Below are 60,948 nucleotides of genomic sequence, written 5' to 3'. Positions count from 1 at the left end.
AGAGTTTAAGCAATTCAGCAGCCAGATCACCATCTGTAACATGGAGAGTGGATGCAGAGCAAGTCGGTTCCTGATGCTCAGGACCAAGAACGGCAGTCCAATCACAAAGACAACCGGAGTCCAGATGCCAGGCTCTGCAAGGCTCACTTCTCATCTGCCTGACCTTGAATAGTTGCAGATGCAGAACCTAGGGGCTAGCCACCTTCCCATGCCCATCACAGCCAGGACCAGAGAATAAATACTTTTTCTAAAAACATCTTTATTCTAGTGTAATCAAAATAAGTTGTAAGATCTGATTAAAATAGCTAATTTAAGAAATGATTGCCAGGAGTTCAAAGATCTCTACCACTAGGTCATATAATGCAAATGCAGAACATCAGGCTTTCAAAATCAAAGGACATTGGTACAATGCAGTTCTATTATACATCCTCTCTCAGCCCCAGCTGTACGTGAATCCACCATGACAGTACAGCCAGTCAAGCTAAGATCCTCACCACCATGCCAGGCATTCTTGTTATGACAAACTATTACAGTGAGCACTAGTCAATTACATTTATTAGGCCAGGACTTGCTCATTGAACTGTTAAGCCAGTCTACTACATTTTAAAACAGGGTTGTGATGGGACGGAAGTCTCGGCTTTAAGTGGCATAACAGTGGCGTTTTAAAACAAACACCAGTCTCGTTTGTATGTGCACATTTTGTTCGTGCTTGGCAGCTAGGCAGCAGATGTCCATTAAACGCAAAACTGACTGACACTTTTAAAATAGCTTTCTCTCTCTCTCTCTCTCTCTCTCTCTCTCACACACACACACACACACAGAGCAGCATTTCAGAATAAGCTCCAAGTGTTTGTGCAACCCTTTTTGGTATCTTCTTGTTAAGAAAGATTTAATCACTGGAGGTTTAAATACAACAGTCACTGGGAAATCTTCAGTTTCACAACACCATGTGTTTCTTTGAGTACATTACAAAACCACAGCAAAGATACATAGGTCCCCCAAACACAGAAACCACAGAGGCAGATTTGGAAGGGGAGAAAAAGACGCAATTCCTGATTGGAGGTTCTGGTTCAGGTCCATCTCTAATCCAGTGTAACATACACTAGGTCTAACCTTAGAAAAGAGTAAATCACTAAGTATTTAAAAATGTTTTAAAGATAGTCAAGCTAGAAGGTGGAAGCGCAACAGGGCAATTATGCAGTGTAGGGCGGAAGAAAACAGCTCACTGTCTCTATGAGGACACAGCAGGAAGCTGGCTTAAGGTTGCTCATTAAACTTAAGGAAAACTTCTGACCTCTCAACTCCTTTGAGCAGCATGGATCTACCACTGCAGACAGAGGGGCTAGCTCCTCCATTGGTCCCTAAGGCCCACTCTACCTTAGAGACATTGACACTGATGTAGCTATGCTAGTGCAAACCCCAACCTAGATACATTGCAGCATTACTGAGATGTAATCTGGTAAATTACTGATGTAAGCCCCATGCTGTCAGGTCGCCACCCTTATACGCATCCTTGAGGTCAAGCATGGCTCTGCAGCTGCTCTGCCTCAGTTTCCCTGACAGGGTTTCTAGCCCACTCTGGTGGTTTATGGCTCAGTGCTCTGACTTGAGTCACTATGAACGTTTAGCCTCCTCCCCTTCTGGGGTAGCAGAGCCCAAGGTCACAGTCTCAAAACAAACATGAAATAAAGGCACCTGTATTCCAGCTGGACTTAGTTCTCAGCCCTTCTGAGGTTATTCATCCAACCTGCCCCCAGGCTCAGCTTGCAGATCTCACCATTCCCCTCAGGTGAGACACCCTCTGCTGCCTGGTTTAATCATCAGCAAGTCCCTGATAAACCCAAATAGTCCAGCATCAGGCCTGCCTGCCAGGGAAGCTCTAACCAGCACAGTTCTACTGAGTCCTGGCTCCAGCCAGGCTTCTATCCCCGAATGAGAGCAGCTGGTCTTCTCTCTTTCCAGCCAGCCACAACTGACTGAGCTCTCCCCTTTCCATCCTGTTCCTACAGGATTGACACCCAAGTGGGTGGGGCTGATTGTGCTCCTGGCAGTTTGTTAACCCTTTTCAGCCTGAGTGTGGTCTGTATACCCCATCGCACCCCACTTTACATTGGTGCTGCGTGTCTATGTTAAGGAGCTACACCGAATAACTACACTGATTTAGTTACATCACTGCAGATTTCTCTAACTCCCCATACAACAAGCTTCAAAACTCCATCCTCCTTGGTCATACATTCCAGTAGGAATCACAGCCCTTGCACCAATTTACATGCCATGCAACCCCATTGGCTTTAATGGGATGGGGTATGGTGTCATCAGGGCAGAATGGTTCCTTCTGTCTTTCTAATCTACATCAGAGCTGGCAGGAAGCTCCTCCGCCACCACTCATCAGGAAATATCCAATAACCTGGCTCCTCAGGTGTTTTCACCCTGCTGAGATGTATCAATGCAATGGCAACTCTCTCAGAGAGATTCTCACACTAGTCTCAGTAAGGAAGGTGGTGTGAGTCTTACAGGTTATTTCTAAAGGCTTTGAAAATTCACTTTAATATAGTGTACGTATAGAATTGCAGTAGCTACCTTAAGGGCTGTCCTGTGAGCTGTATTCATATTGGTTTTAGCAAGAGATCTGCATGCAGTGGGGCTGTAGAACAGGGGTTAACATATCAGCACTGATCTGTTTCCTGTTATCTAGAATCTGTATTTCCATCACTGGAGATGGCATGGCATGCAGTGAAAGCTTTCAGTATATGGATCTCAGTTGTATACAGTGGCTGGGCCTGCATAACAAGGCTTGAGTCCAACTGCAGGACTGCATTAGTGGAAAACGCCAAAAACCACAAGCCAGGCCTTTGTGCAGGAGAACTGACAGGGCGATTTCTATTTCCTTTCAACAGCAGCACGTTCTGGGTGTTTAAGTCAGCCCCACAGTACAAGCAGCTCTTTCTCTCACTCAAAGAAATATTAGTGCTGGGGGACAGCCCATGCTGGAGTGGAAGAGGATGCTGATCCCAGCATAGAAGAATGCTTATATGCAGGGTGGCTGTAGTAGGGTTGAGAAGCCCTGAGCCGGACAAATGCTGCTTTGTTGTAATGTCTCTCTGTTCGTAACCAAAAAAGGTTTTAATACTGGCTTTCCCACACTAGCAACCCAAAGGAGGTAAATGATGAACACCAGGCAGAGAAAATAGGGGATCTGTAGGCTGAAGTCCTACCGAAGGCAGAGAGCACTAGGAGCGTCAGTAGCAACCTGATTCCCAGTGAGGAGAGCCCAGGCAGGGATCATGACCAGAAGTGGCTTTCATTTCCTAGTTCTCTCACTCAAACCAGGGTAACCTTGTGGGTCTCAGAAGGGTTAGTGTGTTAGGTTGATCAGGAGGGTATTTGTCAGTTCTAGTGATAATTAACAACTCTTAAATCAATGTCAGAGTCTTTACAGAACTAATTTAACACTGAAGCATCTAGCAAATTTGGCACTTGCCAAAAAGAAGCGTCACAACCTCTGAAAGGGGGTAGGGTATAATCTATTAACAACAGTAGACAAGTGATCTGTAGAAGGCCAAACTTTTTTTTGATCTCAGACAAGAATCAGACTTAACCAGCTAGATCCAAGATTTGGAAGAAGGCTTGGAAAAGTGGGAGGTGCTGAAGAGGCAAAGCCCTAGTGGCAGAGCTGCTGATAGATGCAGTGTAAAGTGTGGTTCTAGTGTGAAAAGTGACTATGTTTTGAATTAAGGTGCCATTTTTTCAAGCTTCTTCCTGTGCATATTCAGGTTCATCTGTGCAGTGCTGTCAGCCCTGCAGGACCAGCTGAGCTCTGGTAGAGCACACTGGATTCTTTTTGCATTTGTGTATCAAAGAATTGCTGGCAGAAAAGTTCCAGTGGCTGGGCCATCCTCTTGTCTTCAGATTCTGCCCTCCCACCAGTGAAGATATTAAGGTTGTCCAGGTGGGTAAAAGGGTAGGAAAAGACTTTTCCTGTGGGCAGGTTATCCCATAACTGCCTACTGCAGGGTTCCTTGCACCTCCCTTGAAGCAGCTATTATAGGCCATTGTCAGAGACAGGATACCAGATTAGGTGGAGGTGTAAGGAACCCTGCAGTAAGCAGTTATGGAATTAACTGATTCAGTTTGGAAATCTGTAGGTTCCTACTTGGAGTTGAAGACAGTGGCGTGATACAGGTGTTTAAATGGGATTAAATACAAGAGGTGTAAGGTATTTCTGAAGGTAAGGGCATTAAAATCTGGCTCTTGAACTCACAGAGCAAGCAAGCAAATCTGAAGGGTTATTTAATTGCTCAGGGCCAGATTGTTAAACCTCTTGGTCACAAGAACAGTTCCACTGACTGCGACTGTTCACTAACATAAGGGGTCACAATCTGGCCTCAATGAGACCTATGCTGGAGACAACAGTTTATACACTGTGCACTCTGCACTGTTCTAAAACAACTGCAAAACTGACACACTGAATATTAAAGACCTGCACAGAACTCCATGGGGTCTGGAGCCACCTACTGTGACACCCTGTACCCCTGTTCACCACTTTTATATGGTTACGATATATTTTGTACAATGTAAGCCTTGTGAGGTATCAGTTGAAAACTCATAATCTGCTGAATACTGTTGTCCTGGTTAAATGTGTGTATTAACAGTGTGTGAGAAGTTAGTAGCTTCTACTATGTATCATTGTTATAACTTGCTCCAAGGTTAAGACAAGCAGGTCCAAACCAGTTTTTCAGAGACAAAGACACACTGGCACCCCAAACTGGTGTCAAAGAGCCATTACCGGTTTAACCGGCCATTCTTCAGCAATGGGAAGGTATAAACAAAAAAATGACATTGCACACAGGAATGTTTCAAATCTCATGTACAGAGTCCTGTTTGTCTATACCTGGCAGGGGGTAATTCTCAGAGAGGAGGAGGGTATAAAGTAAGAGACAGTGACCTTCATATCACCCCTTTCTGCTCAGGACATCAATGACTCTGAAAGAACTGAACTAAGAAGGGGAATGGTCCCAGGTTGGAAGGAGATGCAGCCTGAGAAATGTTACTACAGTTTACAGTGAGATGGACCTTGTGCTTTTAAACCTATTAGCCTTGATAAAGTTTAGGAATTAGCTTGTGGTTTTATCTTTTTATTTCTTTTGTAACCAATTCTGACTTTTATGCCTTATCACTTTTAATCACTTAAAATCTGTCTCTCTCTAGTTAATACATTGTTTTGTTGTTTTACATACACCAGTGTGTGTTTGGATTGAAGTATTTGGGAAACTCTACTTAGGGTCAACAGGGCTGGTGCATAATCATTACATAATCAAACTATCTATGATGGGGTGGGCAAACTCTTTGGCCCGAGGGCCACATCTGGATGGGGAAATTGCATGCAGGGCCATGAATGTAGGGCTGGAGCAGGGGGTTGGGGTGCAGGAGGGGGTGTGGTGTGCAGAAAGCGGATCAGGGCACAGGGTTGGGGCGCAGGAGGGGTGCAAGATGTATGAGGGGGTTCAGGGCAGGGGGTTCTATGATCTATGAGCTTGTACTGTCCAGGGAGTTACTGAGCAGTACAAGACACACATTTTGGGGACACGGCTGGAACAGAGGGATATGTGGGTGTCACCCTGTATGTAGGTTTCAGAGTAACAGCCATGTTAGTCTGTATTCGCAAAAAGAAAAGGAGTACTTGTGGCACCTTAGAGACTAACCAATTTATTTGAGCATGAGCTTTCGTGAGCTACAGCTCACTTCATCGGATGCATACCGTGGAAACTGCAGCAGACTTTATATACACACAGAGATCATGAAACAATACCTCCTCCCACCCCACTGTCCTGCTGGTAATAGCTTATCTAAAGTGATCATCAAGTTGGGCCATTTCCAGCACAAATCCAGGTTTTCTCACCCTCCACCCCCCCACACACAAACTCACTCTCCTGCTGGTAATAGCCCATCCAAAGTGACAACTCTCTACACAATGTGCATGATAATCAAGGTGGGCCATTTCCTGCACAAATCCAGGTTCTCTCTTATTATTATTATTATTATTATTATACCCTGTATGTAATTCATGGAAGGCTGGGCACAGCGTTCTTGTATTCATCTGGGAGTGATTTTACATGCTAGTGGCTGTGTGCGTGCAGAGCATGGAGGGGTTGCTGTTCACCAGCAAAGTAGTGTAAAAGGCATCACAGGCTGGGGAGCTAAGGGGACACATCAGTCCAGATTGCACCCTGTGGTATGTCATACCTACAAATCAAGATTTCATTGAAAACCCTCTGCAGTATTAGGGGCGATAAGAGGGATTTTTGCCAAACTAGTTGCTTTCAACAATATACTTTGTTTTGGACCATGCAAGAAGAAAACGTTCTCCTGATTGCACTAATCCCCAAACCATATCAGCAGCATAACATTCTGTCTTTTGCGCAATAACCTCACTAAGGACCTGGAGACATCTTGTAAAACTCTGGCAGACTTTACTTTTGCTGTGTAAGGAATGTTTTAGAGAACGTCTTAAATATTTATGTAAGCAAATTTGTTTTTTCAACTCATGCCTGTGGATGCAAAGGTGAAGGCTGAATTCTGAGGCTATGTCTACACTGGCAGCTTGGGGTGTGATTCCCAGCTTGCGTAGATATACTTGGGCTAGCGTGCCAAAAACAGTTGTGTAGCCACAGTAGCACAGGCAGCGGTGGCATGGGCTAGCCGCCCTGAGTACTTACTCATGGGATCTGGGTAGGTTTGTACTCAGGACAGCTACCCTGTGCTGCCGCTTGCTGCTGCCCATGCTACCACAGCTACACTACTATTTTTAGTGAACTAAGTCTCACTGAGCTAGCGCAAGTATGTCTGCGTGAGCTGGGAATTACACCCCTAGCTCCAAGTAGAGACCTAGCCTTAGTGAAGATTTTAACCTACATGTACACCAGTGTAACAAGTGCTTACTCACCCAGAAAGAGCTCAAAGCATATTACCTATATGGGGACAAATCCTCCTCCCTCCTGCCTCAAGCCCATATAACCAGGCTGAACACCATGATGGGACAAAAGATCACTCACCCACCACTGCCCTTCTTGACGTCTGATTTGTGTCCATTTATTCTTTTGTGTAGAGACTGTCCAATTTGGCCAATGTACATGGCAGAGGGACATTGCTGGCACATGATGGCATATATCACATCACATATATATGCCATCATGTGCCAGCAATGCCCCTCTGCCATGTACACTGGTCAAACCAGACAGTCTCTATGCAAAAAAAAAAAAGACAAATCAGATGTCAAGAATTATAACATTCAAAAATCAGTCAGAGAACACTTCAACCTCCCTGGACACTTAATTACAGACTTAAAAGTGGAAATTCTTCAACAAAAAAACCCTTCAAAAACAGATTCCAACAAGAAACTGCAGAACTGGAATTAATTTGCAAACTGGACACCATCAAATTAGGCCTGAATAAAGACTGGGAGTGGATCGGTCGTTACACAAACTAAAAACCTATCTCCCCTTGCTATTCACCTCCCCTCCCCCCCATAATGTTACTCACACCTTCTTGTCAGCTGTTTGAAATGGGCCACCCTGATTACCACTACAAAAGTGATTTTTCCTCCTGCTGATAATAGCCCACTTTAATTGAATTGTCTCATTAGAATGGGTAAGGCAATCCCCATCTTTTCATGTTCTCTGTATATATATCTTCCTACTGTATTTTCCACTTCACGCATCTGATGAAGTGGGTTTCAGCCCACGAAAGCTTCGCCCAAATAAATTTGTTAGTCTCTAAGGTGCCACAAGTACTCCTCATTGTTTTCACCACCAATGTAATGCAGCCACCTCTGGAATGCAAGCTGGCAACAGTGCACAGCAACCCTATATATCCCGTTTAGGATATGGGAAGTGACTGTTGTACACCTAGGCACAGTGTACTTACACATCTGTATACAGTCTCTATTTTAAACTACAGAAATGTATGTGTTAGGTACATACTAAAGAATCTACTGCCTGGCCAACACATTAATGTATTTCCCATTCGGGTTAATAGGAGGAACACTTTGAAAGGGGAACAGACACCATAATGTGTATGTACTTAAAATCTGACAGAGAAAGAGACCATTGTTTTCATTGTGATCTGGAGGTTAGTACCGTCAGCAAGAAAAGTATTCTTAAGACGTGGGGTCTACATTTTCCAAAGCAACTAGTAGTTTTAGAGGCCGATTTTGTGAGCCGTTACAGGGTCTGGACTGTCCAAAAATCAGGCCCCTTTAAAAGGTCTCAGATTGGGCACTGAGAAACAGACGCATCCAACATCATTAGTCCGTTAAGAATATTTAGGCCAAAGATGATTTTTTGTGGTGAAACCCTACCTCTGTTTGTTCCTGCTGTAAATGGTGGGTTAGGCATGGTCCCAGAGCAGTGTGTGTTTTCTGGCCTCCATGCTACATTTTTTTCTATGCTCACCCTTGCTGTGGTGCTGCAGTGGGATAAAGCCAATTCTACTACCAAAGAAAAAGCAATGGGACAAAACAATGGGCTACATACCAGTACTGTTTCCAAGCTGACCATCCAGTTTGGGAGCATGCATTTGATGAATTGGCTTGAACACACGAATTTGAAAGGTCCAGAATACCTGGATGTAATAATCCACCTCAGTGTTTTGGCTTTAATCACCCTCAGGTCCCAGGGCAGCTTTAATATGGCCCCATGAACTTACATAGAAAGACTAACAGACCATCAGGCCGATCAGGAGCTATTCCCTGGCTTACATGGTATGCTGCTGTGGAGAGGCACTGAAGGGTTAAACCTCTGGCCCCTAGTGCTGCCAGGCAGGAACAGTGTAATCTAGGGCGGAATAACACTTCATTAACAGAGAACAGCCTGGAAACCAAGTCAGCTGGATGGGGCCATATAGGAGGGGGAAAGTTGAAGGAGATTATATAAAAACACTCCCATTTAAAATGAAGCCCCTCCTCGCACATTACCAAAGTCTCAGCAGAGGATTTGACAGTATTGTCCCAGCTAGCAGCTGCTGGGTCCAGGCTCACTGGGCCTGGGAGCCGTGAGTGGGTTTGAATGGTGGTTTTTGGCTCATTCTTTCAGGCCTGGCTCATTTGCTTCCCTTTAGTCCTGCTTCTCCCCTTTATGCTTCCAAGGGTAGATCAGCTCTCCAACAAACAGCTTCTTGCACAGAGAGCTCCAGGAATCCTTAGGGTAACAAGCATAGGTTGGGAGCCTGTACGTCTGCACCACGCTGCCATAGGACAGAGGATTTATCTGGAAGTAGAGAAGGAAGAGGGACAATGGCAATGAAAACAGGTGATGGTGTGAACAATGAGGAGAGTAAGGGTGCGTGTGTGTGCGTGTGCAATTCTTTCTGCCTTTGTACAATCACATTAATGCTCTATTAGAATCTCCCAGCTATACTGCTGCACACAAATGGGTTACAAGAGTTTGTTGGCTATGTAAGAATTTTCTTTTTTCTTCTACAGCACTTTCCACCTGTGGATCTCAAATGAATTTAGCCTCACAATCTCTCTGTGGGGAAGGAATTGTTACCCTCATGTTACAGATAGGGAAACAGAGGCACAGCCCAAGTCATAAGCCTGGTTTTAGAGCACTGCTAAGGTTTCATCAATCTGACACAATGAAACTGTACTGTAACCATGTCCACAGACATGGTATTCAATAGAATACTCTTTTGGGGACACATTTTTACAGCACTCTGTGGAATATACCAGTAAGATTAATTATTGGCTCAATTCTGCAAGAGGCTGAGCACTGTGGCACCAATCCAGCAATCCACGTACGCATACACTAAACTCAGCACCTATTCCACCTTTTTCAACCTCAAGTCCAATTAGAACTGGATGCATGCCACAGAACATTTCACATGACTAGTCAGTAACATTTTAAAATTAACTCTCTTCAGCTGGGTTCAAATCTCTTTCATATTTGCTTTGTACCAATTGCTAGTGAATGAGTTCACTGGCAGACATGTTCATGGAAAAATAATTTTAAGTGAATACTGAGCAGATTCACAGGAAGCGAGGTTTGAATTTGTCAAGATGAGCATTTGTAGCAGAAATTGAAGAGCTGTGCTCATCCAGTCAGGGAACAGAATCATACTATGTGATTTGTCTGTCTAACCAAAATAACTAATGCAGCTCAAATTTCAAATACTCTCAATCTCCAGACCAATAATTAATCACTTAAGTTATTGGAGAGTAATTCTGAATAGATTCAATTTGTTCAAGATCGGGGCCACAAGGAATCTGCCAAAAGAAAAAGAAACAAAATTTGAATAACTTTGTTACTAGCTAGTCACCCAGCTTCATCCACACGGTTAAATCTTAGATGGAAACAGGTCCATTTGCGGGAGACGACAAGGGATTGTTGCTAGGGAAGTGAGGCCACTGACTATTTGGACACAATATTCCTATGCCCATTTAGTTGAAATGTATATCTGTGTGGAGGACTGGTGGCATAGGAGTGAATTTCACCTACTGAGAGATAAGAAATGGCTTTCAACCCAGCACAGCACAACAGTGTCTTACTGTCATGTTTTAAATTTAAAAAAACAACAGTTTTGTTAGGGAAGTTGCTGTCATGAGTTCCTTTTATACAATCTCTGTAGTTCAAGGCTGTATAAACTGATAAAATATACCTCCCTTGTTTCATAATGGAATCGTTCCCTTTTCCCTTCCTCTTTCGCTTAACCCTTTGCAAACAGGTTGTTCTTGAAAGGAAATTTCTGGGTGAATGTGTAGAGAGGGATCAAAGTTGTAAAGGAGTCAATTCCTCTAGATCCCCTTTTATAAAACTTAGCTGCATGAAAATCAGGGAAGCCAATAGCTGGTAGCCAGGAGTATTTTTTGATATGGTTTACAGAACACATTATTTTAAAACCCAGTTTAAATACAAAGTTGCATACTGCTTTTGGGAGTGAATTAAACAGCAATGGAATCTTCCTGCCCTCACCAATATACTTGTATTTGGATTCTACATTCTGACGACACTGAACTTTTTTTTTAAAATAAAAAACCAATCGTTTGCTGAATCCCAAGGGAAGTAAACATCTTCATAAACCAGCTGCAGAGACCGCCCAATTCAGATCAGTCTACAAATCACTTTTATTTCATCCTGACATTGTCATGTGTTTCTGATCGGCTGTCACCTAGATCAGCTTAGTGCCCAGAGACAGGGAGAATCTTCAATCATCCAGGTCTTATCTTTTGTACATGTGCGCACAATTATACACACACACAAACTTCCTCCCCTTTGGCACGGTGTGGGGAAGCATCGCTCTGCAGGGTAACAAGGCACATGGGGATAATGGGGAGGTGACACAAGGCAAGCCTATCATGGAAGCTGGGGACAGAAATAGCATGAGTTGCTACACAGAGCTCAGTGTATCACTGTGTGAATTTTAATCTGTGTCAAAAGACGTTTTCCAGATTTTCATGCTGCAAATCCTGATCTGATAGTGGTAAGGCCCACCAGATTTCTGAGACAGGCCTGCCTGGCATTACTGCCTCCACACTGCAACAGAAAGCCACCTTTACTGTATGCTGACCTTTGAGGGAGGGACCAGGATATAGAGGGTCTGTGTATCCAGGCCCTTCTGAACCTCTCTTGATACAATATATGGTGCCACACACTAGGAAGATTCCTTTCTGTGATGGGCCTATTGATCAAGATCTTACTGTACTCACCAACTAACTCCTTTATCCCTATAACCTGGAGCAGCCACCACCATGCCACTACAAGAAAAGGAGTACTTGTGGCACCTTAGAGACTAACCAATTTATTTGAGCATAAGCTTTCGTGAGCTACAGCTCACTTCATCAGATGCATTCAGTGGAAAATAGAGTGAGGAGATTTATATACACACAGAACATGAAAAAATGGGTGTTATCATACACACTGTAAGGAGAGTGATCACTTAAGATGAGCTATTACCAGCAGGAGGGGGTGGGGGAAGAAAACCTTTTGTAGTGATAATCAAGGTGGGCCATTACCAGCAGTTAACAAGAACGTCTGAGGAACAGTGGGGCGAGGGGAATAAACATGGGGAAATAGTTTTACTTTGTGTAATGACTCATTCACTCCCAGTCCCTATTCAAGCCTTAGTTAATTGTATCCAGTTTGCAAATTAATTCCAATTCAGCAGTCTCTCCTTGAAGTCTGTTTCTGAAGTCTTTTTGTTGTAATATTGCGACTTTTAGGTCAGAGATCGAGTGACCAGAGAGAACAGACTCCAAGGAGAGACTGCTGAATTGGAATTAATTTGCAAACTGGATACAATTAACTCAGGCTTGATTACATGGGAGTGGATGAGTCATTACACAAAGGAAAACTATTTCCCCATGTTTATTCCCCACCCCACCCCCCACTATTCCTCAGACGTTCTTGTCAACTGCTGGAAATGGCCCACCTTGATTATCACTACAAAAGGTTTTCTCCCCCCCACCCCGCACCCTGCTGGTAATAGCTCATCTTAAGTGATCACTCTCCTTACAGTGTGTATGATAACACCCATTTTTTCATGTTCTGTGTGTATATAAATCTCCTCACTGTATTTTCCACTGAATGCATCCGATGAAGTGAGCTATAGCTCACAAAAGCTCATGCTCAAATAAATTGGTTAGTCTCTAAGGTGCCACAAGTCCTCCTTTTCTTTTTGCGAATACAGACTAACACGGCTGCTACTCTGACACCATGCCACTATAATCATTGTGGCCACATCCTCAGCCCCACCATATTGCCTTGCATCTCTCCAGTGGCACAAAGAGAGCAGAAACTGTGCACACCTTCCCTGTGGGGGAGATCCCTGTGAGCATAGTCAGAGCAGCTGGCTCTTATGCCATCCCTTGGCCCCAGCAAAGGAAACAGGCAGTATGGTCAGAGCATGGTCTAGTTCTGCTATACCCAGCTCATGGATGGTACCTGGAGAACTGTTGCCAGCTGGCGCAGATCAGACTAGCTCCAGGCTGCTCTATCCTATTTGGAGATGCAAGTAGGAGTTAAAGCAGGGGTGGAACCAGGTGAAAGTATAGATGAGCTGTACTTGACTTCTCGATGGCCCCCCTTCTACTGGAACAAGTGGATCTCAGCTGCAGCAAAGAAACTGGCCCACTGGTATCAAAGTCTTGCTTCTTGCTATTCTACTGACCAGCAGACTGTACGGCAAGAATGTATTAGCTCTGCAAATAGTGATCAGGAAATGGAGGCCCCACAATTGCTCCTGCACTTGTAATGAGAAATTATCTGCTGCCACCATGTCAGCCCATTTTCAGAACAGCCTTCCTGGAACATCTATTCCTTAGAGGGTGGAAAATGTAAGATTTGAAAGACAGCAAGGAAGAGACTCCTCCCCTCAGCGCATCACAGGGCAATCCCGAGATGAAACTTAGGAACAGTTTCACAAGGCACCCACCCTTCTTTTCCTGTCTACAATGAACCAAGCTGACTGGTGCATTAAGTAGCTCACGCTTCTCAGCTCATCTGGAAGGGAAGGCCCTCTTACTAGAGCTGGGTTTTGGTTCTCCTTAACTCTTTCCCACTCTGGTTGAGTGTGGCCAGTCTTTTTTGCCTCTCTCAAGGCACAGCATTTATTAAAGCACAGCTGCAGACAACATAGCAGTGAGATAATGCTAATCACAGAAGTGATGGACCATCATTACTCACAACTATTCAAGTTTCATTTTGTAACATACAGAATGCTGCTTCTTATGTATAATGCTTCATTAGAAGCCAACCCGATGAACACAAAAGCAAGGCACACTAAGTAGGAGTGACAGACTGCAGCACCAAGGTAAAATATACTTCCCCCCACCTCTATATCCCAGAGCTCCACTGAAACTTTGGAGATGCTTTTCCCTAGAATTCCATCTTGAGAGAGCTATCAGAACTCTTTCTAAAGGAGTCAGAATCCTAGGGACAGTTCTGCTGGCAATCCTATAGCAGAGGACATAACTGTGAGCACTAAGCAGCCTGTGGTTTACCTGCATTAAGAGTCGAAGGGGTTTTCCAGCCTTCTGTTCAAGGACTCTGAACTTCACGCCAGCTGAAAAAACAAACAAAGAACCACGATGGAGGAGAACAATCTCCATTCTCTACTTGGATCAATGAGTTGAAAGGGATTTCCTAAAAGTCACACAAGACAGCAAGCCTGGGGATTATGGCAAAGGAACTATAATGATCTATATTTGCTCCCAGCATTCCAGCAGAAAAGGGGAATGCTCTACCCCACGTAAATGAGAGACAGAAAACTCTCCTTTAGTCATTTTTCATATGGCTACTGTACATGTATACGTCTCCCTTCTGCTTTCAGACTAAATGGGGGTAGGTCTGTGATAGTGGATGACACAAAGACATTTGAGTAAATTCAAAAAAATCAATGACTATTGATCACAACGAAGGCATTCATACATTTTCAGCATGCTATTAACTGCTGCAGCTGCCACTCCAGTTTTCACTTTTGTATTCCCTCCAGGGCTCACTAAATCCCACAGTACCTTAAAGTCAGACAGGGAAGATGGTGGATCCAAGCTATGACATATTCTACATAACAATGCTTAACGTAACATTTAAAAGAGGGAGAATACAGTATTTTTCACTTTATAGAGGGGCCTTTCATTGGAGGTTCTCAAAACACTTCCTGCAGAACACTCTACAAAGCAGGTCTATATTATTATCCCTTTTTACAGATGGGGAAACTGAGGCACAGAGCGCTGAAATGACTTGTCCAAGGTCCGCAGTAGAATCAGAAATAAAACCCTTTATATAAATACTTATATGGCCCCATCACTGTAGTATTTAAGTGCATCCCACATTTTTTAAAAACAAAAATAATCTCTCCCCCTTCTTAATCTTTAGATTAGGTTAGTGTGTGTGTGTGTGTGTGTGTGTGTGTAGAAATTAAGGGAAAGCTAAGACAAAGGAGTATGACATTTAAGTTCTGCAACTGGTGAGGCCTGTGGTCATTCCTGTCTCTTGTCGGAGTGAATTCCCTAGTCTAAAGTCCAGCTCCTGTGTAAAGCAGAATTTACATAGCAACCGGACCTGGGGAATTCACTCTCCACATGAGGCTCCCCTATAGGATCACAGTTTCACTGTTCCAGTGGAAGGTAAAGGTGATGGAGGGAGAGGTATTTCTCACGTAGCAATGGCCAATCCCATGAGGCACTTTAAATATCAAGACAGAGACCTTGAACTGGATTCTGGATTAATTGGGGAACCAGCGCAAAGCAAAGCACCAGGGTGATGCGTTCTGGTGATCTGTGTTGCTAAGTAGACAGGCTTCCACATTTTGTAGCCTGTGGCTTCATTCCCAGATGTAATGAGTTGCAGTAATCAAGCCTGGCGGTCATGAATGAATGGATTGTTATGGGCAGATCTCTATCCAATAGGATGGAGCACACTCTTCTGGCCAGACACAGATGGTAGTGGACATTTTTTGTTACCATGACTACTTAGGCATTCAACAGTTCCAAGGAATCCAAAAGGACCCCAAGGCTGGGGACTTAAGAAATTTGAGGGCAGATTCCCTTGACAGTGCAGAGCATTATAGAGGAGGCAAGATCTTTGAAGCACTTCCCTCTGCCAGCCAGCATCACCTCAGTCTTGTCTGGATTCAGCTCAAGTCAGGAACTTGTCATCCAGGTGTTTATTCCGGTCAGTCATTGATGAAAGCTGGGAAATGATGCTGTTTACATTTGTCACAAAGGAGATGTAGAACGGGGTGCCATCTGCTGGCACTTCAGCCCATGTTGCCTCAATGGCTCCCAGTGGTTTCATATAGATGGTGAATAATACCAAGTAGAAGACTGAGCCCTGTGGGTGTTAGCAGGTGAGGGCTCTGGAGAAGGAAGAACGGTTGCTCATAGTGACGTTCTGCGTTCAGTCTGACAGGATGTATCTGAGCCATTTCAGGGCACTTCTATTCATGCCAGCAACTTATTTGAGATGGGACAGGAATGATCAAATAGTATCAAATGCTGCAGAGAGGACGAGCAGAGCAAGAACACTTGAGCTTCTCCTGCCTGAATGCCAGGCTGGACCATGAAGCAACTTGCCAAAGGTCACACAGCAGGTCAGTGGCCGAGCCAGAAACAAAACCCAGTTTCCCTGACTCTCAGTGCAGTGCCTCACCCACTACATAATGCCACCTTCAAGAGAAAAACTGTTCTAACCCCAGAGTGCATCTACCCTAACTCAGGACAGCTTGCTTCAGTCTGTCTTTCTTTTGTCACTGCTGGGCGTACAGCTCTCTTGGCTGGAGGATTACAGATTTGATAGATTTCCAGGTGGTTTTATAAAAACATTTCACTTTAGGTGTGAAGGAGTAAGATCTATAGACTCCTAACCTATGGATTGATCATTACCCATCTACACTTGTTTAGGTGACATGAATACCAGAGTTTTGTCAATTCAGAGTCTAAGCCAAGGAAATCAGAGGCCAGATGTCAGGACTGAACTGAGCTGCAGTTAAACACCTCACTAAATCCTCAGTGATAGTAAAGTAATAAATTCAGAGTGTTGAAACAACCTTCATGATCTTTCCAAGGTGAAAAAAGCAATACCATTGGGATAGGACTCTGTAATTGGTGACAGAAACCAAGCAGGAAGGAAATGAAAGAATGCTGGATCTTGAAGAGCTATCTCTGCTTTGAATTTTGATCAGGTCCTTTCTCTCCCTACCTCTCTCAGATAAAATGTTCCTGTTCTGGGTTGGGGGTAGTCAGAGACCATGGAAACCCTAAAAGATGTCCTCCCATGATGTCCCTCCTGAACAAGGGTCCTAATATATTTTCATTTTCCTTCATCTTGAAGGCCGGATGGTATCATAGAGAAGTTATTTATCTATTATTTATCAATATCAACATGATTTCCTTCCAGCTAATCACTTGCAGTTTACTGGACAACTTTCTTCAGCTGCATTTCCTGTCCCACAAAGACAGCTCCTATAGATCAAGAACTTCCTGCAACTCAATACATGGAGACCTACTGACAACAGGTACTGGAAAGCAACATTGTTGGTAGCATTCCCCACGTTTGCTCCCAAAGCTGAACCTGGCATATCTCCAGTAGAAAAGGCCACTATCATCAGCCTCGGGCTTCCTTCCCATTTGATGACTGGCCTTGGTTCGGTGATGATCAAGCTCTTCACGCTGTTTCTTGCCTTTAGAACTCTGTGCTTCATATTCTTAAACTTGCTTGGGGCCTGTGGTTTAGCCTGCTTGATTTAAATTGGTTGAGCTATCTCTGTTTTCAGCTAACCCCATTTCAGTGCAATCCTTTAGCCTGGTCCCAAAAATGCCTGTCAAATAGTGGCTTGGCAGAAAGTAACTTTGAAATGGGGACAGGTTAACCTCAAAAAGGTGGATGCTTATTGGAATGCATCCAATGAAGTGAGCTGTAGCTGACGAAAGCTTATGCTCAAATAAATTTGTTAGTCTCTAAGGTGCCACAAGTACTCCTTTTCTTTTTGCAGATACAGACTAACACAGCTCGTACTCTGAAACCTGTCAGAGTTTTTGAGTTCTGAAATTAAGCTAGAAACCACAGGTCAGATCCTTAGCTAATGCAAATCAGTATAACTCCACAGAAGTCAATGCAACCTGAGGATCTAACTTTTCTGAAGAACAGATTCTCTTGAAGTCTATCTATACCTTGGTTCCCAGCCACATTGGGATGGGTGAAAATCAAAGAGAAAACCACAAGTTAACAATTTATCTGAATATCAGAGGATTTGAGGTTTGGACCAGACCCTGTTTACTTGATCCAGCTGGCTTATTCTGCTATAAATAAGATGAACTGATTTAAAAGCTGTATAGTAGAATGGTACCTTTTGTTTCAGTGTTCTTTATAACGTTGCCTATGACTTAGCTTTAGCGTCACATTAGTTTCCACTGATTTTATCATCAGGCGTCGCAGGATAACTGGTTAATAGCATTGACAAGTGCATGGATTTTGCATTAGGAACCTGAGTACTTTTCAGGCACTCTGCCTCTTTCAGTGCAATAAGCTACCTGTGCATTAGATCAAGCCCACTCACAATACCACTGTGAATGCAGAGGCCTGCGTGGTGGTGTAGGACCAACCTGCAAGTCTGTAGGATCTGCAGAGCCGAAGGATGACTGAATAAAGGGGCAGAGAGTCAATGAGGTCCACGAGCAGATGAATCAGGCCCTGCACAACCACCACCAGCAGACGGAGCTAAAAAGAAACAGCTAGTTATGTAAACAGGCAGGACTGAGGTAAGCAGTTGGGCTAACAATATCAGAAGGGACTAGCGATTTGGGGGGCTTCAAGTTGTGGATGCTCACCACAAGGCATCTTCAAGGGGTCAGATTTTCAGAAAGTGCTAAGCACCCACCCTGTCAGAGTCAGGCTCCTTAAGAATCTTGCCTTAAGTCTATAACAGTAACCTTGGTGCCAGTGGCAAAAACATGTGGTATGCTCTACTTTCAGATAATGGGCCAGCATATCAAAGGCTGATGTGGGGAGTTCAGGCTTCTGTTTTCAATAGCATCCCTCGCTCTGTCTAAAAGCTGCTATCAAATAGGTGCAAACCCTTGTCTCTAGAAATAGCTTGCTGGTGACTGAAGAATCCCTTTATAGAGCATTTAAGCAGGAGCACGCCAGTTAGAAATGAGTTCCCTGCTTAGTATCCTCACACAGCCCCTCACTGTCGCTGATTTGAGCACCTCCTTTTGTCACACTATCCATCATTTTTTCTCTCAAACTCATTTGAGTCCTGTACTATTTTTACCCTTCTCCCTTTCAAAAGAGAGGCTAAAATTATGTGAAGGTTCCAGCTCTTAGCGGAAAAATGTGCATCCATGTCTCAAATCGGACTGGTCAGATTGGACAAAGAGTCCGATTCCCTCCCCGCAAAAGTCTTGCCAAGTAGATTTTAATGGAAAAGGTTAATTTCCAGATGGAAAAGTTCTGGGTCAAACCAGAGGTGCAGCCACCCCAGTAAATGGCAGGGAAAGATTAAATATGGCTCCAGGGAAAGACAGTGGAGCAGTTTGTCCTGATGACTTTAATTTTCTGGGAATTCCCTTCAGAGAAACACAAGTGCGTATCCTGAATTCCATCTGCTTGGTCCACATTGCCTGTGGGCAAGAACCCTTCCTGGGACAGTCATAGGAATATATTTGTATGGGGATGGGGGAAAATGACTAGGAATCTTTTTTATACTTCACTCACATATGTAGATGAGATATGACCATCTCTAAGGGTTGAATCTTACCAGGGTAAACACCAAGTAATACAGTGCAGTTGTAGGCAGAAGAAACAGCAGGATTGTAAATAACAAAGTGCCAATGAATAACTGCGGAAAAAAGACACAATAAACTATTGTTAGTTGAGTACTGGCACAAGAAATTTAGATAGTATTAAGTGGTTAGACTGTGGGCATGTGGAAGATTCTCAATACCCCTCTCCCCATGCCATTGCTTCTGAGCCCATCTTGTTGGTGAATAATACTTAATTACTCGGAATACTTCCAGTGATCCTGCCTCCAATAAATGCCTGGCATATATCAACATAGCTCCAACCTGACTCTTTAGCTTTAGATTACATTTTCCATAACAGAGAGGATACAGGATAATAATGCATCATCATGTTCAGGAAGGACAGGCACGGCAGAAAAGGTGGGGGAATAGCACTGTATGTAAGGGAGCAGTATGACTGCTCAGAGCTCCAGTACGAAACTGCAGAAAAACCTGAGTGTCTCTGGATTAAGTTTAGAAGTGTGAACAACAAGAGTGATGTAGTGGTGGGACTCTGCTATAGACCACCGGACCAGGGGGATGAGGTGGATGAGGCTTTCTTCCAGCAGCTCACAGAAGCTACTAGATCGCACGCCCTGGTTCTCATGGGTGACTTTAATTTTCCTGATATCTGCTGGGAAAGCAATACAGCGGTGCATAGACAATCCAGGAAGCTTTTGGAAAGCGTAGGGGACAATTTCCTGGTGCAAGTTCTAGAGGAGCCAACTAGGGAGGGAGCTTTTCTTGACCTGCTGCTCACAAACCGGGAAGAATTAGTAGGGGAAGCAAAAGTGGATGGGAATCTGGGAGGCAGTGACCATGAGTTGGTTGAGTTCAGGATCCTGACACAGGGAAGAAAGGTAAGCAGCAGGATACGGACCCTGGACTTCAGGAAAGCAGACTTCGACTCCCTCAGGGAACGGATGGGTAGGATCCCCTGGGGGACTAACATGAAGGGGAAAGGAGTCCAGGAGAGCTGGCTGTATTTCAAGGAATCCCTGTTGAGGTTACAAAGACAAACCATCCCGATGTGTCGAAAGAATAGTAAATATGGCAGGCGACCAGCTTGGCTTAACGGTGAAATCCTAGCGGATCTTAAACATAAAAAAGAAGCTTACAAGAAGTGGAAGGTTGGACATATGACCAGGGAAGAGTATAAAAATATCGCTCGGGCATGTAGGAATGAAATCAGGAGGGCCAAATCGCACCTGGAGCTGCAGCTAGCGAGAGATGTCAAGAGTAACAAGAAGGGTTTCTTCAGGTATGTTGGCAACAAGAAGAAAGCCAAGGAAAGTGTGGGCCCCTTACTGAATGAGGGAGGCAACCTAGCGACAGAGGATGTGGAAAAAGCTAATGTACTCAATGCTTTTTTTGCCTCTGTCTTCACTAACAAGGTCAGCTCTCAGACTGCTGCGCTGGGCATCACAACATGGGGAATAGATGGCCAGCCCTCTGTGGAGAAAGAGGTGGTTAGGGACTATTTAGAAAAGCTGGACGTGCACAAGTCCATGGGGCCGGACGAGTTGCATCCGAGAGTGCTAAAGGAATTGGCGGCTGTGATTGCAGAGCCATTGGCCATTATCTTTGAAAACTCGTGGCAAACGGGGGAAGTCCCGGATGACTGGAAAAAGGCTAATGCAGTGCCAATCTTTAAAAAAGGGAAGAAGGAGGATCATGGGAACTACAGGCCAGTCAGCCTCACCTCAGTCCCCGGAAAAATCATGGAGCAGGTCCTCAAAGAATCAATCCTGAAGTACTTACATGAGAGGAAAGTGATCAGGAACAGTCAGCATGGATTCATCAAGGGAAGGTCATGCCTGACTAATCTAATCGCCTTCTATGATGAGATTACTGGTTCTGTGGATGAAGGGAAAGGAGTGGATGTATTGTTTCTTGACTTTAGCAAAGCTTTTGACACGGTCTCCCACAGTATTCTTGTCAGCAAGTTAAAGAAGTATGGGCTGGATGAATGCACTATAAGGTGGGTACAAAGTTGGCTAGATTGTCGGGCTCAACGGGTAGTGATCAATGGCTCCATGTCTAGTTGGCAGCCGGTGTCAAGTGGAGTGCCCTAGGGGTCAGTCCTGGGGCCGGTTTTGTTCAATATCTTCATAAATGATGTGGAGGATGGTGTGGATTGCACTCTCACCAAATTTGCGGATGATACTAAACTGGGAGGAGTGGTAGATATGCTGGAGGGCAGGGATAGGATACAGAGGGACCTAGACAAATTGGAGGATTGGGCCAAAAGAAATCTGATGAGGTTCAATAAGGATAAGTGCAGGGTCCTGCACTTAGGACGGAAGAACCCAATGCACAGCTACAGACTAGGGACCGAATGGCTCGGCAGCAGTTCGGCGGAAAAGGACCTAGGGGTGACAGTGGACGAGAAGCTGGATATGAGTCAGCAGTGTGCCCTTGTTGCCAAGAAGGCCAACGGCATTTTGGGATGTATAAGTAGGGGTATAGCGAGCAGATCAAGGGACGTGATCGTCCCCTCTATTCGACATTGGTGAGGCCTCATCTGGAGTACTGTGTCCAGTTTTGGGCCCCACACTACAAGAAGGATGTGGATAAATTGGAGACAGTCCAGCGAAGGGCAACAAAAATGATTAGGGGTCTGGAACACATGAGTTATGAGGAGAGGCTGAGGGAACTGGGATTGTTTAGTCTGCGGAAGAGAAGAATGAGGGGGGATTTGATAGCTGCTTTCAACTACCTGAGAGGTGGTTCCAGAGAGGATGGTTCTAGACTATTCTCAGTGGTAGAAGAGGACAGGACAAGGAGTAATGGTCTCAAGTTGCAGTGGGGGAGGTTTAGGTTGGATATTAAGAAAAACTTTTTCACTAGGAGGGTGGTGAAACACTGGAATGCGTTACCTAGGGAGGTGGTAGAATCGCCTTCCTTAGAAGTTTTTAAGGTCAGGCTTGACAAAGCCCTGGCTGGGATGATTTAATTGGGGATTGGTCCTGCTTTGAGAGGGGGTTGGACTAGATGACCTCCTGAGGTCCCTTCCAACCCTGATATTCTATGATTCTATTTCTTCAGTATAGTATCCAGAGGGTCCTTCCCCAGAGGCAGATCCACATCATGGATTTAAGTACATAACCAGAAATACACTATAACTCACTCCTAGCTAACTTCTAGTTTACAGCTGATTTTTTTTTTTCAAATAAAGGCTCCTCTCTCATCCCCCACCTTTACTTAGCAAAATCATCATGTATTAGCATCTCAGAAAGTCTTTTCACGTCTGTGCTTTGAAAGTCTGTTCCCACAGAAGCCAATGACAAAACTCCCACTGGCTTCAATGTCAGCAGGATGAGGCTCTTAGCGCCAAATCCATTATCATCAATATACAATGAGCTAGAACCCTGCTGTAGCGCACACAGCCTTTCTGACCCTGATGTTCTTATTTTCCTGTCACTGGGGAAAAGAGGAAAAAGTAGCTCCTCCAGTTTTGTATAAGAGGCTTAAGATTATCTGTTGCAATTCACTGAGATACACTGGTCCTGGAAGCTACCAAATAGCACTTTAACAGAGATTACAAACGCAAGATTGGAAGCTGTAATGAGGCTAGCCGCTCTCTCAGTGTGTTTATCATTGTACCTGGAATTCTCAAGCTCAAGGTAAGTGAAAATATAAAATAGTGTGCCAAGCAGCTTTTTTATTCAGGGCCATTTAAATTATTCTTTTAAAATCAGGCCAGAGAAGCCTGGCTCTGACCAACTTTCATGTTGTTTCCGTGGCATTTTAGAGTTTAAAAAGCAGATTTACAATATTCCAGAAAATTTTTTTCTACATGCTGGTGAAAATGTGTGGGCCAAGCTCCAACCCTATGTGAATTAAATAGGGTCTTTTAATAGAAACATTAAGAAGCATGTTACTATGGCAACACTGCTGGGCACCACTATAATTATTTAAATTGTCTCCCTCCCACACATCCACTCCTCTACCCTTACCCTGAGAGGTGGTGAGCATCTGCAATTCTCACTGACATTGCTACGACTGCTCAGCACCTCACAGGATCAGTTCCCTTGAATATGGGGAGGAATGGATTTGGGGTACAGCAGATGTAGCCAAGAATTTGCTTGAGGAGCCATGTAGAAAACTTGCCAAGAGCTGTACTCATTTTGCATATAATTGAGCAGTTGGTGGTCTGTATCCCAATATTAAATGAGGCAAGATCAGGTCATGCTGCAGGACTTTGTGGCCAGAGTTATCACAGCACCTCCTTGACGCTCTGCCACTACCTGATCCAAGTCATAGGAGCAGGAATCCACCCGCTGTCTCAGGACATTCCACTTCTTCCCGCGGAACAGGCGCCAGAGAGATGACAAGCCATAGATCTTCAGGCAGTAGAGCCTGTGCAAAGGGGAGAATCACCACAAATTAGAACCAAGAGATCCCCACCTATACCACAAAGCAACTGCCATTGCTACACACACACACTCTCAGTTCAGCAGGGGCAGGATGTGAATCTAATGAAGTCACACAAATTCAAGGAGACAAAACACACTGACCAAAGAGATAAAACAAAATATTGAATAGCTGCTCATTCAGTGAACAGTGTCCAGCCTGCGCACTGAATGAGACAGGGAAAAATAGTGGTTAGCACACTGGCCTAGGACTTGGGAGACCTGGGTTCAATTTCCTGCTCTGCCACAGACTTCCTGGGTGACATTGGGCGAGACCCTTAGCTTTCCTGTGCCTCAGTTCCCATCTGTACAATGGAGATAATTCTAGTTCCATACCCCACAGGGATGTTGTGAGGATAGATACATTAAAGATTACGAAATGCAATCTACTGATATCTGCTGATGAAAAGCACTATATAAGAGATAATAATTGATCTTTAATAATAATTCCTATGTAAAGAGTTTATCCTAATGCATATGCACAAGGGTTCCACAGACAACCTTATTTCTGGCATTTCCTAACTTTGGAGTACTTGACTTTGCAAACCTACTGTTCTTTTAGCATAGTTTTGTGAGTGCAGTTAAAATATATAGTCAGTTAAAACACTAAACCACTATTGTGGAAATGGGGAAATCTTATAAAACAAAGGAAAACAGCTGAAAGGAGCATAAAGCATGAAGAGACTAGTATAATGCTACTAATGAGCTGGTAAAGCTCAGAACAGCACAGTAATCCATAGGCTACAGTGCTCCCAAGACCTTTGTGCACCTTGGTGCAACTCAACCTTTGTGCACCAAATTCCTCTGATTGGTGCACACTTTTCTCATTCCTTTTACTAATACTACACATGCCCAGTCCCAAGCAATCAATGACCTAATGTCAAGTGTCAATGACCTACCTGTCTGATATTGCCATACCTTCTGTGTCAATTTGTATATGTATTCCTGGTGTCACTTATTCACCATGTGGCTACCTTGGAAACAGAACCCCAAGAACTCCGTATTTCCTCGGCCAGTGAATTTGCCACTTAAACAGCATTAATTTGCTGCAGAAGTTTTCCTCCCAGTTGCTCAATTTCCAGGATTTTGTGGTAATTTTATTATTTGGGTATTTTGAGCTCACAGCCTGGTTCTCCCTCCCCACCACAGGTCATTCTCAACAGCTGAGTTAGCTTGATGCAGGCCTCACGAGGAAGTGTCTTGTGTAACTATACTTCTAACAAGGATACATGAACCCTGCAGACTGGCACGCCAAAGCCCACAAGACCGAAGTGCTTGGCATGGACAGAGCTTCTGCCTTTTTCGCCCCTGCCCACCCTGTCCCCTCCCTAAGAGGAACAGAGCCCTTCATGCACTCTTTACAGCCAGAAGGAGAGACTTCAAGTAAAAGAGCTCTGTGGATGAGTTTCCTATGAGGCAATATTGCTATTAGTCCTAAGCTCTCTAATTGTAACAGTAAGATTCTTAAATTAGACGTCTCTCTACCTCTAACCATTCCCAGAATTACGTATGAACTTTGCCTGGGCAGACTCCTCTGAAATTCCTTCTGCTCTACTCAATGTACTGTACCTCTAACCTCCCCACCGCCCTGCTGGGAAAATGCGGTCTCTATACTTATTAGGCAGTAGCTTCCCCTATTTACTCCCTCCGCTATTTTGTCTCCTCTATAAAGCTGCTATTCTCTATCACAGTTTGTGATTTAAAGGATGCCCCCATGTTAATGTAGATCATAAACCGAACGTATTTTGTTTTGAATTCTTATTGCAAGAATAGCTCTGACATACCTAGTACAGAATGTGACACAAAAGGCAGAATGAGCATCAGCCATTTACACACATATCCTTGGCCTTCCCAGTTTGTACCCATTTCCCTGTGACCGTAAAGTGCACATGGCCCTCTAGTGGGGCATAGGGGGTAATACAGCAGCAATTTAACCACAAATCGGGCAATCTGAGTGTTGCAGTTGAAAATCCAGACAGGTTACTCCATATAGATGCAATCCTCTGAAACAAGGGAGAGGTAGGGGTGCCAGTTTTGATTGAATGTATTTCTGGAGGTTTCATGACATGACATAATCTTTAATTCCTGGAGACTCCGGGACAATCCTGGAGGGTTGGCAACCCTAGGGCCCGGAGAAGTCACTTCTGGAGCAGCCTTAAACACAAGTTATCCCCTCAAATCTAGGAAGCCTGGGCAAACTGATCTCTCTCATTCCACTCCTAAGCATAGTTTTACTTTTCTAACCGCCACTGTCGAAGGGGAGAAGACACTTATATTTAAGACACTTGGGATGCTTGTACAGCTCAATGCTGAGACTCAATCATTTGGACATAACTGGCCAAACTAATTTCTGCTTTACCCCTGTTAAATCAATGGGGTCACACCAGGGATCAACTAGGCCCAATATGATTTTTGGACTAGATATACTTGAGAAACAAACAGGTCAAATACACCCACCTGGCTCCATAGACATAGAAGCAGTAGATATGGAAGGTCAGGAGTGCAATGATGTCAGAGAGGATGGAAAGCGCTACAGTCAGGCCCAGACAGGCTGACAGGCCAACATACCAGAGGATCATCTCAATGAATGGAGACATCAGGTGGATATAGCCTGGTGGAAGTTGGAAGAGTAACACTGTACAAAGGGTGTTTATTTGTTCTCCGGAGCCTCAGATAAAACGCTTGATGGCCTCAGCTTCTCTCTCCCCCCCCTCACAGAATGTTGTTGCAGAGATCAGAATCAAGATCATATGAAAGTAAAAATAGCAAATTCTCTTAGACTGCCATCTTACATCTACAATGACTGGCAAATACCACCCATTTCCTTCCCAATCCTCTCAGCCCAGGTGTGTCTTAGTGAGACACATAAAAACCTGCTCAGCCTGTCCAGACAAGATCATCTTGTTATTCCTTTATCCTCTGGGGTAAATTTCTCAGGAACATACTAATCAATTACTGATACATTTTCACCAAAATTTCCTACTCCAACAGAAACCATCACAAAGGAGTTGTTGTGAAAATGGTCTGTGCAACATTTTTAGTGGCATGAAGCTTCTCTGATCATCATCAAGGTAGGGTGAAATCTTGGAAAACCAGAGCTCTGTTTCATTCATTAACAGACAGACAGTCACAGTTACTAAGGATTCTGTGTCCAACGTGGCTATTTTCCAACATAAAAGGTATCCTTATGACCAGTGAGATTCTGTTTCAAATTGGGGGGAAGAATGCAGTTAGAAGTGCTGTAAACTAAACTGAAGTCAGTTACAGGACAGGTCCTGTACTTCAACCCCCAAATAAAATTTCCCTACCACCACACTGTTATCTGCCCTACAAAGGGTAGTGCAGATAAAGTTTACAGGGGAACCTGGACCTACTCCTGGACACCGACCATCACTGTTACCAAATAAATTAGCTCCACTATGTCTCTTACTTTCTGCAAAGTAACTAGCTGAGCACTGTACTTATTTGCATCGTTTCTGTTAAGGAAAAGTTAGCACATGTGACTCCATTTTGGTTTGGGGCCCACCATTGTCTAAAAGCAAGCACATCATGCACCAGGAGGAGTGTTCCTTAGATACTGCGCGTGTCCTATCAGGTATAATTCGCAGCAGTTGTGTGCATGTCCTATCAGGTATAATTCATAACATTTCCCTGTGTGGATTCCATGAATCCAAATTTGGCTCACGATCCCAGACCAGAAAGATTCAGAGACCAGTATGTCCTTGCAATACAAATTTTGATTCATTATACATCACTAAGACAATCTTAGACACTACGGAGGGAGAAGTGAGAAGGAAAGATGAAAGGTTAAACAACTGCACTTACTAATCCACAGGTGAATGTGATAAAGGAAGAACCGGCCCAACACCTGGTCCAACGCCCGGTTCATTTTTAAACCAGCTGGCACTCCCATTAGCCACTGAAGCAGGTCCTGGAGCTCTTTGGCTATATGCTGCAATATAAGGAGACAAGCAATGTTAATTACACTGTACGGGCACAACACTCCCCACGTGCACTGATAGCTTTGGAAAAATCTCACCATTCCTCTAAAATCTTTGGGGAAAAACTGCCTCAGAGGCATAAAAAATACTATAGGAGTTACATGAGAAATAGCATATACCTCACAATGAGCCAGCGAACCTGTCTGAATCTTAAGATACCACCACCTAAGAGCAGGATCTCCTTAGAAGCCTTGTCAGAAATTAAATCACAGATTGTGCTTCTGACAACCCCTTTGCAGGGAGAAGAGCAACCTGGGTGATTTTTACAGAAGGATCTCATGGGGTAATGATAACTCTTGAGAGCTGAGTAAGCAGGTTACCCAAAATGACATATATTAGAGATGATCAAATAGTTAAGATGGGTAGAGAAATCGGTCAGAGGAAGACTGCTATACAAATAGGCTGGGATTTTCAGGAGAGCTTGAGGCTATGTCTTCACTGACAATAAGGTGTGCAGTTATCCTGCTGCAAAAACACAGTAGAGACAAGGCACTTGTAGTGTTTCCCACAAGATAAATTAGGTGAGGTCAGCCATGGGAGGGGGACATAGGGCAGATCTCGGCTAGTAACCTCGCAGTAAACACTACAAGTGCCTTGTCTCCACTTTGTACAACAAGATAACTATCACGTTAGTTACCTTGATCTAAAAAAACATCTTTGTGTCAGTGACGAGAAAGCCTAAGGGAGTTAGATGCCCAAATCACATACATAACCAAAATCAAACATATGCCTACAATGGTGGATTATGCAGGAGAATCTAGACTTGGTACCCAAGACTGATGGATTATGGACCTAATCTTCCAATGATGCATGTGCATGTCTTTTCATGTCTTTTCATCCTAGGGTCACACAGACATTGCTGAATTTATAAACATAACAGCCACACATACTTTTCGTTTAGTAGCAGTTACAGGTTACATTTGCAATGTGAACATGGTTTTCCTTGCCAACAGGATTGTCTGTTCATCTCATCCACTCTCCCTTCCCCTCACATCCCTTAAAACACTCATTGCAAGCCAGGGCTGGCTTGTACCAATGAATCTGGCCCTCATTGAGAAAGAAGTGCCAGATACTTTATAAATAGAACTCCGTTAATATTTAAAATGTTGCAGCTGTAACTTAGCAAAAGTTTTTTTTTTAATTTTAATTAAACATTTAAATGTTTGAGAGCAGTCCTTCTGCAAGGTTGTTTTCTGGTACAGAAAATTACTGGAGTCCTTAGATGACTCCAGTTTGTAGTTAAATCCTGACTATTGCTGAGCATTCCTGCATTGTGTCATGGCTGTTGTTACTTTGTAGGGTTTGTACTTTGCAGGCCCTGGGGTGTAGCCTCTTGTGGGGTTTTTTTTTTTTTTGCTGTTGGATGCTTTAGAGCCAATGGACAGCAAGAAGAAATAGACTAAAATACATGACTTTAAGAGTCCGATCCTCTAGGTGCAGTCGTTAATAGTGAATGTGTTGGATATTAATAGATGAAATGTAGTGCATTACATGGAAGTCATTTCATTAATTAGTTAGTTCATTAATTCATTAGTGCTGTGGGAGCATCACTAACCTTGAGAACACAGCTAAAGTAGTTTAGATCAGCTCAGTCTGGAATGAATTTCTTTAACTGCAGTGCACCTGTTCTTTCCAATAGAAACTTTGACCATGGGTGTGGCATCAAAGGAGAATGACAGGCCCGTTCAGGATAGGTAGCGGGGCACAGGCACAGGCAAAGAAGCGCTCTTAATGGGAGAAAGAAAAGGAGTACTTGTGGCACCTTAGAGACTAACCAATTTATTTGAGCATGAGCTTTCGTGAGCTACAGCTCACTTCATCGGATGCATACCGTGGAAATACCACGGTATGAATCTGATGAAGTGAGCTGTAGCTCACGAAAGCTCATGCTCAAATAAATTGGTTAGTCTCTAAGGTGCCACAAGTACTCCTTTTCTTTTTGCGAATACAGACTAACACGGCTGTTACTCTGAAACCTGTCTTAATGGGAGGTCTCATAAAACTCAGAGCAAACCATAGCTGTTCAAAAGCTAAAAACTGTCTTTCTGATATATGTTTGTACAGTGCCTAGCAGAACAGGCCCTGGCTTCTAGGCACTACTGGACTATAATTAATAAATAATAAATAATAATAATAATAATAATAACAACAAAATTAACATCTTTTCTCCTTGTTTTATTTATGGATTAGCAGAATATAACCGACAAAGGACTTGTTTTAAAATCTGACTTGAGATGCATTCAGTTATCACTAGTATAGGATCAGAAATATTCAGCATGTTTTAATTGAGGCACGATCTGTGACAGGTAATAAACAGGTGTCTGCCCCAAAGACCTTACAGTTTAAATGAGCAAAACTAATACAGAACATAGACAGCATGGGATGTGGGATTGGCCTTTCTAACCACAACACTTCACAGAGAAGATGGGGAGTTAGAAGGTTTTGTTTCTTTTTCAGACAGGGAAGAGGACTTAGTGTAGAAGATCTATTGTGAGGCTTTTGGGAGAAGGGGCAGTGTGGAAGAAGGCAGAGTCTGGAGCTGCCAGCAGGGAAGCTTGGATTGAGCAGAGGAAGTGGTAAGGTGTGTAGGAGGAGGTTAGGGCAGATATGGAACTAAGAAAGGTTATTCCACTATACATTCAGACAGCTGACTCCAAAACAGGCCTTTTGTACTGCACAGAGCTATTCCTTAGATGCCTCTGAATCACATCTGCTTCAGTTACTGACAAAAGCAACTTGTTATTATAATCAGCACTGCACAGCTAGTCAAGCTGTGAAAGAGGGAGCTGGAGCCGATGATGTCTTGTGTAGTATCGACAATTGTCAGTTACGTGCTGAATCATTATCACTGGGGATGAGGAATGATGGGGGAGGAGCACAGCTTGATTTCCACACAGCAGGTTGGGCTTACAGTGCTGGCAGCTGGAAAAGGAGAAAGTGACATACCTATTTTTTTTTGTCTCCACAGACAGGGCTAGTGGGAAGGTGTGACATACCAGAGTGCAATCCAAACCAGTCGGGGGCTAGGTCACCCTTGCCATGCAACCTGGGGTGCCTTGCAATGCCTTAGTGTTGTAGCTTCCAATCTGGACTGCTCACAAACAGCCTGCTAGCATGCAGGTCCCTCCCAAATGTGTTTGTGTAACTGCAGCCTGCCAGTCACACCCTGACTCTCACCAGCCTTCGTTATACAGCAGGGCGCCCCAACACACTCCCAGTTCTGGATTTCCCCCCCCAGAAATTATGCCTTATACTGCCCAGCCCTCTCCTGGACAGTCCAAATATATTAAGTCCATTATTTCTTTAAGAGAATAATATACACACAACTTGCCACCCTAAATGGAGTTATCCAGACACTTTAGCTTAAACACACTGGATTAGATAAAACAACAAAACAAGTTTATTAACTACAAAGAGAGAGATTTTAAGGGAGTACAAGCAATGAGGTACAGGAGTCAGAAATGGTTACAAGAAAAATAAAGATAAAACTCGTTCTAGTGCCTGACAAACTATACTAGATTTAAAACAAAATTTCTCACCATATGCTTCCAACAGTATAACTGACCAAACTCTTAAGGTCAGGACCCCTCCTCCAGAGTCCAATGGCTGCTTCTTTTGTCTTCTCAGGTGCAAAGAGTGAGATGGACAGGGAGAGAGAGGTGGGGGTCTCTTGGGGTGTTTGCCCCTCCTTTTTAATAGCGTCAGTCCCTCTCTGAAAAGCATTTCCAACTGAGAACCAAGAGACGGGCTGGTGGAGCAAAGAGATCTCATGCTGTTTCTTTGCTAAGATGTAGATCTCTTTGTCCCTGCCCCTCTTTCTTGCCAAACAATGGCCACTTGACAGATGATGACCCATCAGCTTTGTGGACACCTGGCTGGGGCATCAGCTTGCTCTTTGTCTTAGAAAAATTGGTGTAGCCACTTCCCAAACTTATCTGGGAAACACATGTTAGACATGATGTCAGCTTATGTTAACAACTTCACACATAATGTTTCCACAAGCATTTTACCATGATATGTTATGAGATTTCAAATGATACCTCCAAAGGTGTGCCTTATACAAAGATAATTACAGTAGTGTTTTGGATGTGAATACAAGGGTGCATTCCATCACAGAAGGAATGGAAGGTTTGGCGAGTCTAACCTACAGTATGCTGGATGGATTCCAATTAGCATGCAATAGACCTGAGAGAGGCAAGAGAGAAGAGGCTCGCCGTGAATGGGATTAATAGGAGAACGGAAGGAAAACTATGGCACTGCACTTCTTCCCACACAATTAAAAGCTTGCATGTATAAAATTGACTGAGGCAATTCTCTTCTCTCAAGGCCAGGAACTGTGGTAACGGATTAAGTCGTCCTATTTTTTTTACTATCAGACCTAGTGATAAAAGAAGCCCAGAGATCAATGCCATTAGCTGACCAAGGGTATATTTCAGAACTAGGATAGCCTGGAGCACTGGGAAAAGTCATAATAATCCAAAACATTGGGGAAGTTTTTATTACCAAACTTGGCAACTTTTAGCCAGCCTGACAGAGCTCCAGTGCGAGGGATAATGAATGCCAGATAAAAATTCAGCAGCTACCGGAAACCCACTGCAGGATTGATCAGACGAGATTTTGCTGTCATACTGGAAAACAAAATGGTGCTGTCTTGCACCACATGTGCTGAAGTTATCACGGTGATATTTCTGAATGGCTCAGGCCCACCTCTTATGTGCACTTGACACCTGATCTGTGCCCTCTGAAGTCTATGAAAGAGCTCCCAGTGACTTTAGAGGCTTTATGTGCCCATGGAGCCCACAGTGAAGAAACCAGGTTCCTGAAGCAAGGAGAAATTGTAATTGGCATGAAATCTCACCGATAATCATGGACATAGAAGTAAAGCAATACCTTAGACAAACAGGGAGGGGCAAACTGAGAAGAACGTACAGCAAGGGAGTAGTTCAAATCTCCAGGGAAGTAAGCTCTTGAGTGCACACCTCTCTGTATTTCTGAGACATCATAGGCTACTTAGGTAAGTAATGGATATTGCAACATCCAAGTGGGAGTGAATGATTTATCTGCATGATTGAAGAGGAGAAAATGAGAAACTCCTACAGCATTCCTATCCAGGACAGGTAGTGTGATCCAATGCACTTTGAGCATGAGAGTGTCCATCTGCCATTAACACTGGCAGATGGAACACTTCTTGAGTCCACCTGTACACATGGGAACTGAGCTAAAGTCATTGTTGTCTCACACTTACTAAGAAAGCAGACTGCAGAGAGCACTAGAGGGCAGGTGATCTTCCAGCTGAAAGATCTCCACATGGGAACAGACTTCAGAATAACAATGTATAAAAAGGTTCCGAGTTTACGCCTCACATTAATCCTACCATTAGATCAAATATTAGAAGGGGAGACTTATATTCCAACTATCACCCTCTCTTCCCCCCTTCCCAGCAACATTGAGCAGCTGAAACTGGGTCCACCCTTGAAAGTTCGACTAGACAATAGTAATGAGCCACTTTAAGCTCTTGTGTGGCAAGTGCATGGTAGACACTTTGCTTGTTGTGTCTGCGTCGCATACAGAAAGATGATCACAAGAGTGCTACTAGTTTTGCCCAATGTGTTATTAGTGTGAGGAGCACTGAGAAAAGAAACCAACAGCAGGGAAGCTGTGAGTTCCTCCCAATAAGTGGATGAAGAAGAGAAAATAAGTTGCTGATGGAATTCCTCATAAGTTGGACTGGAGTCCCTTCCCATCCAGAAACTGGAGACAGTAAAGCGAGGACTCCTGCAGCAGAGGCATTGTAAGACAAAAGGAAAGATCTGTCCCTCTTTCCCAGAAACCAAAGGGAAGGGACAGAGAAGGGATGATGTTGTGCAGCCTTATCACAGTATTCATCAATATGCGACAATGCTGAGTCACAAAATGATGGAACACCAGCACATCATTGACACAAACATCATGACACAAACGCTGCAACTCAAGAGCAGGATGCATACATTTTGAATTTTTTTTCAGCTCCACTGAATGACAAAATGGTCTTTTACCTATTAAAGGTAAGTTCTACTTAGATAATAATTTACACACAAAACAATATGTTCCCAAGCCAAAAAAAGACCCCCCCCCCCAAAAAAAAAAAAGGTTAAATTGGAGCAAAGGTTGCACGTATGTTCAAGTTACACATTCAAAATATAAGAAATTAGGGGCTTGTCTACATGGCTAGTTAGTGCATGGCAAGCTGTGCACTAGCCTCCCATGCACTAATTAGCCTTTTAGAGAAGTCCCTAGTGCCAGAAAAACAGGATGCTATGGGTCATGCTTGTTCTTAGGTAATTTATACTGGCCATTTAGGGCCTGAGGTTGGAGAATGGCACAGGAGAAGGTGAATTCCCCAATCTATCATTAGCACACTTGAGAGAGAATTTCAGTGTTACCTACCCTGACTAGCTACTGCCCTCAGAACTCACCACCAACATGCTCTCACCAAACATAGCTGCCTCAACTTCTCGAGTTTTTTTCCCCCAGTTTAATGATTTCTGAGACCTAACTGGGTTAACTTTTCCCCCCTCCCAGATACACAGCCTGAGGGCACTTCCTGTTAACTCCATAATAAAAGTGTCCTGGGCGGATAAGCACTCCATTCTCCAGCCTTCAAGTTATTTATTGTGCTCATGATGTAATTGTTACCTTGTGAGCAGGAAGTGCCCTCCAGAAAATATCTAATTTGTATTCATTGGATACTCAGAGGAGAGCAATGTTACATTTGATTAGTCTCAACAGGTTTGGTTTGAAGATTTAATCGCTTTTGAGGAGACCTAATTTTTTTGTGACTTCTGTCAATGCTTCTCTTCTCTGCATGAAATCCTCACGCACAGGCCTGCTGCTCTACAATTACCACAAGTATGAACTGCTGTTCACTTTCTACACTAGAGATGAAGTACAAACGATTCCAGGCAGACTTACATCAGCCACTGGGATGAGTGTGTCAGCAAGCTGACCAATCCGATTCTCTCTGTACAGCCAGGACATTAGCAGTATTCCCAGAGCCATGTCAATGAGGAGAGAAACAAAGATGTTTGCTTTCCTGCATTCAGGAGACAGAAGAACAAAATTAGAGCACAGGAAGAAGGCTGTTTCATGTTTGGATAACAATCATCACCAGTTTCATTTACACAGCGCTTTTCATTTCTGAAGGTCATCAAGACTCTTTACTGAAGATATACACCAGGACTGGCCAAACTGTGGCTCGCGAGCCTCTTTTACCATTAAAATGCAAGCCCTCTCCGCCTACCAGAATGGGGGGGGCGGTGGGGGGGAGGAAGGAAAGCTCGGGACCTCTGTTTTGCAGTGGGGTGGTCGGATAGGAGCACCTGTCCAGCAGGGAGGAGGGTCTCATGGCTTCAGCCCTCTGGGATACATCTGCCAGGGCTTCGGGCTTCAGCAGGAATGGGCTGAAGCCCTGAGCCCTGGCTCGTGTGCCCCAGCTCTCAAACTTCTGAAGTTGTATGCAGCTTGGACGGTCAGTGAGTTTGGCCAACCCTGGTATACACAGAATAGGGGCTGCTTTCCTATCACTAATATACTGCTGTCTCTGGGGTCAAATACAGCATCCATGCTAAGCCAGAACACTACACAACAGGTTTTCACAGGGTGACTGAGTAGTTGGATTGAAATTCCAAGAAGAATGTTAAGTAAGCGCTTAATTTGGGATTCAGCTATGATAAATTCACCATCACTTGGAGTATTTAATTAGAGATCAGAGGCCTTTCTAAAAAGGTATGCCTCAGTTCAACCACTAGTCATTGGGCTAAATAAATGTTTACTTACACAATAGGGTAGAATAACTCCCTCCGCACTGCAAGTGTTTCTGGATGAAATTCTATGGCTTGAGTTACGCACAAAATCAGACTAAATAATCACAATATTATTTTGGCCTTAAAATCTATTCATGTATTTTAAGTATTCCCTTGGAGCCAATGACTACAGTATCTGAGCACCACATAGAGTAAGATTTGCACAGTGATGGCCTTAAGGAGTCTATATCCATCTCTGATCTTTGCGTCTCCCTCTTCTACTCACTATGGGGTTTTGTGTTTGCCTGGTTTTCCTGTTACTTCGATGTTTATTGCTACTCCTTGTCTTCAGTTACTAGAGGATGGATTTTCCAGAGTACTGGGAAAAGGGGGTGGGGATTGATACTCTTACTTTTGTGGCAAGTGCCATGGAACCTTGATTTTATATCCCATCTGATTAATTCAATGCCTGTGAAAGCAAAGGCTCTACAGCAGTGGTTCTCAATCATGGGTCCGGGGCCCCCAGGGGGGCCGTGAGCAGGTTTCAGGGGGGCCTCCAAGCAGGGCCAGCATTAGACTTACTGGGGCCATGGGTAGAAAGCCGAAGCCTCACTGCATGGGGCTGAAGCCCAGGGCCCTGAGCCCTGCCACCTGAGGCTGAAGCTAAATCCTGAGCAATGTAGCTTTGCAGGGGCCCCTGTGGCATGGGGCCCCAGGCAATTGCCCAGTTTGCTACTCCATAACGCTGGCCCTGGCTTTTGTATGCAGAAAACCACAGGTGGGCCGTGGAGTTTTTATAGCATGTTGGGTGGGGTGGGGAGGGGCTCAGAAAGAAAAAGGTTGAGAACCTATGCTCTACAGAACCGCAGAGCAAGTTTGCCCTGTGCAGCTCTGCCAGTGCGTCCCTGTCCTGTTTCCCACGCTAGCTTCAGTGACACTACGTTTCTGGATGGAAACTTAAATGTTCCTTAGCATAGCAGAGATATTCTGGAGGCACAAGTATGTGTTGGTGGCGGGAGGGGGAAGAGATTATATGAGGAAGAGACTGATGGGATAGTAAAAATCTCTCTCACACTGCAACTCCACAAAAAAGTAAAGCCACCCCCACATATTCCTGTAAAATCATATTACTGCTACAATACAAGCTGCCTCTACAATAAAAAACAAGCCAACCATTCAGCGCAGGAAAACAAGTGGGTGGCAACCTCAGTATCAGCTATATGATAGTACCAGAGCCAGAGGAGGCTGGATTTCCTTAAAGCTAGAGAAGAAATTGGTTGGTACACGGATGATGAAGGTTCCAGCTGGTGATAGGGGTCAAGGACTCAGTGGGTTGTCAGAAAACACACACAAATACACCATACCTCATTAGTTGTGTCTGGTTCTGAGCCTTCCTGTTGCTGCTGATGATCTGGAGGTGCTCCAGTCGGTGCCCCAACTGTTCACAAGTTGAGAGTTTACTCCAGATGAAAGACAAAGGCCAAAGCTTCAGCACTCTGTAGAAACACAAGGGGAATCCTCTCTGATACTTTTGCCAGCGAAACAGGTGGTATGACGCTTCTACAAATTCCCACACCAAACACTTACTTCAGGTGAATTTAAGGTTGTGCAAACACATAACTGGTTTGGGTGCAAAATAATTTTTTTTAATCTCTAATTTTTAAAACCTTCAACCATTAGAAAACTAAGCAATGCCCTTCCAAAACAAGACACTGAGATTACCTTAACTCTGCCCTCACAAAGATGCCAATCTACCAGCGTCCCTTGTGTCAAATTCATTCTCCAGAGAGGGCTGAATTCCATTTTTAAATTATGGCTTGTGGGTCAGGGTGTATGCACGCTACCCTCAATCCTCAGCAGATCTCCCACTAGTGGGAGGTTTGCATAGTGAGCAACGGTACAGTATGGCCTTTTTTTAGGCTGGAATTATTCACACCCAACCCATATTGAATTTCACTGAAAATTGGGTGTCTTTGAAAATCCCAGCCTTAGTTATCATGATTGTCTATTAAAGTGTCTGACTGCAGCATGGCTAAGCAGGAAAAATTATCAAGTGGGGGTCAGTTCTTTACTGAAGTCAATAGGAGTTTCACCCATTTCCACTGGAGCTTAGTTTGGCCATGGAAGTACTGGGGAGGCTGCAGCATACATTACATTAAGGGTAAGTGAGCTTCTTTCTCTATGCCCATCTATTAGTTCCTTTTCAAGGACCTCACTCACCCCTTCCAATTCCTTGGTATGTTCATGTAAGCTTAACTCAGTCTGCAACCCCGCTGAATGCCAAATCAGCGCAAGTTACCCTACTTCGTTCTTGAATTTACATAACTGCTGGATCTGGATTTCCATGGGGCTTGCATCTGCTTTCTCCAAACTACAGTTGGCTGAATTTAGCCTGGGATCTAGCAGCAGGAGCATGTGTTTAAAAGTGGACAGTACAACATACCAACTGGACCTTGTGCTGCAATTCATACATCATTCTAGCTATCCAACCACGAGTAGAGTAATACAACCCACAAACAGTAACTGGGCAGCTGGCTGAGAACTGCAGGATTCAGTGAGGGTGCACCTCTGGGCCTCTTCAGTTGCACTTCACAGCGGGTTTATCAGTTTAAAACCCAGATCCCTGAAGGGCTTCCTGCCCTCCCCGCCAATTCAGATGTTAGATGCACTGGCTTTGAATCCCATGCAGTGTACTCTGAATCATTCTCCTCAATTCAGGGCCTCTGAATAATTCTGCTCTTCAGTACAGCCATCCACCTCAAAGTCAAATTAATGCACTGCTGTTTAACTGGCCTGTCAGTGTGTAACATCCAAAGTGACAGAGGAAAGAATAGGGGGAGGAGGGGAAGCACAGAAGGTTATTACACTGGCCACTGATCTGGCAGACCTGGCTTCATAGATGCAATGAGGCACAAGTGGAGATGAGTTCTCTTTTCTGATCATGTTCTAACCCAATTGTTCACAAATTATGGCCTGCAGAACATTTGCTGGGGCAAAGAATCCTGCTACAAATGCAGGACAAAGGGAGAAATCTTCTTCCCCTTCCCAATGAGGTTGTCCACAGAAGGCCAAAATTGAAGAACCCACTGTTCCAGGCAACTTCTGCAAGCTCCTCCCAGGAGGTAACTGATTTGGGGGTTGGAAATCTTCCTTGCCCTACCCCTTACTTTGAACACTGGTAAGAAATGTGAGAAACAAGCCATTTTGAAACTAGATTGGTTCTCCAATGTCTTTGATAGTTGATATTGACATCAATGTCTTTGACATCTCCATGGACCTTTGTTATGAGATCATGTCACAACTGAACTTTGTGAGAGATCAATGTCACATCTAATCCTGGACCCAATGCAGAAGCAAAGAGAGGTGATAAGAATATTACCATATATGGATGTTTGTCCAAATCACAAAACCACTTCAGTCTGCAGACACTGTTCAAGGGAAGCTCAGCACTGGAATAACAGAGGATGCTTAAAATGTTGTTTTGAGGAAGGGTGTGCAATGCCTGTCTGTACTATGCCTGATTCTCTCTCTTTTCTTAGGACTAAACTTCATCAAAACCAACCTCCATGCCTCACTCCTAGCCAAAAGAAATGAGAAAGAAAAAGCAGTAATCTTGAAAATATATCTACTCCAGACACACAGAGAAAGAGACCAATAAAGCGATTGTAGGATCAGCTATGGAAATTTCCATTTGTAATAATATCCAAGCAAGAAAACCAAAAATAATTCCAGGATTTTATATTACCCCTGCAATGTAAGACAAGTTACCACAAATGCTCCTTACATTTTCAGCCTTACAGGATGCAGACTGGTTTCTTATAAATGTAACAGAAAATTCTAATATGGAGCAGAATGACTGGCTTTTATATCGTTACACTGTTTAAATGGAAAAGTTCTGAGCAACGAGAGTGGATATTGGGGGTGTTTCCAAATGTAAGTAATTTAACGTACTTTGCACAGACACTCCTGATTTTCCAGTTCAGATAATTTGTTCCAAGACTGTGGATGGATACCACAGATTCTAGATGAAAAGCAACATATTTGAATCTGGACTGCACACAAATGTGAAAGCTCCATTAACTAGAACCTCTTGGCTGCCTTGTTGCTCTGTGCTACAATTCCAGGAACAAAGCCTCCCTACTGGGTGAGGACTCTGAGGGTTAGATAGTATCAACAGGAAGCCATTAAGCAGCTTATTTTTAAAAAGAGGAACATGTGGAGTTTACTGCCACAATATTAAATTATTCTAATGCTCCTAACAATGCACTGGAGACCTTTCAGTGTTAATGGAAGTTCTGCATACAAACCCTAAAAATTAAGCTGCAATTACCACCACTAGGCACAGAGTGGTGCTGAAGAGAAGCCTATGTTTCAGATCAATGTACCTGCTACACAATGTGTGGGCATTTTGTAAGTCTCAATCACTGTATGCAGCCTATGTTTTTGCCAGGGAAATCTCATTTATTCATGAGATTTGTATATGTGCCATCCTATCTGCATGTGCAGGTATAGATTCTAAAAGAAACATACAAAAAACTCTCGGTTTGGGTGGATTTCAGTAATCAAATCCTCCAGCCTGTCAGGACTAACAACCCCTTCTAACCCACTCACTGCACAAAAGCTTGGGAAGACAGATAAGTCTTGCAGCATGCCCCCAAAAGCAGCAAACTTGGTCTCTGTCAGCACAAGGCGAAGTAGTGAGTTCCAGAACTGAGGTCCCTTCACTGAAATCACCCTGCCGGAAGCCCCCTCTCATTAAACCAGAGAACTGCTAGCTCAAGCACCCCAGATGATCTCATCTACTATGGTACAAGACTGTACCTAAGGTACCCTTAGCTGAAGTATCTAAGGTAGCCAGGACCCAAATCATTTGACCTTTATAGATCAAAACCAACACCTGCAATAACAGACTCATCACCTCATGGTTTGATTTTAACAGCCTGGAAGGAACTAGCATTTAATATGTAAAGTGCAGACTGAAGCTCCCCAAGCACTCAGTGAAGGACACTTGCAGCAGCTCAGGGAGAGAGGACACCGCATATGTCTTCACCAAATACAATTCTATCACCACAGGCATTACCAAAAGGAATTACCCCAGGGACAGTAGTGACTGTCAAAACTCATTGCCATATACAGTTTCTCTGAAGTCAAATGGTTCAAAATCTGAACCACAACCACCACTTTCCTCTCTGCAAGGGCTGGAGGGGCAGACTTCAGTGGTTCTTAGGAGGCTTTGTAGAGATGCAGAATCACCAGGCTGCAGGTCCTCCCTCCTCTGGCCTGCCCCTGCTCCAAACCCTGGAACGCCCCCAGTGACTGGAGGCAGCACAGACCTGGTGGAGCCAGTTCTATGCCAGGTATAGATGCCCCCCGCCCAGGACTGGAAGTATTCCATGGGAGGTGCGGGAGAGAGGGGGGAAGTCTTACAACTGCCCTATGACCCTTGCACCAAGTAGGCTGACACAAAGGAGGCTTAAACAAGATGCCTAGTGAGATTAAGTGATATTACTCCTGCGGGCATTCTGCGCACAATATTTTAAAATTCTGCAAATTTTATTTGTCAAATAAATGTGGAGGCTCCAGCATAGCACTGGGGAACACAGGCCACTGGCTGCACAGAGGTGGGAGATCACTGTGCAGCTTTCCCTGGGGTCATGGACTCAGCGGTGAGGCTGCACCCAACCTTGACACTGTGCAAGGACCGGGCCTGTCCCAGAAACACCCCAGAGCCCTGCCCCTCTGTGCCAAGTGCACCAGGTGTGGGCAGGCAGGCTCAGCAAGGCAGGATCCAAGTGTGGAGAGGCTTAACGTGGGGGGATCCAGGTGTGGGTTGAAAGGGTTCTGTGTGGGGCAATCTGGGTGCAGGTGGCTCAGTGGGAATCCAGGTGCAGGGGGGATCTGGATGCACAGGGGCTTGTTGGGGCTTTCTGGGTGCAACAGTAATGGGACTCTGCAGGGGGGGTCCAGGTGAAAGTAGTTGGGGCTCAGCAGAAGGGGTGTCTGGGTGTGGGGGGGATAGAGCACAGCAGGGGGTTCTGGGTGTGGGGGGGCTCAGTGGTAGGGTCCAGATGCTGGGGGAGTGGGACTAAGTGGGGTGGGGATTCAAGTGCAACTGTTTGGAGCTTGGTATGGTGAGGATCCGGATGGCTTGTCAGGGTAGTCCATGTGCCAGGGGAGTGGGGCTCACAAGGGAGGTTTTGAGGGCAGGTGGGGGGGATGAGGCTCGGTGGGAGGGTCTGGGTGTATGGGGGAGCAGTTCCCTGTAAAGAGATCCCTCCCCCTGCAGCTGAGGAGCAATGGATGCAGAAAGCATGGGGGGACTGGGGCGGGAGGAAGAGTTTGCAGAGCATGCGCAGAATTTCTCAAAGAGTAGTGATATGTAAAGGTCATACAGGAAGTTTGTGGCAGAATCAAGAACTGAACCCAAATCTCTTAAGTTCCAGCCTAATACCTTCAAATACCTATGCTAGGTAGGTGTTCTGCCCATTTTACAGATAATGAAACTCAGGCAGAGAGAGACAAAGTGATTTTTCCAGGGCCACATAGTGAATCACTGGAGAGCTGGAAAAATAACTTGGAACACATGATTCGCAGTTGAGTGCTCTACCCAACTAGATAATGATACCATGAGTATAATCAAAGGCCGAATTCAGACCCACTACAATAGTGAAATTCCACTGGAACCAATGGAGTTCCATCTACTTATATCAAGTCTGAGTTTGACCCTAAAATGACTTTAACAGATAATTAGAAAAAAATATAAGTTTCAGCTTTACACATGAAGCAGAAAAATCCAAAAAGCCATTCTGTATGAAGTGGTTCACCGTGATTTTTCATGACAGTATTACACAATTGGAAACCTGTTAAAAGATTCCATTCCCCATAGCTTGAGGCTATACTTGAAAAGATTTGTCCATGAATGCTTTAGTAACGGTTATCCAGATCTGATTAATCAAACTGTCCTCTTCCAGCTTGAACACTGAACACCAATCCCCTTTTTGGCAACACGACACAATCTCACTAGATGGCTTTCCCAGCTGTGGTACTAAGCTTTATATGCAAGAGCTTTTTTCCTTCAGGTCTGTTCAGATTTCCCCTTTGGTGCCAGCACTTGCAGGATGTTACACTGGAGGCATCATATTCATTCTGATGAAACTCCATTTCAGTACACGAGGTAAGTAACGTTAACAGAGTTCCAGCAAAGATGTATTTGATCCAGTTTGCTCCTATTAACCTCCTGCTATCCAGTCCCAGGGCTGTAGCAGTGCCATTTGATGTCAAAAGTTGGAATTAGATGCCCAGTTTGCCAACATTTCAGTGTTCCTCAGCTACAGAGGCACTTCACTGCAAACAGAGATTAGGGTATCCTGGCTACAGAACTACTGGGGTGAAATACCGAACGGTTAGCTCTCTTTGCATCACCCTGTCATTCAAGCAGTGGCTGGAAGAACCCATGGTTCAACTCACGAAGCTGATGCAGAGGGTTTGCCCCCAGTGAAAATGGGAAGAAGTTCAGCTTGCAAAACCTCATAGCTCCCCCAGAAACCTCCTGGAGTTTGAGGGAACTGTTACTGTCTATACGACAAGATTATACCTTGCATCAGTACCAGACTCAAATCCCACCCCCACTACCCTCAAGCTCCATGTAAATATGGCTCCAACGGAAGATTTCAGTCAGGGGCTTCCCCACCAGCTGCTATGCTCTGGAACCCAACACAGGCTAATCATCCATTCAACATTAACTTGTACTGGGCTGGCCCACGGGTGTTAGGGAGACTATCACAGACAGCAAGTCCCTGCCCTCCCACTTAAATAGGGTAGGGCTACTATCAGTAGCAGCTCCTCAGGGTTGGAATTGCTATTGTGAGAGAGGTACAGTTTGGTCTTTACTCATTGTGGGGAAATTCACTCTGAGTTGGCTAACAGATCCCTGATGGCCACTCAGACTGTCTCACTCCCACCTAGGCGGAAATATTTTAACACAATGCACATTGCTTGCTGGGGTTGAGCCGGAAACCTGTGCATACTGATAGTCTTGGGTTGGACTGCGTTTCAATGTAGCACACAAGCTGCCCCATCTTGCATCACATACCTGCTTTTATAGACACTGGAGACAAGTGAAAGCAGGAATGTCAGCAGCATACACACAGGCACAGAAGCCTGCTTCATCAGCTCCACGATAATACTGGCTTCCACTCCTTCTGACTGCCAGTGAGTCAGCTTGATGGGCCCATCATCGTATCTGTCTGTCATGAATAGTACCTTGCTCTTTGCAACTGTGTCAAACACAGCACCTAGTTTTGAGGCATCATTTCCCTTATGGTCAGCAGACGTGGTCAGGTTGTCTGTGGGATGCAACTGTGAAAGCATTACTTTGCGCTGGTCATAATATACTAAGATGAATTCATCTTCCTTGGGGCTGCTGGGGTATTTCTGAAAGATACAGCAGCTCCAAACCCTGCTGTCTCTCTCTTTGTTGAGCTGTATCCAGGGCTCATGGGAAAAGATTGTGCTGAGATCTTCCAGGAACTTGACCAGGACCTCTTCCTTCTCCTGTTTGCTGTTACTCCATGAGCCCAGCACACACATATTGACCTGAGTCACCCGCTGGACCTCAGAAAGATACTGCTTCACCTGGCCAGGAATAAAAGGGAAGTGGACCACAGCAAGGACAACAGCAGAGTTCTGTTCCGGGATCCAACGGCCAATCAAAAGGCCACTTTCTGCTGTGGCACAGCAAGAGGGGAAGAAGACTTTAAGAACCATGACAGCAATCCTGGAAGAACGTAATACCTGCCAATAAATACAAAAATAAAACTTAGAGACAGTGGGTAAAGGCACAGAAAAAAACCCAGAGCTTAATGAAAGCCATTGCTGAGAAGATCCAGTAAAGTTCCAAAACACCAAATTCAAGAGCAAGCTGAAAACTGCCTCTGCATCTTAGATTAAGAAGCTGACACTGGTGCTATTAGCCAAGTGGCATTTCAAAACATAGGTGAAAGAGGGACTTGGCACATTTCTGATAAACACAAGCTCTTCAAATGACCTTGTAGTGGAGCTTCCAACACAAGGGCATTTTGCGAGTGTTGGAATCATCTCGCATAACTCTGCACTAAGATCCATGCAAATTGCAGAAATAGCTCCAACCAGAGGTTCATCTAGTCCAGTATCCTGTCTCTGACAGCAGCCAGCAGTACATGGCCCAGAGAAAGGAGCAGAAACCTTAACATGGATAGTTGTATAATAACCTGCCTGTAGGGTAATGTTTCTCCCTAACTCCTTCAATCAGAAGTTGACTTATGACCTGAAACAAGAGGACTTATATCCTCACTTATGTCACTGGAGCAGGAGACATGCTCTGCCACAGACTCACTGTGTAGCCTCGGTCATGTCATTTAATGTCTCTGTGTCCCAGCTTCTCCACTTGTAAAATAACAACTGCTGATCTACTTCACAAGGGGACCGGAAGGCTTAACTGATTAAAGTCTGATTTAATTCCTTGGATAGAAGGTCCTAAAGAAGGGCAAATATTATATTCACTTATTAACCCTGCTTTGCGAGCAGTCCCTGACCACCCTGCAATCTAAAGTAGATTTTTTTCCTCAGTTCAGGGAGAACACATTTCTATGGCTTTATAAATTACCTTAACAATAAATAAATACATTTTGAGCCTTGAATTAGCTGACAATGTCTCTTTACATAATGCTGAAGCATCTAATAGAAATATAATTGCATTAAGGAGGGTGCTTCCTCAGAATAATCAGCATCTGGTGACTGCTGTCCTTTTCTGTCCTTCAGTGCTGTGCTAGGGCTGTGAAAACTCTATGAATCCCTTAGGCTGGCATCTTTGTGATGGGAGCAGTCAATTGGAAAGAGAAATACACAGTATATTTATAACATGTTGAGAGTATACAGAACAGGGAGGTTCCTCATGTGTGTGTTTTCCTCTCTATTTAATAAAGTTTAAATGATCTACTAAATCTATGCACCTGGCAATTTGCTATGGAAAAGATACACTTGTCTTTGATGGGGAGGGTGGTGGGGATCAATTAAGTTAAGTCACTTGACAAGTCACATAACCATCAGCCTGCCAAATGCAATGGTATGAACTGACTGCTCATGGATGAATTCCTTTCAGCCCCTTGAGGCGGAAAGGTGAAGTTTTCTTGGCATGTGTTGGCAGTGGGGCAAGCAACACAATTGCTGCTATCAAAGGCGAATATCTCCCGGGTCTGAATTTTCCCTGTCATTTCTCAACAGCTGAGTCCACCTCAATACCTGCATTAAAGAGGGTGCATTTGTGTGTTTCTGGGGATTTTTAGTGTAGCAACATAGGTGCAGAACTCTGAATGTTGCTAAGAGCAGACAGCCCCCTAGCTCCTGAGGGAGTGGAGTGCCTTGCCTCACTGTCTGACAGTCCCCTCGGGCTGACTGCAAGAGCAGCATTCACAAGCCACAGAGGGAGTTACATCCTTCCTTCCTGGGCCAGAGGGATAATTTCTGCGATGTAGAGCCTTTGAGGAAGTGGAATCTTAGAAGAACCTCAAATAATTATTAGTGAAAGGTGAAGAAGATTGTAGATGGTTCCATTTTAACAGTCTAAGGTATTGTTAGTAACATGGCATAGGTAGGGATATTTTTTTTTCAAATGGTGACACTTATCCTGCCAGTGTACCTTTAAAGCTGAATTTTTATTTTTAAATTTTCCAGGTAGCGTCAGCAGTTTTTAAAGTGCTATTACAGCAAGAGATTTCCAGTGTCCTCTGCTACTCTCCCTCCACAGAGTCCTTGCCAATTCAACCATCATTTTAGAAACAAATTGCTGTTTCACATAGCTTTACATTTATTTTGTTCTCAACTTTTTATAACCCCCACTAAGAAGAATGAAGATAAAATTTCTCTATTTTTCCCTTCTCTATTTGGGAAACATTGATTGCATTTCTCTCCTCTCACCCCCCAAAATTAACCTGGAGTTATTTAATAGAATCATAGAATCTCAGGGTTGGAAGGGACCTCAGGAGGTCATCTAGTCCAACCCCCTGCTCAAAGCAGGATCAATCCCCAATTTTTGCCCCAGATCCCTAAATGGCCCCCTCAAGGATTGAACTCACAACCCTGGGTTTAGCAGGCCAATGCTCAAACCACTGAGCTAATCCCCCTTGATTGTGCTCTGAATATGTGTGTTTGTTAACTGCTGGAAATCGAGCAGAGGGAGTTCAAATATTACTTTTAAGGGGACATGTAATATCTCTACAACAGGAAATAAATTGTATCATTTTAATAGGTTACTGCAACATATTCTAGCAATCAGGGAACCAACCTGGAAACTCATGAGACCTGGGCTGTATTTCCAGCTCTGCCAGTGACTTGCAGTGTAAACTGCCTCATTCATTTCAACAGGTTATATCTGAAAACTAAGGATTATATTTTAAATGTCACCACAACCTAGTATTTCATTGCTGATCATTTTAGCAGAAACATCCACCAAATGTACTTATTCTACCAAAGTCCCAAACTGCCTATTGCTCCCTCGTAGATACCTGCTACTCAGGTGTCCCCACCTTTCCCCAGCTCCCAAACTTTTCCAATGCAGTTATATGAAAATCTTTGGAATACTGGAAATGGAAAATGTGGGGACACCATACAATAAATGCATTAATATAAAAATAAACAAAGGTTAAGGTACTGATTGTATAATTCATACTCAACTCATTAAAAACCTTGATACTTTAAGGTACCATTTTCTTCTTTTCAAATCTGACTCTTTCCGAAGGAATCTTCAGAGAAAGCATTCCCAGAGGACTGGCTGGGTCAGAGGACTGGTAACGGACATAGAGCATGACAGTGTTGCCAGCTCAAATCCAGTACTGGTTGGAAGCGAGTGAAAGCTGCTACTGTCATTGGATGTTCAGTTGCCTCTATGAAATGTGTTGTGATCTTCTTCTGCCTCCCTAGCATTATTTCTGTCCACATCACAAAATCACCTCAACAACTTGTATCACTTAACCACCTTGTCAGCTATCTCAGTTGAGAAGCCAAAGATCGAATGAGCCTGAACTCCCTTCTCATCCCTAGACATGGTTTGTCCAGGACAGGAGCAAGAAACAATGGGAGATTGTACACACTCTGGAGATGAATACAAGAACTTCAGTCCACAGGGATGTCAGGCTAGTACCATACAAGAGCACAAAATCCATTTCCAACCCTGCAAGAGAGATCCTTGTTCAAATACTGCTCTGTGAGCTTGCTGCCACCAAGCTGCCTCCTAGCTTACAACAGGCAGGAGAGTTCTCTGCCTCCAGAGCTGGCATACAAGCTGTGGAGCCATTGGCAGAGGAAACTCTCTAACGAGCATCTAAAGCAGAGCACCAGCCTGGAGGAGGAATATGTACAAGCACAGAACTGGTGTACACTGCAATTTCCTTCAGGCTGGCAGAAATAACTAGGCTTACACACTAGGCTTCATTTTAACTCCTTCATGACTATATAAAGTCCTGCATGACTCTTGCCAGCGTATTTCATTCTGGTGAGGAAATCACTGTGGGGCATTTCAGCCCCTTTGTTTTAATGAGTTCTTGTCACAAGCTCAGATGGCTTTGGCTTGCCAGAGGTAGGAGAACCACCAGACCGTGGGATCTGTGCAGAGTAAGATAGGACTGAAGCACAGGGGTGAAGGAGCCTGACTGTGGGTGTTCATTGTTCATGGCGGAAGGGATAGCTCAGTGGTTTGAGCATTGGCCTGCTAAACCCAGGGTTGTGAGTTCAATCCTTGAGGGGGCCATTAGGGATCTGGGGCAAAAATTGGGGATTGGTCCTGCTTTGAGCAGGGGGTTGGACTAGATGACCTTCTGAGGTCCCTGATATTCTATGATTTTATGATTGTCTCTGACCCTATCCGGGTCGCCAGAGCATACAGGGGAGCTGCCAGCATCAGGGAATGGGGGATACAGTGCAAGGACCTGAGAGAGAGACATGCCCTTCATCAGAGCAATGAAACAGAGGAGAGCAGATTACAATAACCGCTCCCCAACCAATATACTCCACATACTTTCCCTTGCAGCCCCCACCATCACTGTGAGCCCACAGGTCACACCACACAGTGTCACCCTTTGCCTGCCCTCACAACACCACCACTCCCCACTGACCCCAATCCCCTAGCGTGACCTCTTCCCAGCATGATCCCTCCCTCTCACATTCCCCCAGCGTGACCCCCACAGTGCTCCCTCCCACAATTCCCCAGTGTGACCCCTCCTGCTCCTTCCCTTGCAGCCTCGCCACTATGACTTCCTCCCAGTCTCCTCCCGAGCCCCCTTCCCTGCAGCCCACGCCCTCACCTTCACCCCCCCCCCCCCCCAAAGTACCTCCTCCGCACCGCAGGGAGTGACTCTCTCCTATCCCAGTCAAACGGCAGCGGACCGGACCCTCGCGACATTCAAGCCACTTCCGGGTGTTGCTGGCTAGTTGCTAGGAGACGCGGTCCGCAGCTCGGAGGACTCCGTGCTGTCCGGTCCCCAATGCGTCCCGGGCAGGCACCGGAAGCCGTGACTCTAAGATTCCGCTGCCTGCAACGCTCCACCCCTCCTACAGTGGGGGTGGGCGGGTGGGTGGAGAACAATCCAGCCCCTCAGGCATACGGTACCAGACCCCAGCTCCCCTGAATAGGAGGAGAAACCTGATCTGCGAGTGAGGTGGGAGTGTGGGGTTAATATAGGGGCAGCAGCTTCCACTCCCTCCCACTCATGATGCCTTGGCAAAGGGAGCGGGCACCCTGCAGCACTTCACTTCTGCCCCCAGGGCCATCTTTCACCCCCAAAGTCCCTCTATGGGCATCAGATACATTGTCCCTGGCCGGGGTGCCTGTGGGCACCCAGCCAAAGGGGAGGTGCCAGGGGCCTGATGACACCAGCATCATTCACCCTCAATGAACATAAACTATGAGTCACATGAGCCACAAAAGTCAAGAGCTTGATTTTAAAATAATAATTTGCGGTCCTTGATTTGACTGCAGCCTTTTGAACCTTTAGGCAACACTTGGGGCATGTTTCTAGGCTTTTCTCTGCAACCACAAGTGCTAAAAGCTTTCCTTTAATCTCCCCCTCCCCCAAAAATTCTTATTCTCATGCAATAACAAACAGTCCCCCATAAAATGGTGAGAATTGGCATCATGGGGCATATCTTTTCCATAGGGGCACACCATGGGTGTCAAATATGCTCCTTTTGTGGGTGTTGTAAGTGCTGAGCAAATGGGTAGAAGTTACCAGCACTTTTCCGCACAGCGTCTCTCATTGGGGGTCTGAAACGCTGGCCCTGGTGAGCGTTGTAATCACCATACTCAAAAGTTAGTCTCCTGGAGATTAGTATTCCACAACTTTGGGCCTTGTGTCACCACATCATGATGCAATGTCCTACCTTTTTGTCAGCCGTGGACATGTTTTAATAGCATATAAATCCTTCTTGCAGGGATCATTTCTGGGGTCACCCCCATTTTTATTGGGTTGATCCCCAGCATCCTGCTGTTGTGTCATGACATTCTCACAGCATGATGACACTGCATCATCAGTGTGGCCATGTCATGGAGACAAGTGATTTCTTGACACTGCCTTACAGTGATAGACTTATGGAGCTCAACACAGAGAAGGTTAAGAGGTGACTTGATCACAGCTTAATTACCTTAATGGAGAACAAATATTTGACACTCTAATCTTGTAGACAAAGGTATAACAAGATCCAATGACTGGACACTGAAGCTAGGCAAATTCAGACTAGAAATAAAGGGCAAATTTTTAGGTAAGGGTAACTAACCACCAGAGGTCACAGTGGATTCTCCATCACTGGCAATCAAGACTGGATATTTTTTTAAAAGATCTGCCTTAGTTCAAACATGAATTAATTCAAGGAAGTCCTCTAGCCTGTTTTCTGAGGTCAAACTAGGAGATCACAGTTGACCCTTCTGGCCTTATAATCTATAAACCTATACAAAACTCACCTTTTATTTAAAAAAAAGAAAAAGAAAGTTTCTAGTCATGATGCTTGCAGAGAAAGCCTGAAAATGTGACTCAGTTTCACCCTGAAGTCTCAAAAACCAGAAGGCAAGTACAAAAATACCTTTGGAGAGATTTTCGTATTTAAAAACGCACATTTAAGCTAGTCTCATGATTTTTTTTTGTGGGTGGGGAGGGCTAACATTACTTTTGAATGCTAGGATCTGGCAAAACTGTGTCATGCCAGCTTCACATTGAAATGTGATTTGCTGACACAACGACATGATGAAAATGTTCCAATGTGAACATCATGCCTTCCCAGTGCCCAAATCTGTACAGTCTCAAACTCTCCAAAGCAGCAGCTCCCTGGATACAAGCTTGTAGGCTGCTGGCCTGTCTCCCCAGCACACGACATGCTCACTCATAGAATCATAGAATATCAGGGTTGGAAGGGACCCCTGAAGGTCATCTAGTCCAACCCCCTGCTCGAAGCAGGACCAATTCCCAGTTAAATCATCCCAGCCAGGGCTTTGTCAAGCCTTTGTCAAGGCTTTGTCACTGCCATGCCTAAGTCTCTTTCAGGCCTTTCCTGCAGGGGTCAGTTTATTAACTCAAACACAAAATAGGCAAAACACCAAAACAGAGCAATTCCTTTGCCCACCCTGGCATACAGCTCCCAGAGTTTTCCCCCTGGCCTCTTCCAGGGATGAAAGAGCAATACATCCTTCCCTTCAATCCCCCCAGCCATGCTCCAGGACCTACTGCAGGAGCACATCTCCCTCCAGCTAGCTGAGCATGCTCAGCCTTTACAACAGCTGGGTCTGATAATTGAATAGGGCTGGCTAGCCACAGGCTCCATGGCTCTTAAAGGGGCAGGCTACCCTAGTACAGTAACAAGGCTGATTGTGGTTCTGGAGGCAAGCACATAGGGAGATCTGTCTTAGGGAGCGAGTATTCCGCAGCTACAGCTGGCTGTTAGCATTTTTTGTGCATAAAGTTTTCCTGCCCCAAAATATGGTTTTACAAACACTGAATTTTTTCACAGGAAAATGTCTATTCAAACCAAAAACAATCAACCAAAACATTTAGAATGAAGATTGGTCATTAAAAATTTCTTGTAGGGAAATGCAGGATTGTTGTAGCTGGGTCAGTCCCAGGATATTATAGAGACAAGGTGGGTGAGGTACTCTCTGTGTAAGCTCAAAAGTTTGTCTCTCTCACCAACAGAAGTTGGTCCAGTAAAACATATTACCTCACCTATCTTCTCTCTCTTGCGGGGAAAATGTCAGTTTTCTAACCAGCTCTGCCTGCTGTGTCCTATGCTGTGAGCACAGCCCACTGCTCTGTGACCCAGCTCGTCTACCTCTGTGCATTCCTCTCAGCTTGTCACGCATGTTGCCATCACAGCACTTCCCACCCGAGTCATGTTATGCAGGTAGCAGGAGTCCCAGTGCCAAACCTAGGTCTCTCTTGCATAGTAGGGTGGAATACCACCCCAAGACACTGGATCAGTCTTGTTCTTTCCTTTTCTATCAGCATCTCTCGATTCCTTCTTCCCCCATATTTTAGCAACTAAGAGGAGCAGCAGACTGAGAGGGATGCCATAGCAGCCACATCCACCAGTATCTGGGTGGAGATCCTCAAAGATATTAGGCTTCTAACTTTTACTGAAATGAGTGTATCAAGCCTGCAAAGAGGAAACTCAAGCAGGGACAGCTGTGAGAGACTTACCCCCTCGCCTACTTCTTTCCTAGGCCTCGGGATACCTGAGAGCAGTGAGTGTACTACATTCAAACTGTAACTGCTCTGCTACAGCAGGCTGAGCCTACTGATAAGGACAAGCTGCCTGGCTTAACTCTTCAAATGCTGGACCCAATTGGTGTAACAACATCTGCATCCCTGAAAAAGCTAGTGGGCCAACTTCAGGCCTAGGGCCCCATTCTTCCCCTCCCCCCAAAAGGTATGAGTAACTCCCATTGACTTCAAGGGAGCTGCTCTCACCTTGTGGTGGGTAAATAGGGCCCCTGGTGTAAGTCTGTTAATGATAATGGAGTTGTCTCAGGGGCAAATTTGGCCCATTAGCTTTTGCCACGTACTCATACCCTTCTGCTTCATATACACATAGACCACTCCCATCCCCACTTCCTTAGACTGGTACAGATATTCAAAGAGTGATAATATCTTTGGAACCCCAGACCAGGGCTCCTTTCTGAAGGCTGGCCTGGCTTAGGGACTGTGGAGAATACACAGGGCTTTTGGATAACTCAGGAGTAAAGGGAAAAATAGCTAGGTGTTTGGGGGCAGGGGGATCTTATGCTGGGATTCAGATCTCTGGGGAATAGAAGGATATGATGTGGGGAACATGTAACTGGGGAGTGGGTGGGAGAACATGTTTTTAGGGAGAACATGTGCTGCATTGTGGGGGAGAGGGTAAAATGGGCTCAGTCAGAGCCACCAGTCCTTAATTTCTGCCAGGGCTTGCCAGGGCTGAGCTCTGGCACCTCTAGGCTTGGCAGTTCAGAGCCCTGGCACCTCTAGGCTTGGCAGTTCAGAGCCCCGGCATCTCTGGGCTTGGCAGTTCACAGCCCCAGCACGGCTGGCTTGCCGCGTCAGTTATGAAAGTAAAAATATTGCTTGATCCCTGGCATCTCTTTCATTACAGAGTAAGCACTGAGGGCCACCTCCCCTCAGGTCTCCCCTAGATCCAGAACTGTGCAAGAGAGACTCTCCAACACACCCTGGGGGAAACGAGGACCCAGGTGTTGCCTCCCCTCTTGCCCCACCCCTCAAGTGGCTTTTGGGGAAAGCTTGCAGAGAGGAGCCAGCCAGAGACTCCAGCTGGCAGGAGCAGAAGAAGCCCAAAGTAGGGACCTCAGAGAACTCGCTACAGTTCTGAGTGGACTTTCTCTGTCCTGCAAAAACAGCTGTTTGCTCCAAACCTCCCTCTCCTTCACAGCCTCATCACCTTAGCTTCACTCCCCTGCCCACTTACCCTTTTCTCCCCCACCTTGTCTCCCTCAACCCCCTTCTCTTCCATATCCCCTCTCCCTTCGCTTTCCTTTCCCTCTAGTGGGTCCCCTCCTATGTAAGCCCACCCAGGAAAAAAATCCCTGGCACTACTAGTAACATGCTGTTTGCTGCCAGCACATTGTTCACTCTGCTGGTGTGTTCTACATCATCCCCTGCCCTGGATCTGTCTTGTCTAGTTATATGGTGAACTCTTTGGGAGAGGGACTGTGTCTGTGCAGTGCCTAGCACAATGGGACCCCCACTGGCTGGCCCTTAGGCACTGCTGTAATAAACATGATTAACAATAATAATATGTGGAGGTGGTGAGGGGGGCCATTCATAAATCTCTTCCTCCCCATATTGCGCCACCTAGCTACCTGTCTAGCTCTTCCTAGGCCAGAGGTGGGCAAACTATGGCCCGCGGGCCACATCTGGCCCATGGGACCGTCCTGCCTGGCCCCTGAGCTCCTGGCCTGGGAAGCTCACCTCCAGACTCTCCCCCGCTGTCCCTCTCCCCTGCAGCCTCACCTCGCTGCGCTGCCAGTGCAATGCTCTGGGAGGCGGGGGGAGCGAGCTCCTGGGGCAGTAGAGCTGCAAAGCTTGACCTGACCTGGTGCTCTGTGCTGCGCAGCACGACTACCTCTCCTGGTGCAGCTGCACTGCCAGCCACCGGTGCTCCAGGCAGTGTGGTAAGGGGGCAGGGAGCGGGGGAGGTGGGGTTGGATAGATGGCAGGGGAATTCGGGGGATGGTCAGGGCCGTGGATAGGGGTCGGGGCGGTCAGAGGGTGGGTAACAGGGGGGGTTGAGTGGGGGCAGGGGTGCTGGGGGGGCAGTCAGGAAGGAGAGGAGAGGTTGGATGGGGCAGCGGGGGCGGTCAGGGGACAGGGAGTCGGGGGGTGGATGGGGCAGGGGTCCGGGGGGGCAGTCAGGAAGGAGAGGGGGGGTTGGATGGGATGGTGGGGGGCAGTTAGGGGTGAGCGGTCCGGGGGCAGTTAGGGGACCGAGAGCAGGGGGGATGGATGGGGCAGGGGGCCGTCAGGGAACAGGGTGGGTTGGATGGGGCAGGAGTCCTGGGGCGTCTCATCAGGGGGCGAGAAGCAGGTGGGGTCGGATAGGGGGTGGTGGACGGGCCATGCCTGGCTGTTTTGGGAGGCACAGCCTCCCCTAACCGGCCCTCCATACAATTTCAGAAACCCGATGCGGCCCTCAGGCCAAAAAGTTTGTCCGCCCCTTTCCTAGGCCATCTCCCCAACTTCTTTGATCCTGTCCTGGTCCTGGGAGGAGATCTGGGGTCTGATCCAAAGTATGGCAGCTTGGTGTGCGTCCTGGCTGTGCAGGGGGGAAAGTCCTCTCCATGGTTCACCTGGGGTGAAAGAAACAAGACTGGAATTGGCTGTTCTCTTAAATCAGCCGGAGGGAGTCAAATCTAGCACCTGATGTAACTCCACCATGGCCTGGGTGATGTGGGAGTGAGTGGGGCCTGAACAGCTTACTCCAGCTACTAGTGCATCAGTTACAAAGCCTGGGGAGGGCTGTGAAATGACTGTAACACATACAACCCCTCCTGGGTGGGACACCCTCTTCCTTCCCTTCCACACCCCTTCTGCAGCATGTTGCTGTTTGCTGATAAGGTTCGTGTGTGCGCTTCACATACTCCTGCTCTTGGCTGTCCAAGGTGGCAGACAATTGTGGCATGATAGAAGGGTGTGCGGCTCAACCCCAGCTGCGGGATTTGCAATGCTTACTACCAAGTATAGGGCACTCAGTGCCAGTTGTGGAGTGTGTCTGTGCAACATTCACTACAGGACTATGGGGTAGTCAGTGACAGTCGTGTGTGTGTGTGCATGTCAGGCTTATTGCAAAAATGTGAGACACTCAGTCCCCATGGTGCAGTTGTGCATGTGTGTGTTATTGTATGTGTGTGGAATGCTCACTGCACAAATGTGGGGCGCTCAGTCCTGGTTATATGTGCATGTGTATCATGATCACTATAGAAATTTGGTGATCTCAGCCTGGCAATCATTTTAGTGTCTCTATTCTGAACTCCTTGCTTTCTGTGGATATTTTTCCAGCCCTGGGATGCGCAGTGTACTCAATGCCCTTTGTAGTGTCTAAAACAAAAAGGCCAAACAAAACCATCTGACCCACAAATAATCAGTTATCTTTAATGTTTAACTCCATCCTGATGAAGGCTATTGTGAACTACACACAATGGACAATGCTACACTGTTCCTGACCTAGGCTTGATTCTCAATTCACACCATCTTCCTTGATTCCATAAATGTGAAGACCCAGCCAGTCTGAGATTGGTATGTGTTGATGACAGGTATCTATACTAGCATCTGGAAGGGAATAGCCTTTATGTGCAGGAGGGATGAGAGGGAATTCTGAGTAATCATGACACATCTTAAGCTACTGTAGTGGAGGTGACCCAATCCAAATAACTCAGGTAGAATTCTGGGGTCCCAGTTCTTGTCTCTGCCAGCAGATGTCACTGTAAGGCAATCACATAACTGAAATAAATGGTTTCAATGCAGAATTGTTGAGCCCTTTCTAGGACTTGGCTTTGGACTGTCACTGGCCACCCAAGGATTATCGGAACTATAGGGGGGTCTCACACGGTATTTAAAGACGTTGACACAATTATCCCCACAGTCTGCTACTAAAAGCAGCCCAGAGTTGGAACAAGCCACTCCTGCAGGCTTCCGCAGCCCCTTAGAAACCAGGCAGATGGGAGACCCGCTCTTGGGGAACAGGTGGACTGCTCGGTGCTGTTCATCTGCCACAATTATGTTGCCTTCTACGTCGGCACAGACCCCAGCTGGGTTGCCAAACTGGTGCCCGTATCTGCAGCCAAGGGAGCCCACCAGCTTATGGTTGCTATTGAAGAGCTTCACGTCACCACATTCCTCGCTCACAATGAACCCGCCATCACGTGCCAAGCAGACATAGCGGGGTCCACGCAGGTTGGAGACGGAGTGGGTATTCTGTATCCTGAAGGCATGGTCCAGAGCAAAACTGTGGACTTTGCCCTGAGTGTAGTCTGCTACCAGGATCCTTCCTGTGGAGTCCACTCCAATACCCCTGGGAGAATCAACCTTCCCGATTTTGATCCACTCCCCTTTGGAAAATTTGGAGTGATGGTTGAAGATGTGGATGGTCCCATTCATCATGTCCGTTACAGCTACCATCCCTGCCCGAGTCACAGTCACATCTTCTGGCAAAAAGGATTCACTTTCCTTTCCCTGTTCCACACATGGTAAGGACTGCAAAGTCAGACCCGAGCGAGTGAGGATGTGGACCCAGGGTGCATTCTCACTAGTCACATAGATAGAGCCATCCAGTGAGCAATGGATTCCACTTGGTCCCCCATAGCGGCAGCCATTGGGGTTGGGGATCTGCTGAACCAGGTCATTTTGTCGGTAGTGGAGGAGGTTTCTGATGTTGTCCAGGTCGTGGCAGATGACCTTTGCCTTCTCAGCCAGCTGGTGGACTTGATGTTCTGTCACCATGCCCATCCCATGATGGTTGCTCAGAAGTGGGCTTGCCTTCTGGAGTGTAGTGTCTGATTTCATTTGGAGCGTGTAAACAGTCTTCAGAAGTTTCTCCTTCCACCAGGTGGCCTCCAGAGTATAGTCCATGGCTAGTTTCTCTTCCTGTTTGGAAAAAGTGATACAATCATTACAGTCCCCACTGAGCAATATCCTCTGAGGGCAGAGTCTGATTGCAGATACACTAGTGTAAATCCAGAACAGTTCCATTGACTTCAGTGGACCCATGTATTTAAGACCAGATTCTGGCCTCTTATACAAATATATATACAAGAAATAAAGGCAAACAGGGAAGGGGTTACCCTTGTATAACGTCTGATTCCGAGACTCTGGGATTTCCTAAGAAACAGGGCCACATTCTCAGCTGGCGTAAACTGGCATAGGTCCATTGACTTCACTGAAGATTATACTAGCTGAGGATCTGGTGCAGGGTTTTTATAATTCACAGTGGTGTCAGCACAGGCTAGCCTACAGGATCACTAGGTCTGTATCTGGTACTCTTTGTGTTAGTGGGCTGGCCCCAGCATCGCTTAATTCATTTTTTTCTATAACTCCATTTATTGAAGCAACACTCAATATCTGCGTAAACCAGTGGACCCAAAACCTGGGGGGCTCAGAGGAATGTTCAGGAGGGTGCTTCGTGGGGCCCGGGCCAGCCACCAAGGGGGTTGGGGAGGGAGTGCCACTCAGCCCTGCTCTGCCCCCAGCCCCAGCTCCAGCCCCAGCTCCACTCTGCCCTCAGCCCAGCTCCATCAGGCCCCAGCCGCAGCTCTGCTGCTCCGCCCTCAGCCCAGCTCTGCTCTCATTCCCTCTCCACCCCCAGGCCAGCTCCTCCCCCATCCCCAGTTCTCCCCCAGCTTCACCGTCAGCCCAAGCTCCTCTGCTGAGCCAACTGTGCAGTAATGGAGGGGGTTGTGGACGGATTCCATTACTTGTAAAGGGGGGGGGGACACGACAGGAAAAGTTTGGACACCACTGGCCTTAAAGAATCAGGCAGATTGTTCAGATGTGGGTTTGCATTGTTTGCTCAACACCGGTTTTGTTTTCAGGTTCAGATGTAGTCAGCAGCTTTGCCAAGTGTGAAAAAAATGGTCTTTAAAGAGTCAGAAGGCATGGAAAAAGCACACAGCATCTGTGTGTGGCTTATCTGGTGACTTGCACTCTGAAATAAATGCCCGTGTATTTATTTTAAAAAATCAGACATTCAACGATATGTAATGCTATCATAACCAATGCTAACACAGGGGAGGTTTATGTCTTCCTCCAGAGAGGTTTCTGTCTGCTACTGCTGCCCTTAAACTACTGTAGCTGCTCCTTTAACTAAATCAGAAGTGCCTCCTACTTTGAAAGTCAGAGGTTCCACATTCAGTCCCCGCAGACAGTTCAGCCAAGAATGTTGTTACAATTTTATTTGAACCTGAGATCAGACGTAGGGGTTGGGTTGGGGATTTTCTCTCCTTCATCTCTTCAAAAAACAAGACAATTAGGAAATTAAATGCACAAAACTCAGGAAATTTAAAGATATGGGCCCCAGTCCTACAGTCGGTTCCACACAGACTGACTCCATTGCAGGATCAGGGCCCTGGTTCCCATAGGTTTCAGAGTAACAGCCGTGTTAGTCTGTATTCACAAAAAGAAAAGGAGTACTTGTGGCACCTTAGAGACTAACAAATTTATTTGAGCATAAGCTTTCGTGAGCTACAGCTCACTTCATCGGATGCATACACGAAACCATAGTAACCTAAAGGGCTACATTACACAAACTCACTGCATGACCGTTTTAAATAAGAGGAAACCAATGCACCATGAGTCCGAGCAACTAGAGCCGAATTAACGCTCCTAGTGAAGAGTTTATCTGAGAGAAGTAGCCTTTTTAAAAGTGCCTGTATTTCCATGAACAGACTGATTTCTACACATTTGTACTTTTTCAATGAGAACCTGTTTTAGCTGCTAGTGGTTGTTTATGAATGATTACATTGGCTAGATCTTGTACTATGTTCTTTGCAGCATGTGACTGGTCATCAGCACAAGATGTTGTCACTGCTTCTTGACTAGGTGAGTAAAACTTTCCAAACAATTGCAGGGGGGGAAGACTTCAGGTGCAAGTATCCATCTCAGTGTGTAATTTCCCTTATTTGCATGCAAATATGGGAATGTCTGTGAAAACCAGCCATTCCCTAAACAGCCATGCAGACAAAAATCCCATTTGCACAACAGTTTGTGGAAAAGCAAACAAAAACACAGACACAAATATGGTTGAACCCAGCTGTTCTTTGGATCTGAGGGTTGGGAATACAGTGGTGCAGTTTTCTTCTCCATCTACTTTCCACTCACTCAAAGCTCAACTACACTGCAGCACCATGCAGTGACCGGTGCACCTTGGAGCTTGGCCCCCCTGCTTGCTCATGGTGCCAATAATAACCACCTTTTGATCAGTAGATCTCAAAGCACTTTACAAAGGAGGTCAGTGGCATTACCCCCATTTTGGGTATAGAGGAATGGAGACACAGAGACATAAAGTGCCTTGTCCTAGGGCATCTAGCAGCAGAGCCAGCACTCTAACCCCAGGCCACACAGGAATACACACACCCATAGGCATACAGCGTAGGCTCATACAATGCACATCTTTCTCTGAGACTGTCGTTACAATCAGCAGTCATCCCAGCAATAGCGTATTACATCCAGAGCTCTGTTTGTGACATCTGAGCTCGGGCACACATTGAGACAGCAACTTAGGTCAAAGGTTTCCAGCTTGCTTAGCTAAACTTGGACAGCTGATTCCATAGCTGGACTCCTTTTCAGAAGCCACTAATTTTGAGGCCTAACTATGGATTGAGGTGCCAGTTTGCAGGTACCTAGATGGGACAATTTTGGCCTAAACAAAGGCATAAAAACACAGCCCAAGGAAAGCCAAGGAAATACATTGCATATACCTTGTTCTGCTGTGTGCGTGGAGAGCTTTTCCTCCCACTGATTTGCTGCTCCCCTGTTGCTTCCCACATCCCTGCAGCGCAGGTCTCGCAGGAAGGGATGAGCTGGGCTGTGAGCTGCTTTTGTTGTTAGCAACCGAGCTCAACTCAGCCGGTCACTGTGCCTGTGTCAACATGACTGGGCTGCCTAACCCAAGCAGGGCTGGACTTTTGGAAGCAGAGCAGGCCCGGACCTCTGTAAGCAGAGCAGGCCCATTGGGAAAGGCAATGCAGCACGTTAATGGGGGAACTACACCTGTAGGGAGCAGGGCCAGGAGGCAGGGAAGTAGGGATTGTCCCATCACTTGCACCTTTCTCTGAGGATCTCAAAGCACTTTGCACACATTAGTGAGTTAATTTTTGCAGCAGGGCAGGACAGGGCAGAATTATCATTCCCATTTTACAGATGGGGAGACTGAGGCACAGGAGGTTAAAGGCCAAATCCTGCCCTGGGCTGTGCTGGTGGGAGAAGAGGGCATAGGGTGCTCAGCACCAGCACAGAGTTCTTACCTAGCTCTCAAGAGAATGCTAGGAAAGGGGCTGTCATCTGTACCTGGAGGGCTTGCTGCTTCTTCTCATGGGGGGCAGGTGTGTCCTGGTAGACTGAGTACAGGGCTGGGGCAGTCGGGACTGCTGGGTCCTTTTACTGACTCTGCTGCTGATTCACTGTGTGACCTTGGGCCAGTCACTTTCCAGCCCTGTGCCTCAGGCTTCCCATGTATAAAATGGGAGATAGTGATTCTTTCCCAACTCTGCGAGGCGCTTTGAGATCAATGAATGAGAAGCTGCTACGCATTATTATTGTCAATGAAGCAGCTCGGAGCACCTCCGGTGCCCAGTCTGAGCTATCTCATGCCCTGCACTTGCTGGATGACTCTTGTATTAACAGGCAGGTCTGTTCTCCTCCACCCCCTCCAGCATGGCTCTGACTGGTAATGGCAGGATTTGCTCTAACGGAATATGCTAC

At 45.5% G+C, this 60,948-nt stretch overlaps 1 protein-coding gene across 4 annotated transcripts; it reads right to left on the bottom strand.

Annotated features, from left to right (window-relative positions):
• Positions 1-239: 239 nt before the first annotated feature.
• Positions 240-52,225, bottom strand: PIGQ (phosphatidylinositol glycan anchor biosynthesis class Q). 4 transcript variants are annotated; one of them, XM_077827911.1, is made up of 11 exons: positions 52,183-52,225; positions 43,563-44,263; positions 36,835-36,966; positions 34,641-34,761; positions 27,514-27,640; positions 26,146-26,299; positions 23,524-23,635; positions 19,252-19,332; positions 18,095-18,209; positions 13,994-14,055; positions 240-9,263 (listed from the first exon to the last, which is right to left on the bottom strand). In XM_077827911.1, exons 2-11 carry the CDS (start codon positions 44,234-44,236, stop codon positions 9,111-9,113), a joined length of 1,731 nt encoding a protein of 576 aa, XP_077684037.1. In that variant the 5' UTR covers positions 44,237-44,263; positions 52,183-52,225; the 3' UTR covers positions 240-9,110. The 4 variants fall into 4 exon arrangements, with proteins under 4 accessions (XP_077684037.1, XP_077684039.1, XP_077684038.1 ...); XM_077827913.1 differs by lacking the exon at positions 52,183-52,225 and adding an exon at positions 48,832-49,036; XM_077827912.1 differs by lacking the exon at positions 52,183-52,225 and adding an exon at positions 47,180-47,366.
• Positions 52,226-60,948: the final 8,723 nt, after the last annotated feature.

This window comes from Eretmochelys imbricata, chromosome 10, assembly GCF_965152235.1.
Source record: "Eretmochelys imbricata isolate rEreImb1 chromosome 10, rEreImb1.hap1, whole genome shotgun sequence".
NCBI lineage: Eukaryota > Metazoa > Chordata > Testudines > Cheloniidae > Eretmochelys > Eretmochelys imbricata.
Note: the sequence above shows the minus strand (reverse complement) of the source record. Positions and strands in the feature narration are given on the sequence as shown.

Excerpts from the sequence above, each read along its gene's own strand:
- PIGQ (XM_077827910.1), bottom strand. The coding sequence starts at position 46,862 with ATGAATGAGGCAGTTTACACTGCAAGTCACTGGCAGAGCTGGAAATAC. Across the intron at positions 26,300-27,513 it reads TCACATTCACCTGTGGATTA|GCTATATCCACCTGATGTCT; the intron begins GTAAGTGCAGTT and ends AACTTCCACCAG. Across the intron at positions 14,056-18,094 it reads CAGATCCTACAGACTTGCAG|CTGGCGTGAAGTTCAGAGTC; the intron begins GTTGGTCCTACA and ends TTGTTTTTTCAG.